Below are 69,483 nucleotides of genomic sequence, written 5' to 3'. Positions count from 1 at the left end.
TTTCTAGATTTGTCTGGCAGGGCAAGAAGCCTAGAATAAAATTTAAAATATTAACAGATGCAAAGGAAAGAGGTGGATTTGCCCTGCCAGACTTTAAACTTTACTATGAATCAGCAGCCTTTTGCTGGGTGAAAGAATGGCTGCTTCTTGAAAACACTGACATTTTGGATCTAGAAGGTTTTAACAATGTATTTGGATGGCATGCATATTTGTGGTATGACAAGGTCAAAGCGCATAAAGCATTTAAAAACCATATTGTCAGGAAAGCATTGTTTAATGTTTGGATAAGATACAACTGATGGGAGTTGTCAGAATCCGAGACCAGGGGGAAGAGTCGGTGGAAGAAGATTGGAAGAAATTTAAAGACTATTTACAGAAATATTGCAAAATTAATGAATGTTAGAATGATGTTGGAATGAAGCTAGGTGGTTTAAGCAGTAATGCTATAAAGGTGTATGTAAAAAAGGATTGATAACAGATGAAAATTTAAAGTTATAGTATATTAAGTTAAAGGATCATGAGAAAACAAAGAGGGAAAGAAATTGCTGACTTAACTAATTGAACTGGAATACAAAAAAGGGAGGTATGAGGAGGTCAGGGAAACAAGGATATGAATGTAAGTTATGGAAAAATTGATCCATTTTTCTTTTTTTCTTTTTAAGTGTCTTTTATTATTTTATTCTGTATTTTGTATTTTGTATTTTTCTTGTATTTTTACTTTTTGTTTTTGTGTAATTCTTTTTTTTTCTCTGAAATTTTAATAAATATCATTTAAAAAAAAAAGATACTAATGGATCAGGTGTGTCAGGTGAGGGGAGCAACTGAATGAAGGAGCATCAAATCAGCCACTACCCTAGAGGTGCAAGAACAACTGTTTCTGAAAACCTAGGATGATATATATATATATATATATATAAAATATCAGAAGGAAACCTCTTTCATCATGCACTCTGTTAAGGAAATGGTTTGAGGGCAACTCTGGGACCAGCTCCATTCAAAGTTGGGCCTCTACCACCAAAGTAGATTGCTTCCCACTAGCAAAGCTGCCAAGGAGATCTTAGCTGCGATTCCTGCATTGCAGGGGTTTGGTCTAGATGCCCCTTTATTTTATTTTATTTTAAATAATTTTTATTAAGGTTTTAAACAACAAAGAATGAGAAAAAAAACATACGTAATACATATAACAACAACACACACAAAAAACCAACACAAAATTCAACAATAAAAAAAACAAAAAACATAACAATTAAAAACAATATCTCTTTTCCATTTCCATTTTTAAGTTACTTATTTTCTGGACTTCCTCATACCTCCCTCTTTTGTATTCCAAACCAAATTGTTTGTCCAGCAGTTTCTTTTCCACTTTTTTAATCCCAATCTTTAGTTTGATAAAATATTAAAATATATACCTTCAACTTCTTTAAACCTAATCCTTGGTCTTAGTATAATATAACGTTAAAATTTTCCCTCTTAATATCAAATTTCCGTTTCTTTAAACATCTTTAATCTTAATCTTTAATCTTAGTTTATCATTAACTTTAACCTGTACAGCTGGAAACCACTTGTTTTCAGTCCAACATCACTCTAACATTCCTTAATTTTGCAGTGTTTCTGAAGATAGTCTTTGAATTTCTTCCAATCTTCCTCCATCGACTCTTCTCCCTGGTCACGGATTCTGACAACTCCCATCAGTTCCAGCCCCTTTAGGTCCCTTCCAGCTCTAGGATTCCGTGAGCCTTCCGTTTCTAGAATCCTCCCGCTATCAACGACACTGAACCCCAGCTATACCAGTCTGCCGCCCCTCAACACAGGCACATTCTTCCGCTATCTCTCCTGGTTCCCACTGCACCCTTTACAGCAGCTGCGTTAACAGCCAGGAATTCAACAGGTGCAGCTTTCCACAGCATTTAGGAGACGCGGAGAAGGATAAACTTTGCCTGCTGAGTTCCTGCCTCCTGTGCAGCCGCTAAAGGCACAGGTGCACTGTCAGAAAACTCAAGAAGCAAGAGACAGCTGGAAGACCAAGACTGCACCTGGCGGCATCCTTTGGCATCACCAGACGTAAGAGCCACCTGCCCTGGTTGTCCTGCACGGAGGCACAGCAAACAGCACCAGCAGAAGACACCGGGGGGGGGAGGGTCTCGTTCAAATAAGCACCTGCCCACTGAGCAATACTTCCTTGCAGCAGTGGCAGAACAAAGGTCAACTTCTGAGGCTGCAAAATGGGCCAATGGACCTTTCTGTCCAACCTACTAGGCTGCACAGCATGCTGAATTTTTAAACTTTCAAATTCCAAAAATGAGGGGCTCTGAAAAGTTTTAAGATGACTTGGGAATTCAAAAGGTGGTTTGGTTAAATTAACGTAATTGAGGTTTGCTTGGTGAGTAAAATGGGTGTGAAATTGCAAAGAAATCAGTAAAAATGATTGCCAAGTTCCTGTGGTTATGTTCTATATAAAAATTATTATTATTACTCATTATTAAGCATTACCTGGCTTTTTCAGAAAATTAAAATGCTTTGCTTTTCTGAAAGCATTTTGTGTGTTTCTTTATCATAGACTTATCAAGCTAAGTCTTGTCCGGTCGCAAAAATAACTGGAGATTTGAATTCCTCACACCCAAAAACATATTTTTAAGATTCCCCACCAGAAAAGAATTCCAATTCTTGCATTGCAAGATGAGCCCTTGAGGTCCCTCCCAGCTCTATATTTCTGAGCTGGAAGACTTGGAGAGAGCAAGAAGCTTCTTTCCAAGCAGCTACAACATCCCAGAGTCAAGGTCATTGAGTCCGACTCAGACCCCAGAGAGACCCGAACTCAACTCCCCATTGGGCTATGAAACTCAGTGGGTGACCTTGGAGGCCAGTGGCTGCCCCTCAGCCTAAGCTCCCTCACAGGACTGTTGTGAGGATAAATGGGGAGTGGGGAGAGGAAAGAGGCTGCCCACCTTGAGCTCCTGGGAGGAAAAGCGGGCTATAAATGCAAAGTGAATAAATGAGCTCAGAAGCCCATTATGGAGCAGGCAGATATTGCCTAAAGAGCCCAGACTTGGGGGTGGGAGTCAGGTGAAAAGAGACCAGCCATGAACAGATTACTGCAAGAAGTTCTGTAAGGAGGACTATTCAAAATATTGCAAGAAAGACTATGAAGAGAATTAGTTAAAGACAATTAAGAGTAATAGAGAAATTAAGAAATGCAGAATAAGTGATAAAGAACGGAAAATCATCAGAGGTTGTTGACGGATATTAATAAAAAATTGTATAAGATAAGATTGTTAAATGATTGTTGGAAATGATATGTTAAAAAACCAATAAAAATGTATTTAAAAAAGAAAGAAAAGAGACCAGCCAAGACTCCCTCCCTCCTTTGAAATCCTCTCCCCCAACTCTCTTTCTCATGTGCACAAAACAAACAAAGGCATCCTCAAGTCCAAAAATTTAAATGGATTTAGCCCTTGGGGGGAAAGTTGCACTAATAAAAGGGGGTAACAGTTATAATCACGGAGGGGTTCGCTTCCAATTTGCACCAGTGCAAATAGTAAACACAATGCTCATTGCAATTGTCTGCTAATTGGAGACAAACTAATTGGGGGAGGAAGAGGATCAGTCAAACCATCACCTGTTGCAAGCGTCAACCAAGCCCCCCCAATACCCAACGCCTCCTCCTCCCTAAGCCTCCCATAGCAGACAGCATATACCTTCCAGGCCCAGGTCCTTCCCCAGCTCTGCCCCCTGGTTTCCCCCTTGCAATGCCCCCACCCCTCCCAGAGGGAGCTTTAAACCCTGGCCACGCCCACCTGCAACCAGGGGAACTCCCCGAGCAGAGATTAACCCCACCTGGCACCCAGCTGAGTCATCCAAGCATATTCAATAAACACACAAGACGTAATCGGCTGTACGTTTGAAAAAAAATAATATATACTATTCATTGTATTGAATTGTAGATTTCAACAGAAGTAACTCAAAGTTCAATGAAAAAAGTAGAAGACCCAGTGGATCAGTTCATTCTCCAATCAGTTTATGCATAAGGTCCATATATGTGAAAGTGTCTGTTCCACCTGTCTGTTCCTAATCCACACGAAAGGTTGTTGCAGTTCCACAGAATCCTTTCACAGAGTCTAAAAGAAGGATTTCCGGAATATTAGCCTTGTTTCTCCATCTTGGGCTTCATCAGTAGTACAAACTCGTAAATGATATCACAGGACAGTGGATCATCCTTGTTTTAGACTCTGTGAAAGGATTCTGTGGAACTGATATTTTAAGGTTTTTTAAATGAATATTCTAAATTGTAAAACACAAAATCTAATAAAAAATTATATTAAAAGAGTTTGTGCAAGCTGAAGGTGGGGGTGGAGGAAAGGTCTTGTCCTCTGCCCCTGCCCCACGGTCCTTGTTAGACCTCCAATGTGAGCTGAGCATCTACTTACCTGCAGGAACAACCCCCACCTGGGCAGAAGAGGTGGAGGCCGGCTTGACTGGAGGCTCCCTGGGCTGAAACAGCTTAAAATATTCTCTTCCCAATTATGCTGTATTCAATTGTATCCTATAGACCTCCATTGATAATGTTTTATTTATGAAATCTTTAAGATAATATTTTAGTTTCCTGCTAGTTATGTTGCTTTGAATGTATATTTCATAGGTGACCTTCTGCTGCAATGTTTCGCTTTGGAATGTTTATTTGATGCAATTGTAAACCCCTTTGAGGGTAATATAAAGTGGGATAAAAATGAAAATAATAATAATAAATATTAAAAGGCCAAGGGGAGCAACAGAGTGTGCTGCCCCTGGAATGACTGCCAGCAGGTTGACAGCAAAGGGACATTAGCTTTTAGAGGGGGGTGATATGAGGATATTTTTTTAAAAAAAACAAAAACACCCAGCTTTTATGCCAATGATCATGGACAAACAGATCAGCTTCCAAAAGCAGCATTAGACATTTGGTTATCCTCACCATTTATTACGGACTCTGCAGATGCAATATCATCATTTTGATATGTCTCCCACCAGTTGCCAGATGGTGCTGTAAATGTACCGTAGGTTTTCCACATAATGCTGTTGTTGAAACTTCACATTTTTCTTCCTGTGGACACCTGACTGTGTGAAGAGATATTGTGTTGTTATCACTGTTTATTATTGCTCAAGTGTATTTTGTTGTAGTTTAGTCGTTTAGTCGTGTCCGACTCTTCGTGACCCCCTGGACCAGAGCACACCAGGCACTTCTGTCTTCCACTGCCTCCCGCAGTTTGGTCAAACTCATGCTGGTAACTTCGAGAACACAGTCCCACCATCTCGTCCTCTGTCATCCCCTTCTCCTTGCTCCCTCCATCTTCCCCAACATCAGGGTCTTTTCCAGGGAGTCTTCTCTTCTCATGAGGTGGCCAGCTTCAGGATCTGTCCTTCCAGTGAGCACTCAGGGCTGATTTCCATCAGAATGGAGAGGTTTGATCTTCTTGCAGTCCATGGGACTCTCCAGAGTCTCCTCCAGCACCAGAATTCAAAAGCATCCATTCTTTGGCGATCAGCCTTCTTTATGGTCCAGCTCTCACTTCCACACATCACTACTGGGAAAACCAGAGCTTGAACTATACGGACCTTTGTTGGCAAGGTGATGTCTCTGCTTTTTAAGATGCTGTCACTGCTTTTATACTTCCTCAATAAAATGGGGGTGGGGGGCCTGACTCTGTTCATTTTGCATGTGGGGTGCTCACGTCATTCCCCTCTGCAACCACCAGAGGGAGGGCTGCACCCAAAAGAAAGCAACTCTCCCTCCGCCACCCGCTCCCCCCAGAGCCCATCTGGGGCCTTTGCTGCAACCCAGAACTCAGGGGCAGAGAATCTGCATCAGTCACAGCCCTCAGGGGCAGAGACCCTCCATGGTATCTGAGGAAACATTGACAGCATCCTTCAGGTCTTCCCCATGCAGCACCCCCATTGAAGGAGCCCCCCCTCCAAGAAACCTCCACCCAGCTGGCCTTGCAAGGCCACTGCCCTGTGCCTCCACAGAGAATCACAGAATTGGAAGGCGCCTTCCCAAAACCGCCAGTCTGGACTTCTTTCATTCAACTATGGAACAAGTCCTCAAAGGCTGTTTGCAGGTGTCATAAGAATTCTAAGGTCTCAAATATATAAATTAAATGTTCATAAATGTACAAGGCAAACAATACATATGTACAGTGGACGCTCGGGTTGCGAACGTGATCCGTGTGGGATGCACGTTCGCAACCCGCAGCGTTCGCAACCCGCGTCTGCGCACACACGGGTTGCGATTCGGCACTTCTGCACATGCGCAAAGCACAATTTATTGCTTCTGCGCATGCACAACCGCAGAAACCCGGAAGTAACCTTTTCCAGTACTTCTGGGTTTTGGCGGTCCGCAACCTGAAGCGGCTGTAACCCGAGGTATGATTGTATATAAACCACGTGTCTGAACTAGTACAGGAGAGCAATCCTGAAGCCATTTTGACTCTCCCAAACCAGTTTGACTCTCCCAGTGACCTCAAATGTTTCTCTGCAAGGAGGGAGGAAATGGGAAAGCCTCTCCATTGTCTTTTGCTTACCTGTCTTAAGGGCGTATTTGTGTAGGAATAGGGCGAGCCTGTGACCTGGATTCAGGAATTAAAGTATTTACCATCACAAAAGGATGGCCAGGCTGCCCAGGTAATGCAACCAGCGACCATTATCAGGTATCCTGGCAGACAGGATTTCTCCTGGAGGCCGCCTCTTTCTGTGACATATGTATGATGTTTTGGGGGGTGGTCTTGGGCTACAGGGTGGGCAATTTCAAAAGTCTATATAAGGGCTTGCGTTTCATTGTTCTGGGTCCCTCCTCCCTCCGGTGTGTGGTGAGCGAGGACCCTGTTGCAACAGTTAATAAAGATCAGGCTTACTAGCCACTTTGCTTCTCAATATTCTCTGGTTGGCCTCTGTTGTTTTCTCCTTCTGACAGGATATTTAAGGACTCAATACAGGCTCTTAGATACCCCGTAAAGGAAAAGGAGCAGTGTTTTTCTTATAACACAGGTTTCCCAGAGAACAGGGTGCCTCCAGTAAGAACTGGATAGGCCTGTTATGGAAATTATGGGGGGGGGGCACATCTTTAAAGTTGTTAAATGTTACAAATATTATGCATAAAGGTATCCTTTCGACTTGACAGCTCAGGGAAGTTACCTAGCTTTAAAAATCATGTAAAATCAACTCCTTTGCCAGTTTCCTTCATTCCACCGCCAATTTGCTTCATTGGCCAAGGACTTGGAAACCACTTGGTCCCCGCCATAATCCCTCAAGCGGGAGGTCGTGTACTCACAGGAAGGTACTCATAGGTGTCAACCGCTGGGCAAAGGCACTCCTTCGGACTTGCCCAGGTGGCAAGACTATGCAAACCTAAGTTCTATTGTCCCTTTGTAGTAGGTGCTCAGAATGTACTTCCCACTACATATCCTGTCTCCGCCTGTTGCCCCAACACATTCCTCCTGTGTTTCTCATGTATAACCCTCCCCTTCTCTGATGTAGCAATGATGTAGTGATGATGCTTAATGAACTGTATGCTGGGGTAAGATAGAAACTTTAAAAAATCCTTGTCACCCCATCCTCGGGGTTCAAAATTCCTCTTTGAGCCTATTGCACAATAAACTTAGGTCTACAGCTATTTGCTCCGGTTGGTGGCTGGACTCCTTCCTTTATTCCGCAGGGACCCACGGGCTCAGCAGGATGAGATGGGCGACTGAGCAGCCTCACACCTAGATTTTTCCGTAACAGGCCACTTAGGTTCTTAGATTAAGCAAAGGTAAAAGGACCCCTGACCGTTAGGTCCAGTCGTGGCCGACTCTGGGGTTGCGGCGCTCATCTCGCTTTACTGGCCGAGGGAGCCAGCGTACAACTTCCGGGTCATGTGGCCAGCAGGACTAAGCCGCTTCTGGCGAACCAGAGCAGCGCACGGAAACACTGTTTACCTTGCCGCCAGAATGGTACCTATTTATCTACTTGCACTTTGATGTGCTTTTGAAATGCTAGGTTGGCAGGAGCTGGGACTGAGCAATGGGAGCTCACCCCGTCGTGGGGATTCGAACCACCAACCTTCTGATCAGCAAGCCCTAGGCTCTGTGGTTTAACCCACAGCTCCACCCACATCCCTCTTAGATTAAGTAAGCAGGGCTAATTGTGCACATGAGAGTGCAGGGTAGGGCTCTTCCAAGATGTGAACTCATCATCTGCACTTCTGATAAGTACATGCATTAAAAAAAACAAATCACTGCCAAGTTAACTGGTGTTACCTTTTTAGTAAGAAGGGAAATAATCAGGTTAGCTAATCCACAGAACAACAGCACTGTGGGTGTGTGGAGGGGAAGATTGTGGGTCCCTTTGGTGAGAGCAGCCCCAGAGGTGGGGAGATTAAATTGGAAAGCACACATTAAAGGCCTCTCAGCAGCCGTAGCAGAAGGCAAGAGACAGATCTATTCAAAAATACTTCAAAGGATGCAAAGGATCTGTGTGGAAAAGCCACCACGCGTAGCGTGATTTTGAACTCCAAATTACCATCCTTTAAAGCTTTGCATATATAGGTCACTGTAGTCTAGGCCACAAATCGTTCTTGGGTGGCAGAGGGACCTCAGAGGCAGAGTGAGCAAGGAAAGGCTTCAGTCGCTTTCTCCTTTGCAGAAATCCAAGACACAGAAAGGTCTCTCTCTCTCTCTCCAGGTTGTGACATGAAGTACACGAGTCTCGACGAAGGAATGTCTTGATTCCCAAACACAGATTGGGCACATTAAAACATTCTGGAGCTCTGAAAACCTTTTGGGCTGGGGGCAGTCTTCCTGGACTACAATCCCCATCATCTCTCTCTGGTCACCGTGGTCAGAGCTGATGGGAATTTTATAGCCCAACATCACCTGAAAGGTGACAAGAATGGCAACTTAAACTGACGGAATACGCACAGCTTGCAGATCTAACATAGAATAAGAGAACAAGAACATTTATTTAAAGAAGATTGGAAAATGTTTATTGAATATATGGGGGGAAATTGTGTACACTTGAAAACGTCGGCAGCATTAAGATAAATTCGAAAGTGTAAATAAGTTTCAATGGAAGTAATAATAGAATACTGAATGGTTTAGGTTCATGGGTAGGCAACCTAAGGCCCAGGGGCCGGATGCGGCCCAATCGCCTTCTCAATCCAGCCCGTGGACGGTCCAGGAATCAGCGTGTTTTTACATGAGTAGAATGTGTCCTCTTATTTAAAATGCATCTCTGGGTTATTTGTGGGGCTTAGGAATTTGTTCTTTTTTTTCCTTCCAAAATATAGTATGGCCCACCACATGGTCTGAGGGACAGAGGACCGGCCCCCTGCTGAAAAAGTTTGCTGACCCCTGGTTTAGTTTGTATAAAATATGCAGGGATTTATGTTATGCAAAACAACCCATGGAAAGAGAAGAAAGGAAGTCACTGATATTTTAAGGTTGTCTAAATGAATATTCTAAATTGTAAAACATAAAATCTAATAAAAATTGTGTGTGTGTGTGTGTGTGTGAGAGAGAGAGAGAGAGAGAGAGAGAGAGAGAGAGAAACAGGTTAGCTTCCCCTGCGCTCAATGGAAACAGCAAGCCTTTTTCAATCAAGTCTACTACTCTGGTCTCAGACAAGCTGTATGTAACTTCAACACTTGCTCTGTGACATGTTTGCAATTAATGCAGCAAAAAATACATTGCAACCTTCCCTCAACTTGCTGAAAAAGTCTGCAAATATTAATTGTTGGGTGTTAGCTCCATACCCGGCACATACATCTGGTTTTAAGGACCAGCCTGAAGAGCCCTGGACCTGTGTGACCCAGAAGACTGCGGACAGACTAGCCAGACCAACTCAGTGACTCTCCGGTTCTTTAAGGAGAAGTGCAGCCAGGCACAGAGAGGTCTCCCGGCGCAGAAACGCTGCGGGGACAAGGCAGTTTTCACCATCCCTCCGCGGCAGGCGCAGTAACGCAAAGGCACACAAAGAAGCTATTTTTAAAATACTTTATTTTCTTTAAATATTAATACGGGACATTACAAAAGAATAAAGAAATACAAAAAAACCGCTATAAAACCACTCGGGGTCTCCCTGAAACGGAGAAAAACCCCAGAGGCGCTCCTCCCAGCCCCGCTCTCACCTGCCAGCCCAGCCCACCTCCACCAGCAGCCTGAGTTTTTTTGTATTTGTTTTAAAAAACACACACACACGTCGGGGGGGGGGGGCAAAGAAAGGCATCGTCTTAACCATTCAAACTGGTTGGTAAGTTCAACACTGCGTTAACAGTTTTAATCTCCTGGGAGAGAAAAATTGCACATTAAAAGGACCCAAAGTGTGAGGTTCTGTACAGCTATACAGGAAGCAGCAGCAGCCGCTGCGCTGCGTCCAGACTCTCTGCCCGACCACAGGGCAAGTCGAGGGTCAGCTCAGGAAAAAAGCCAGGCTGAAGCAGGCGGTCACTCTGCTCGCCGCCACCCCTACCCCCCCCGGGGCACTGCTGTGGGCAGTCCAGGCAGGCGCCCCCGTTTCAAGTCAGAGAAAGCAGCTTCTGGACAGGCAAAATGGAAGTCAGGGATCCCAAGGTTTTGGCACCACATTTTGTCAGGGGGGGGGGGTTAACAGAGGGGGGCAGGAGAAAGGGTGCTTTTGCAAAACAGCGTCAAAACCCTTTGGAAGTCAAGCCCACTTCACTTCCCTGCGGGTGGAGCAAAGTCTCAGCTGGAGAGGATAAGAAACGCTTCTCTGAAAATGTCCCTCTGAAAAGTTTTTTAAAATGCAGCCTCTAAAATAAAGCACCACACAAGCAGGTCTCCCGGCGACTCTCCTCCTCTTCCCCACGCTGGCCTGGCCCTTCCAGATCTCCCTGAAAAATGGCACCCCCATACCCCTAGACACGCACACATACACCTCCCTTCGGACCTCTCCTCGGACCCTGGCTCTGAACCTTGAGGCCTACGTAGCTTGCGCCCTTCTCAGGCCGGCTCTTCCCATCCCCAGCCCCCGCAAAAAAAAAGGGAGCGCTCAGATGAACCACACCGGACAGTAGAAAGCAACCCTTGCAAAGTTTCTATTAAGCGTAAAAAAACCCAAAAAACCAGGAGCCGCCAAGCCAAGCAGGCCTCGAGCTCCATGGCAAATGCGGCAAGTTGGCACAGCGGCTGGAAGACCCACCCAGGCAGGTGAGGTTGGCTCCACAGAGCCCAGACGTCTCGTGGGCTCCAAAGCGAAGGTGGCGCGGGAGCAGAGGGCAAGAGCAGGCCTTCTCCGTTCCCCACGGAGGCACAAAGCGACGGAGGAATGGCACCGTGGGGGCCCAGTCCAGGTGCGGATGGGCCCTGCTTCTGCAAGGCAGGATCGGACGGCTCCTTGGCACGTTGCCCAGTGGCAGCCAGAGCACAGAGTCGCTTAGAGAAGTCCTCAGACCGTCCACAGGAAGCAGGAGAGAAGTCCGGGTCCTATTTACACCGGAGCAGGTTGGGGGTAGCCACGTCCCGGCTGCTTGTCAAACTGCCCAGTAGAAACCCTCCAGGAGCGGCGAGAGGGGTCTCGAGGCTTGTGCCAGGCTCAAGAGGGAGGGAGAGGGGGAGAGAGCGAGTGGGTGGGTGCCAGCCGGGCCGTGGGGCAAAAGAGGGAGTGCGCACACAAGCCAGGTCAGAGCGTCTCTTGGAAAAGGAGGACATGGGTGGGCAGCCAGGGGCGCTTCCCCCTCCCCGTGCATCGCGAAGGTCGAGTGGACCGCAGCACCCGTGCGTGAAGTATTGCTGCTCGGAAGGCAAGGTGGCCGGCCTGGCAGGGAGGCCGGGGGCCGTCCAGCCCGGAGGGGGGGCCCTAAGAGCAGGGGAGGTGCTGCTTGAGGATCTGCCGGGTCTGGGGGGCTATTCTGTCCGGGAAGCGGACTTTGAACTCTACGATCAAGTCCCCGCGCTGGGTGGGCACCTTGGGGAAGGGCAGCCCCTCGCCACGCAGTCTCTTCACGGTGCCCGGCTTGATGATGTCGTTGCAGGGCAGCGGGATGACGCGCCCGTCCACGGTGGGAATGTTGACGGTGCAGCCGCACAAGGCCTGCAAGAGAAGGAGGAGGAGGAGGCAGGGTTAGGCCGGGCGCAGGGCTTGCAACAAGGAGAAGCGCTGCTCATGCACAAGTCAAAGCAATACGGGTGACATGCAAACACCAAGAAACATAGAGAAGATTAAATGCTTAGAAAATTAAAACAATGCAAAATATATATCAAGACTCAGATAATAAAAGCGGCACAGCTTTATTTTAGGCAGGCTCAGGGAATAGCCACCAGGTGCACACAATACCTGCTTTTTTAAAAATGCACTTTCTTTCAGAACCTTTCTATTATGTCGCCCCTGAACCCCACCTCAAAGGATCAGAAAAGGAAACATCTTGGGGGGCAGAATTGTGCAATTCCAGCCTGCAACCTGCACTGAGCCCGAGCGAATGAGCCAGCACAGGCTAAATTTAGACAGGCTTTACGGCTTAATCCCCAGCAAGGGAACCAGAACTGGGGGGGGGGGGGGGGGCGGCCGTGGCTTCCAGCGCCTGCTCAGCTGTTGCACACACAGTGGCCTTTGCCCGGCTGGCAGCCAGCAGCCTCCAAAGCTCATGAAAGCAAGAGTCCGCGGGAGGGGGCGGCTTTGGCTTTCAGTCCTGGGGGGGGGAGCATGCTACTTCCAGGAAGTTAAAACTTTCGAGGATCCTCTTCTGCCAGCTTCAAGGATAATGGTCTGGAAGGGCGGAGGCAGCAGAGACCGTCCTCAGCCAGGGCTATTTTTACCTGCCAGCGCAGAAAGAGAGCGGCCAAAGGATCTGCCCTGACCCTGACCAGTGTGGGGAAAGAGGAAGGTGGCAGGGCGCTCCCTTCGGCACCCTCCTGTCTCTCCCTATCCCCCATACAGTATTTTTCGCTCCATAAGGCGCACCTGACCATAAGACGCACCTAGTTTTCAGAGGGGGAAAGCAAGAAAAAAATATTCTTTAAAGGGAGCGCTGAGCAGAGCCTGTCTGCATCCCAGGCTCTGTTCAGCGCTCCCTTTCACGAGCAGCACACACACTCCGTGTGGCTTTTTAAAGGGAGTGCGGCTCTTGGGGGCTTTTCCGGGAGGTGGGGAAAGGGACTGAGGGGCTAAGCCAGAAGATAAAACAGCAAGAGGGAGCACTGCGCAGCGATCCCTCTCGCTGTTCTGGCTTCTAGCTTAGCCGCGCAGCCTGCATTCACCTCATAAGACACACACACATTTCCCCTTACTTTTTAGGAGGAAAAAGGTACGTCTTATAGAGCGAAAAATACGGTAATTGCACAGCAGGGAACATAAAACTGGCTGAGTCTCTCCGCTTTGGAGCCAGCCTAGGCTGCCCTTTGCCTCTCTCCCAATGGGACCCTGAGGAGCAAGCCTTGAGGTTCCGGGCTGCTCTATCTCCCCAGAGACTCTGCTAGGCTTCCCCAGGTACATCAGAGGCAGCTCCTAACTAGGGACATGAAGTCGAGGCCTTAAGGCAGCCTTCAGAACATAACTGCCCCCTGTGGAAGTGAGTTCCAAAGTTTAACGACAAGCAATGTGCTTGCTTTTATGCTGCCTTCTTCCTGGGAGACAGATGTTGCGCTCAAAGGATGAAATAACGGCGAGATGTTGCATCAAGAAGGAGTCCCGTCCCACCTTCCGCCACGTTAGCCCAGCTGCTTCGACAAGAGACCAGGTCAGATTGCTCAAATCACCTGGTCCTGGTGGCACCTTGCAACTGGCTGGCAGTGCCCCAGGCTGCATATGCCAATGTTTAATAGGTTTTTTTATTTTAATATTCTGTTGGAAGCTGCCCAGGGTGGCTGGGGAAACCCAGCCAGATGGGCGGGGTATAAATAATAAATTTATTATTATTATTATTATTATTATTATTATTATTATTATTATTACGGGGAGAAAGAGATGCAGCTGCCTTACTTGTTTCCAGCCCCATTCTGTCCTGTTCAGACCCCTTTAAAGCTCTCCCTCAGGTCTGTGGGTCCAGAGAGACGTATCCCATGGCCCCACACACCAGCCCAGAATTATCAGTGTTTCGGCTTGGAAGCCGCTGTGTCTCCAGCTCCGCCCCCCCCCCTTCCCAAAGAGCCACCCGCAGACTTTTAGGAATGGATAAATTTGTTCCAGCCCACAGTATCTCCGGGAAAATCCACACGCCTTGGGGCTTCGCCCTCCAACGAGCACGAAGGAGAGAGATTTCACAGCAGATACCCAAATGGCCCTGACTGGCTCCCACCCAAGAGGAAAAGGTGGAGGAGGAAGGCCAGCTGAAGAACTAGGAATGGGAGATTGCAGGGGGAGAAGACCAGACAAGCTTGAAGCCCTCAGGCAAGCCAGTCCAGCTCTGCCGCTGAGCAAGAGGGGGGCCCCAGCTTCCTTGGAAAGCCCCTTTCATGCCGTAGCGAGGCTGAAGATCACTTGTCTCTTGACACCGTGCAGAGTGCTAGATGACTTCCAGGGAGATGCTGCAGGTGGAGCCAGAGGCTTTGCTATGCAGTTCAGCTCCCTCAGAGGCTTGGAGAAAGTCTTCCTTTTCTCTCCCAGCCTCTCCCAGCGATGCAAGCCAGGGCACTCGTCTTCCCAACAGCCCTGCAAGGCAGCTTAAGCCGGGAGGGAGGAGGGTGCCCAAGGCCACTCCATGAGCTTGGGGGCCAGGGATGCGGGTACAACGGCTGTGACCCAATCCCACCATCACAGCCTGATCCCTACGCCAGCTTCTTAAACGTATTTCCTATATGCTGCACAGGGTTTCCCAAACTGGGGTCTCCAGCTGTTGTGGGACTACAACTCCCATCATCCCTAGCTAGCAGGAGCAGTGGTCAGGGGTGATGGGAGTTGTAGTCCCACAACAGCTGGAGACCCCAGTTTGGGAAGCACTGACGCTGCATAAAAGGCAGGAGCTTGTGTGCCAGTGCAATTGCTTGGGAAAGGGTGAGAGCATAGAATAACTTGGTGTTGGTGGGAGAGAGGGGGGAAAGGTGAAGACTCAGGGGATCCATTGGGATCCTCTTGAGCCCCCTCCCCACCTTTCGAGCGCCAGAGGCATTCCGTCTCCCCCTAACTTGCCCTCCGTCTCTCTCCTTAAGAGGAGCACCCAACACGCGGCTCACATCTTCAGCCAGATTCAAAGGTTGTGCAAAGACTGAACTACACACAGGCTGAGGAATCGGGAGAGGAGGGTAGACTTGCAACAAAAGGCTTATTTTATTTGTTTCCTTCAGACAAAGGCCCGTTCTGTGGGGAGGCGGTAAACAAGTCAATCTTATCGCTTCCTTTAACGGCTGCGACCTTGCAGTATCTTTCAAACAAAGGGGAGAATCGAGGAACTTTCTACATATCTCGATTTCATTTCATCTCCTGATTTTGGAGGAAGCAGCATCTGGAAGGCTTGCCCTCGCTCTGCCTCTCTTTGCCCAGGCCTACTGGAGTCTGCCGGAATCATGGAATTGTAGAACTGCAGAGTTGGAAGAGACCCCCAAAGCTCATCTAGTCCAACCCTCAGCAATGCAGGGGTTCTTCAAACCCTTCTAGGGTAGGCTATCCTCTTTCTTTGGGAAGCTTCACAGATGCCAGGCTGCCTGCCTGCCTGTACACCTCAGGGCATGAAGCTTCCTCCCGAGAAGACATGTTGCTTCACCACATATCACAGAAGGGACCTCGAGGGTCATCCAGCCCAACCCCCAGCAATGTTGGAATCACAGCCGGCGAATCCCTGGCGGAAGGCCTTCCGCCCTCTGCATGAAAAGTGAAGGAAAGCCCACCACTTTCCCAGCTGCGCTGTCAAACAGCCCTTGCTGCCAGTGCACCCTTTATCCCAAAGGAATTGCACCCTCCAAAATCCTGGACAATGCAGGAAAGGGGCTCCCCCCACAAACGTCAGCCTTTGGCAGGACGGAGTGGGGCAGCAAACAGCAGCGTTGCCACCAGCCCCTGCCTTCCTGTGCCAACCTCTTGTCTGTGGCACCAGCAGCCCCACGGGGGACGCGCAGAGCCCCTACCCCGCCCTCCTCGGCCCAAGGACGCACCTCTTTCAGACTGATCATGGCCGTGTAGATGATGTTTGTCCCGTCCCTCCGGAAGAGCGAGTGCGGCTTGTCCTTCAGGATGAAGACGATGTCGGCGGGGATGTTGTCGGGAGTGGCGTCTCCTTCCTTGGGGAAGGTGATCTTGGTGCCCTCCTTCCAGCCGCGCTTGATGACGATGTTCAGGATCTTGTCCTCCGTCCGCATGGTCCGGCCGTCCGGGTTCAGCCGCCGGCGGGTGATCTTCATGCGCTTGGTGGCCCCGTGGTAGATCTCCTCCAGGGACACCTTCAGCTCGTGGACCACGGGAGGATCCTGCACCTTCCGGCGCATGTGGATGGGCTCCGGGTGGCGGCGGTGGACGCCGTTGAGCCCGTTGAAGCCAAACCGGCCAAAGGCACTGAAGGGGTCACCGCCATCATCGTCGTCGATGTCCATGTCGTCGTGGTCGAAGCCGTTGAAGACCCGGGAGCGGCCGCTGGTGAAGAAGATGTCGAAGGGGTTGGAGCCCCCAAAGAAGGAGGCGAAGGTGGCGTGAGGGTCTCCGTGGAAGGTGTAGTGGAAGGTGTTCCCAGAAGTGCCCGATGAGCCGCCACCAGTTTTGAGCCCTGAAAGAGATCACCAGAGAGAGAGCAGGGGACAGTCAGGCAGGTGCTCTGGAAAGGAGTGCTAAAAACAGACCAAATTCACTAAGAGAAGCAGGATTGGGCAGCCTGAATTGGCCGGCCAAGAACCTGGGAGCACATCTGATGGCCCCTAGCCAGGACGGCTCTGCTCTGCCTCCACAGCTCCTGAATACCAGGTGCTGGAAACCACAGGAGAGGAGAGTGGCTCTTATGCTCAGGTCCTGCTTGTGGGTTTCTCATCTGGGCATCTGGTTGGTCCCAGGAACAAGAGGAGGCTGGGCCTCATCCAGCAGGATCTTCACAGGTTCCCCAGCGACAGGGCCAGGAACCCAACAGTGCAGGACCCTGAAGCCGTGACCCCAGGGCGCTGGTCCTTTGCCTTTCAGCAGAGCGCTCAAGGGCCTTGAAGACACCCTCGTTCCCCATGGCCTGACCAGACCACACGTTTTGGAATGGTTTTGCACCACAAGGAGCCCGGGTGAGAATCAGGGAAACTGAGATTACAGCTGGCATAATTTGGTACTTCAGCACAAAGCCAGGTATAAGGAAGGAGATTCTGACTAAACATCTGGAGCAGCAACTGTCTGGCGGTAAGAGCTGTTGGACAGTGGGACAGACTCCTGTGGGAGGTGGTGAACTCTCCTTTGTCAGAGGTGTTTAAGCAGAGATTGGATGGCCACCTGTCGGGGATGCTTTAGTTGATATTCCTGAATAGCTTTTAAAGTTTAATAGATTATTGTATTTTAATATTCTGTTGGAAGCCGCCCAGAGTGGCTGGGGGAACCCTGCCAGATGGGCGGGGTGTAAATAAGTTGTTGTTGTTGTTGCAGGGGGTTGGGCTAGATGACCCTCAGGGTCCCTTCTAACTCTACAATTCCATGATTCGTAAAGTGTGCAGGCAGGGGGGCTTCCTCCCCTCTAAGCTACAAGATGAGCAAGGGTTATTGCAAGAGCAGAGACTGGAGGGAGGGGGGGAGGCTGGATGCTTCCAAGCCCAACAGGAGATCAGGCGGCAAGACGAAAGGCCCAGGGGAGAGAGACAGGGGTGCCAGGAGCCCAGAACTTGGGGAAAGAACAGGGAGCTTGAGAGGCTGCAAAGAGGAGCAGAGCCAGGCCAGCACTTTCTGGGTCCCCATTTAGCAGCCAGCCTGCAGCTGCAAAGCTTTTAATAGCAAGACATTCTAGCGCAGCATCCTGCACAGCTCTGGCCCCACCAGGGAAGAGGACGGTGCGTGGCCAAGAGAGCTCTCTGGCCTCCCAGAGGGCCTGCTCCCCCTCCCTCCTTAGCAGCCAGAGCTTTCAGTTTAATCCCATAACCACTGGATCCCAGAGAGAAAGCATCTAAATGGGGCCGGGTTCTTCTAAGGACTTCACTTATTCCCTCAGGAAAGAGAATGGCAGCTTTTAGCTGAAATTACAGCAATTTCACGTTGTCAATCACAACGGTGACCTCGAGAGACACACACCCAAGTCCCAGGAGGCGGCACAGAACACCTGCCAGATCCCAGCTTTTATTTCCAGACCAAAGCTGGAAGCCAGATGCTCCTTCTGGCATCTCAAAGCTTCCCCGGGAGAGCATCCCATCTTCCTCCGGCCCCTCGCCACACTTTGGTCACACGTTAAAAAAAGAAGACTAGCCCTTAAGTTGGCAGAGAAACTGCGGAACTGCAAGGAGGTGGAGGAGAGAGGGAAGGAGCCAGCAGAACGCCCCAAGAAGTCACGGCATCAGCTACTGGCCCACCCCCAGGAGCCCCCAAACCCGTTTCCGTGTCCCCTGTCAAACGTCCCCTGCTGCCCCTCCAAATTAGTTTGCAAACTATACTCCAGAAGCTAGATTCACATAGAGCAAATGCATACAATTTCACCCAATCCGTGTCACTTGTTCCGATCAAAGAACATGCATTTCCAGGCCAGAATTTGGATAAACTCTGCTGGAGGTTGTTTATCTGAGACCTTCTGCTCAGCAAGTCCTGGGCAGGACCGGCTGATTAACACGACTGCTATTCCCAGCAGTTCCCTTCCTCCTGCAGAACCTGACATGTTCCCTGCCAACAGCCTGGGTTTGCTTATGAAACAAGGAGCTATTACTAAAATTGGGAAAGGCTCTCTCTCTCTCTCTCTCTCTCTCTCACACACACTCACACACGGCAGCATGTACTGAAAAGGAAGCGGAGGAGAAGGAGAAGGCATGAGCCAAGCCTCAATTACGCCACAGGGAAGATGTTTGCACCCACAGATCACGGTGCCAGTGCATTTCCACACACTCCGGGTGGAACCAGGTCCTTGCAAGCAGCGCCATTAAAAGCGCCAGGTTCTCCAGGGAGCTGCCGCCAGCTTTTCCCACAGCCCAGGCCCACAAGGGGGCTTTCCTCCCCACTTAGCCGCCTGTGCCGCACAGGTGAGTGAGGTGCCTCCACAGGTGCCCTTCAAAGGTTATCACAGGGAAGCAGGCAAAGACACTCTCTCTGGCACATCAGGCCAGAGGCTGGATTTGGGCGTCTTGAGCCCTGCAAGCCTGCAGCTAGGCAGGGAGGGGCTGTGGCCAGAGGCAGGCTTAGACCCCCACCCAAATAAGCCGCAAGCTCCCTGGCCAGCCAAGAGACCCGGCCACCCGCTTACCTTCTTCCCCGTACTGGTCGTAGACGGCCCGCTTCTTGGGGTCGCTCAGCACATCGTAGGCCTCCGCAATCTCCTTGAACTTCTCCTCCGCGTTGGGGTCCTTGTTCTTGTCCGGGTGGTACTTCAAGGCCATCTTCCGATAGGCCTTCTTGATCTCGTCTTCATTGGCTCCGGACTGGATCCCCAGCGCTTTGTAGTAGTCCTTCCCCATGTTGGTGGTGGAGACGGTCCCGGCCGCCGCCGCAGACTCTTTATTCCTGGGGTGGGAGAGGAGAGAGGGGGAAAGGGGGCGTCAGAAAGGACTCCAGGCCGACCACTGAATGGCTCCTCCACACCCCCTCCAGCCCCAGTCAGTCCGTCCACACGGCTGCCCGCTAACTCAGCACCAACCTGCGCTACTGAGGGGGGGTGGGATTCGAGGTTCTAGCGCCCCAACGTCCAGGCCGGGTCCTGGGGGAGGCCTCTCAGAGCTCTGCCAGCCGCTGCCCCTCTGGATCTGTCAGCAGTTTGGGTTGGGGGAGGGATTTTTAAGGAGGTTGACTCACCCTCCTGCTGCACAATTCACAGGGGCAGAATGCAGAGCGAGCGAGAGAGAGGGGTGGTCACTGTTGTTATTTGGAGGCAGCACCACGTGACGCTGTAACTGGAGAGGGTGGCCGGTTTTGCCAGGCCACAAATAGGTGTGCAGGGAAGGAGCCTTGGGAAGGACAGAACTGGCGGCCCTTGGACCGGACAGCGGAAAAGCAGCTGCCATGCGTATGTCGAGGGCAGCGTGCGGCCAGGGAGGCGGCAGGCGGCCCTTCCTAGCGCCTGGCCGGTCTCAGCGTTTCCAAAAAGGGGAGGAAGAAGGCAGGGGCAGCGGAATGTATTCAAAGCAGGCTTCATAACGAAGCAGAACGAGAGGTTAATTAGCCAAGGAAGGATTCCTTCCCCCAGCTTTTCTCTCTCCCTTCTGCGCTTTTGCAGATTGCCTTAAAAGAACTTTTTAGAACAATACAGCACTGGGAGTTCACGCGGGGACATGTTCCCACCATGTACCAGCAGAAAGACGGCAGAGGATGAAGCTGTTAGACAGAGACATCTTGCAATGGGGGGCGGGGGGGGAGTTATTTTTAAAAGTAAGCGCCAGCCCAGCTGAAGCGAGAGGAGAGCCTGCGATTTGCAGAGGGAAGCCAGAGGAAGTGACCAGGAACCCAGAGAGGACACACCCAGGCAAGCAAGGGGGCATGTCAGATCTAAGGGACGGTGGTCTTGCTTTGCCAGAGCTGGTCAGCTTCTCACTGTCCACCCCACGCAAAGGTCTCAGACCCACGTCCAGACAGGTCCTCTTGGTTTTCAGGCGCTAGAGCAGACAAAATCCTTCACAAAAGGGAGTCCAAGACTCCAAATTCCTTCCTTTGCAGAACTTCAGAATTCAGGCAGGGATCCAACTTCCTGTTGCTACTTCCCCTCTCTTTCCGCTGTTTGCAAAACTCTGATGAACTTCAAGGGCTCTCTCACCAACATGCACACAACACCCTCCCTGCCTGTCCCTCTCATCCCAGCGTCTGAAACGGCCACATCACACCCTGACCTCCGAATAAGATGCCAGGTCAGCGACTGCCCATCTTGGGCCAAACCAGAACCATCTCCGGGGCCCCCCACCCAAAGATGCAAAAGTCTCCGGCAGGTGCAGGAGGAGCTGCTTCAGCCACTGCCCCACCTGCAAATTTCCTAGTCAGAACTGGTTCCCAACGACCTTCGCATAAGCAGGGGGGAATTCAGGGGGAATTTTGTCAGGAAATGCTAAAGCACCCATTCCCACTCAACTGCTAGACTGATGAAGTTCACAGTCTTCCCTATATTACATTTTTATATATATAGATTGCACACACACACAAAAACACAAAAGCAGGAGTCTTTTCACAGAGACTGCACCCGTTCCAGCCCTAGCAACCATCGACTGGATGTCTGCCAAGAGATTCACACACACAGCACGGAAACAACCTCCTCCAAAAAACTGAACAGCTCTGTGAAAGTCAAACGTGAGGCCGTAGCAGGAAAAAAACTCTCCCATTCGGCCCCCGCCTCCCTGTTACCTGCTCAGCTCATGGCCCCCCACCCCGCCAGGTTCCTCGGGGCTTCTTGGGGGAGTCCCTCACCCCAGCCTCCCACACACCAGTAGTGCCCTCCTTCCTCTCTCCCCAAAAATGTTCCTCTGACAAAGCAACCAAGCGCTCCCCTGTCCCAAGTTCCTCCAAGAGGCTCCAGCGGCACCTGGGGTCACAGGATGAAACACCTGCAGCCACTTTTAATTTGAAACAGGTCAGGTCTCTTGCCTGTGAAGCAAGTCACTGCTATGCCCAATTCACAGATAGGGAACTGAGGCTGATGGAGTGATTGCGGCCAGAAAAGACAAAGACTTGGGTCTCTGAAGCCCAGGGTCTCTCCCTGCCATAAGCACCTGAGAAGAGCATCTACTGGATCCGGCCAAGGGCCCACCCAGTCCAACATCCTGGTCTCACAGTGACCAATGGGGTGCCCATTATGGGAATGAGCAAGTTGGCCCAAGCACAAGGGTCGCTCTCTCCCCTCCTGGGGTTTTCAGCAACTGGGGTTCGGAAGGCCAGGAGCCCTCGATAGCCCCCTCCTCCATGAAGCTGCCCAGTTATCTTTTTAAGTCCTCTAGGTGGCTTGCCACCGCTGCCTCCTGGGGCAGGGAGTTCCATAGGAGATGATAGGACAAGCACAGGGCAGAGTGGGGCAGTTTGGGATAAGCTGCAAGGAAATCTTGAAGCTGCTCTGGGATACAGAAGGACAGGGTCACAGTGCCTCCATCAGCCAGCATACTTCTGCCAGGCCCCAAAGTTCCCCGTATATTTATCTCCCTTTCCTCGTTTAATCCCCACCACAGCCCTGCAAGGTGGGCCAGGCCGAGAGGTAGCGACCAGCCCAGTGAGCTTCGGCCCCCAAGGTCTTGACTCCATCAAGGTCACCCCGTGAGCTTCATAGCAGAGTGGGGATTCGACCCCTGGTCTCTCCTGGGCCCTGGTCCCACACTCCAACCACGACACCAACGCTGACTCTGACGTCACAGTTGCAGACCCCTCTGGCCAGGCAAAGCCCCCAAGACGCCCCCTTCTGCGTCCGCACGGCTGAGCCCCTCCTTCTCTGCCGGGCAGAAGGTTAAGGGACCACTGTGGGTGCCCCCTTCACCGCCAGCCCCACAGCTGCTGACACATGGCGCCCAGAGCACCCCCCCCCCCACATCACACTCAGCCCTTTCCCGGAGAAGCATCTTCTGAAGGGTAAGCCAGGAGACAGAAAGAGAGTTGCTGACACAGAATCAGCCAATTCCCTCTGTTAATTAGTGAGATCACTAGCTGGAAATAAGGCTCCAGCAGGTGGGGGCAGCGCTGACGGGGCTCCTCAGCCCCACTCATCATGGTGGGAGTTTCTATTGTTAGACACGCGGGGACCACGGAGGGAGGGGGCAGGCGCACAAGGCGGCCCACGGGAGGTGGGCTTGAAATGCCAGGCTGCATCGGGAGGAAGGGCATTCCCAGGCCAAGCGGCTCACCTGGCGGCAGGTAGCAGCTCTGGAACACACTGGCAGCAAGGAATGTGGAATCCGCGGCGGCGACAGTTACAAGCTGCTGCTGGAGCAGACGTTTCCCTGCCCAAGTCTCGGGGGCTTGGCATGGCAGCTCGACAGGGACTTCACCCACAGGAATGAGGCTCTGGCGCACCACCAGGGGCCAGGAACAAAGGCATAGACTTAGGCTCTAAGGGGAGAGCATCTCCTTGCTCCCAGCCTGTCTGGGGTGGTGTCACCTTGCAGAATTAAATTTGGCCCAACCTTTCTTGGCCAGGATTCCTGACCACCGCTGGGGATCGCCAGTCAAGCAGGGGTTGGACTGGATGACCCTTGGGGTCCCTTCCAGCTCTACACTTGTACGTCTTCTCTGGAGAGGGAGCCTCCAAGAGCTCAGCTCCACTTTGGACCACAGGGGCCTGTGGCTCACTAAGCAGCCATGCACAGGTTGCCTCTGAGCGGCCCACCTGTATAAGCAACCCCTGGGTGTTAGGCTAAAGGGCAGCGGGCGAGATCCAGGAGTTGCACCCAACACCCCCTGCGGTGCTGCAGGAGAGCCGGGGCAAAGCCCCCTTGGGCAAACCTGGATGGGGCAGGGGACAAGTACAGGGGCAGGAGGGCCGGGAAGATAGAGTCCCCTTCCTCTTTCTCATCTGAACTACAAACCACCTGGGCTTCCACTGGTGGAAAGGGGGGGCTGGAGGAGGAACCGCAGACTCAGACGGGACCCTTAAGGGGTATGTAGCCCAGCCCCTGCAATGCAGGAAGGAGGGGTGGAAGGGAAGCGAGGAGAGACTCCCCCCAGCCTCAGCAGTGACCCAGCAGGGCCGATCCTGCCCGCAGCTCCCCCAGCTCGGAAGGGCATGTGGAAGGGCCCCCCTCCGACAGGCACCACAAGAGCGGAGAGAGCTTCTCTGCGTGGGGGCTGCCTGACGTCAAGCTGCAGGGAAGACTGCCAAGCCTCATAGGTCACCGTGCGGCTCCACCATCCTCTCGGAGCAGCACCCCACACAGATTTTGGTAAAACACGACTCGGTCCCTGGATAACCCCCTCCCTCCCACCTGGAGGCAGATGCACAGTTTCAGCAGTGCACGCCTGAGTGTGCTTCTCAGAAATCCCTGGGCAGCACAGCCCTACTCGAGCGGAAGGGGGGCAGGAGCCCATCCCCCCCCCCAAGACGCACACAAAATCACACACACCAGCCACAGATAAATCCACACACAAAAGCAAAAGGCTGACTGGAGTCAGTCTCTGCTGGAAGCCAAAGGGGAAATGCAAGGCGACCCCAGCCCAGCCCCTTTGCAAAGGGATCCGGACCCCCAAGACCACCCACTAAGCAGCCGGTCCCTCTGAAGCACAATCACTATGCATCTCCAGCCCCTCATCCTGCCCCCACCCTGGGCAATGCCAGAGCTGGGTCAGGCGGCCAGGGAGACCCTCTGATCCTCCGGCAAAGGGAGCGATGGGGGGCAGAAGAGCGGCACAGGCTGTCCTCCTCAAGCTCCCCATCCATCGCTCTCCACAGCAGATGCCAGACGCCGCACACGAGACAAAGATGGATGCCAGCAGACAGACCACCACCCAAGCATGGCAAATGCAAGCAGGCAAGGCAGGGCGGCCAGCCACTTACCGAAACTTCACAAACACATTCATAGCCCAGGCGCTCATTTTTAAAGGCTCCAGCTTGATCCGGAACATGGCTTGCGGGGCCTGGAGCTCCAAGATGCAGTCGCCGCTAAAAGAGTTGCCCAGGAATGGAGGCAGCGGCACCTTCACCACACCAGCCAGGCTCCAAAAGCAGCCCCCTCCCCAGAGCCAGGAGGAAGAGCCGGCCAAGCCGGACAGGGCACCTGGATGCACACCTGGACTCCAAGCCAGCTGTTCAGGAAGAGGGCGAAAGACTCCCCCCGACAGAGGGAATTTGGGGAGCAGCGGCAGTTCACAAGGCAGCAGCCTCCCAGAAGCTTCCCTTCCTGCGCTTTCCCGCAGCCCCCTCCCTCACCGCTTGCCACAGAAAATGCTCAATGAAATCACTCGACAGTCAGGATTCCTCCTCTAATTGGTTTCTCCGACTGAAAAGCAGACCTTACCAGCCTTCCTGCCCAGCTGGGGGGGGGGGGTCCTCTCGCCCTTCTGCTCATCCTCGGAGGCTGAGCAGCAGGTGCACAGCCCCACACCGGGCAGCCTGTTGGCGATCTTCCCCCCTGAAGGACAGAACGGGGCAGGGAATGGGTGGCCAACTCAGCCCCCAGAGTCATCAGGAGTCGGCTTGGCATCTTCAATGAACCGGCGTTTGAGAAGTTTGAGAAGAAGGTGCCCAGTTCTTAAGCCTAAGTGGGGAGACAGTCCACCTCTCAAAAACCCTCTCCTCACCCCAGAATGCATACTTCAATCAAGGCTTCCACACAAGAGACAACCAGCTCAAAGCTAACGCCGTCCCTGCGAGGTCCACCAGTGTCAGAGAATGCCCAGAAAAGTGACTCTTGCTTGGCGCTGGGTGAAGTTCAGCATCCGCAGCCCTACAGCATCCATCCCTGAAACACATGTCAAAAGCACCAGCCCCACGCTGACTCCCGAGTCTAACTAGCACCTGTGCATGCAGTCACTCCACTTCCTGAAACTCTGGCGCCCAAGTGAGCGCAAGTAAGCAGGAAACCTCACCGCTGAGGAAAGAGGCAGCTCCGGACGACCCGGGAGCCGCTCTGCTCCAAAAGCCACTCTCGGCTGCCGCTGGATGCCCATCCGAAGTCCCGGCAGCAGCAGCAGCAGCCACAAGGAAGAGCCCGAGATATCCCCGTCCAGGGATCCCTCCCGGTCACACTGCCCGATCACCTGGTCCGCTTCAGAGTCCCCAACACCCAGCGGCCACCCCAGGCAGACAAAAAAAAGCAAACAACAGCCACACAATGGTCCTTCTCAAACAATCCACAGCCGTCCCCTGAGATTCCAGAGAAGCCCAGACTGGACCAGAGGACCAGATGTCCCCAGAGCTGACAGCGGCTCCTCTGCCCCCTAAACAAAGGGGCATTTCACCCACCACCGAACCAGAGGCAGGCACAGCCGCCTGGCCCCGACCCCAAAGGGATGCAGCTGGCGCCGGACCCCCGGGGAGGAGGGTGTTCTTCCACATCCCCTGCCTGAGGACGGGCAGGGAGAGCGGAGTCCCGATCCGGAGAAGAGAAAGCGGGTACCTCTCCACGCGGCTCCAGAAGAGCAGAATTGCTGGCATATCAGCGGAGGGAGTCACTCGTGGTGGTGGTGGCAGCAGCAGCAGCAGCAGCGCTCAAAGCCCAAGTTTGGTCAAGGCGCGCAGAGTGTGCGGGAGCGAGCGAGCGAGCAAGGGCTGGAGCGCGCACAGGCACCCGCAGGCAGGCAGGCAGGCAAGGCAGGAATGCCGTGCGCTCGCTCAGGCGGGCAGAGGGACCCTTCCAGCGCCGCCAGCGACGACGACAAAGACGGCAGGGAGTCAGCGTGCAGAAATGTCATGATTACACTCCGGGTGAATCATTGCCAGCCATGCCCACCCGGTGCCCACACAGGCAGCAGCGCCAGGGGAGAGAGAGGGAGCCGGCAGCAGCGGCCGCCCCCAGACCCCTCCCCACTCCTCCGCCCCCTGACACCCTCCCCCCACAGCAGGAAAGTCAACTCTCGCCCCTCCTGGCAGCTGGCAAAGGCCCTCCAGACGCCCCAGGCTCTGCCCCACTTCGCAGCTGGGACTGGGGGGCGGGGGAGGCGTCCAGAGGCATCATGTCAGGACAGACAGGGTGGAAGAGGAGGAGGGGGGAGTTTGGCTGGGCTGGGGGGACGACATCCCCAGGGCCCCCCCCAGGAGACCCCCCCCAATTGCCCTGCTCCAGAAAGGGGAGGGTCGTCCTCTCCTCCCCACTCCCCTCCCCCGCAGCAGGGAAGTCAACTCTCGCCCCTCCGGGCAGCGGGCAAAGGCCCTCCAGACGCCCCTGGCGAGGGGGTGCTCTGCCCCACTTCGCAGCCGGGACTTGGGGGGGAAGCGCCCCGAGTGGGAAGCGGAGGAGACGTCCATGGGCATCATGTCAGTTTAGCTGGGCTGGGGGGAGCGACATCCCCAGCCCCCCCCAGGAGACCCCCCCAACCAGCAAGGGGAGCCCGGCCTGGGCGAAGTGGGTAGGGGGGGGGGAATTCCCTGGGGGGCTTGATCCGTCCTCCCCCCCCCCCGGCCCAAGGAAGGGGGTCGAGTTCCAGCCCCCCCCCATATCTCCCCACGGGGGCGTCGAGGGGCGGGGCCAGAGCCAGAGCCCCGCCCCTGCTTCTCGCCCCTCGCCCCGGGGGCCGCCGCCTCCCCCTCCGAGCCAGACTCACCTCCGTCCCGTCCCGTCCCGTCCCGCCCGCCTCCCTCCCTCGGCCGGGCCCTCTGGCGCGCGGGGGCCGGGCGCCCGCCCCTGCCTAGCAACGGCCCGCTCCGGCGCCGCCCTCGCGCGCCTATTGGCCCCGCCCGCTGCCCATCTCGACGAGACGCCGCTCCCTTTGGAGAACGAGGGGGAGAGGCTCCGCCCCCTCCGCTCCGCCCCGCCCCCGCTCCCTCCCTCAGGCTCGCTCTCTCTCTCTCTCTCCCGCTTCCTCGATTGGCCTCGCTGCCAGCCAGTCACGCCCATTCTCGGCTGTCATTGGTCTCTAGGAGACCGGGGCGCGGCCCCTCCGCGTGCGCCCTCGCCATTGGCCGGAGCTGCCTCGCGTGCCGGTTTCCGACCCGCCCACCCGGCCGCGGGAGGCTTCTGGAAGCCCCGTGACGTCACAATGGGGCGCGCTCCAACCAGGGAGCCTCCGGCGGGAGGCCACGCCCACCGGGCGGGCGGGGCGCCACGTGGGGCGCCGCTGCGCGCGAGTAAAAGCTGCCCGGCCAGGCGGTCTCCTCGCCCGACTGGGGCTCCGCGCGAGCCTGGCCTCCGGGCGAGCTGGCGCAGGATCGTGGCCTCGCAGGCCGCTTACTCGCGAGGAAGCCGCCCTGGCCCCGGCGGCCCTTGCAGGGTGCATTCGTGAAGTTTGCGCCTGCAAAGGCTTCGTCCTCTCCATCCCGTGCGAGTCCCGGAACTCCTGCTGCTGAAAGTGGATCTCTGTAGGGCGTGAAGGAAATGAGCAGCTATCTTATCTTTAAAAGACATCTGAAGGCAGCCCTGTTTAGGGAAGTGTTTAATATTTAATGCTGTACTGTTTTTAACATTTGATTACGAGCCGCCCAGAGTGGCTGGGGAAACTCAGCCAGATGGGCGGGGTATAAATAATAAATTATTATTATTATTATTATTAAGCAGGTTTTTTTGCTCCAAGTAGTTCCAGGCGGTACACGTTTCCCCACCACCACCCTCATTTAATCCCCACAACAACCCTGCGAGGTAGTGGTGGTCGTTGCTGTTCAGTCGCGTCCGCCTCTTCGTGACCCCCTGGACCAGAGCACGCCAGGCACTCCTGTCTTCCGCTGCCTCCCGCAGTTTGGTCAAACCCATGCTGGTAGCTTCGAGAACACTGTCCCACCATCTCGTCCTCTGTCGTCCCCTTCTCCTTGTGCCCTCCATCTTTCCCAACATCAGGGTCTTTTCCAGGGAGTCTTCTCTTCTCACAAGGTGGCCAAAGCATTGGAGCCTCAGCTTCAGGATCTGTCCTTCCAGTGAGCACTCAGGGCTGATTTCCTTCAGAATGGAGAGGTTTGATCTTCTTGCAGTCCATGGGACTCTCAAGAGTCTCCTCCAGCACCAGAATTCAAAAGCATCCATTCTTCAGCGATCAGCCTTCTTGATGGTCCAGCTCTCACTTCCATACATCACTACTGGGAAAACCAGAGCTTTACCTATATGGACCTTTGTTGGCAAGGTGATGTCTCTGCTTTTTAAGATGCTGTCTAGGTTTTGTCATTGCTTTTCTCCCAAGAAGCAGGCGTCTTTTAATTTCGTGGCTGTTGTCACCATCTTCAGTGATCATGGAGCGCAAGAAGGTAAAATCTCTCACCGCCTCCATTTCTTCCCCTTCTATCTGCCAGGAGGTGATGGGACCAGTGGCCATGATCTTCGTTTTTTTGACGTTGAGCTTCAGACCATATTTTGCGCTCTCCTCTTTCACCCTCATTAAAAGGTTCTTTAATTCCTCCTCACTTTCTACCATCAAGGTTGTGTCATCTGCATATCTGAGGTTGTTGATATTTCTTCCGGCAGTCTTAATTCCGGTTTGGGATTCATCCAGCCCAGCCTTTCACATGATGAATTCTGCATATAAGTTTAATAATCAGGGAGGCAATATACAGCCTTGTCGTACTCTTTTCCCAATTTTGAACCAATCAGTTGTTCCATATCCAGCTCATGTCCTTAGCTGCATTTATATAGCAGTTTTTTTTGCTCCAAGGAGTTCCAGGCGGCGTACACGTTTCCGCACCACCCCCCTCATTTAATCCTCACAACAGCCCTGCGAGGTAGTGGTACACACACACAAAGGCACCCCAGTGCATTTTATGGGCAAGTGTGTGGATTTGAACCCTGGTCTCTCTCAGGACCTTTTCTGGCACTCTAACCACTATGCCACACTGGCTCTCCACTGTGACAGCGAAGCAACAGCTAAACAGAAGGATGTTCGGATGGGCCAGTGTAAAAGCCCCCCCTAAGCTGCTCCTCTGGCTTCAATGACCTGTGGCTGAATGTAGGGGAAGGAGGCACCCCAGAGAGGCCCCAGGGTTGCAGCCAAGCCATTGTGGCCGATGCCCTGCGCTGCGTCCTGATCTTGGTGCCAGCTTTGACCCTGGCAGCAGCCGCCTGTGGCACTCTTTGCCTCTTGCTCTCCCTTCCATGTAATCCAAAAGAGCTGTGCCTCTTTGAACGGGTGAGTTTAGGAGAGCCAAGGCAGCCTGCACCACCTGCCTCTTGGGTCAGAGGAACGCCAGGATGGACCAGAAGTCATCCCTTTGTTTTTAACAATTGCACAGAATCCCACAAGCAGCATTTGAGCGCAAGAGCAGCCCTCTCCACTCCTGCAGTTCCTAGTATTCGGAAGACGCATCACTGCCTCTGACTGTGGATGCAGTGCATAGCCATTGTGGCAAGGAGCCCCCGATAGCCCCCTGATCCTCCATGAATTTGTCTCGTCTTCTTTTAAAGCTGCCTAGGCTGGTGACCAGGGACGCGGGTGGCGCTGTGGTCTAAACCACAGAGCCTAGGACTTGCCGATCAGAAGGTTGGCGGTTTGAATCCCCACGACGGGGTGAGCTCCCGTTGCTCGGTCCCTGCTCCTGCCAACCTAGCAGTTCGAAAGCACCTCAAAGTGCAAGTAGATAAATAGGTACCACTCCGGCGGGAAGGTAAACGGTGTTTCTGTGCGCTGCTCTGGTTCGCCAGAAGCGGCTTAGTCATGCTGGCCACATGACCCGGAAGCTGTATGCCGGCTCCCTTGGCCAATAAAGTGAGATGAGTGCCGCAACCCCAGAGTCGGTCACGACTGGACCTAATGGTCAGGGGTCCCTTTACCTTTACCTTAGGCTGGTGACCACTCCTGCTTCCTGCCTTTCTGCATTCTACATAGGACAAAGAAGCAACAGACACAAATCCAGAATGTTTCTGTCTCCCTGGACATCCTGCTGCCGCCTGGAAAGTTGCCTTCATGCAGCAGAGCGACTTGGAGCAAATTGGAGCTGAATTGGAGCAAATAACCAAGTGGGATTCTGTTCATTGGGGACTGAAGGAAAATAATGGCTTCCTGTCCCCCTTTAGGTGTTAATTTGCTTAGCAGCAAATACAGTTGTTCTGCCACCAATTACTGCAGGTCACTGCTTAATTTGCATAGGTCTAGCCTGTAATTGAAGGGTCACAGGCTGTACTTATTTGCTATTATGTCCCATTGTTTACCATTCTCTCACCTTCCAACTCAGAATGAGACCAACGCTCCACGCATCTGGTGATGTGGACTCTAGTCATAGTAGTCTATTGTGCGGTAATAAATCTCTTCCCCTTTATTGCTACATAAACATTCAATGGAAGACGGTGCATTATTCTGCCAGGGATGAATGAAAAATGGCCCCTTTTGAAAGTCTGCCTTGACGTCGTTCCTTTCAAATCCTTATATAACAGTACAGCATAAGGACATAAAGAGGAGTGGGAAGGATTGGGCCAAATGTCCATCAACACCTGTATCCTGTTCTCACAGGGGCCAACTGATGCCTCAATGGGGAACCGACAAGTGGAAACTGGGTGCAACAGTACCCTCCTGACCTGTGGTCCCGAGCAATGCCATTCAGAGCCTGCATACTGCCTCTGACAGTGAAGCACAGCCATCCTGGCTAGCAGCTGTCAATCACCCTCCCCTCCTCCATGAATTTGTCTAATCCTCTTTTAAGGCCATCCTGGTTGGTGGCCGGCCATCCCTGCCTCTTGTGGCCACGAACTGTCTGCTGTGTTATGAAGGACCGACTTTTGTCTATCCTGAAAGTTAAGGATGCAGAGGCCGTTCAGCTCCTGGCACAAATAGGATTCAGTCCAGTTCTGCCAGAATCCACAGGAATCTGGCTTTCCTGCAGGAAGTAGCGAGCGAGTGCCTGGATCTTACCCTGGCATTTTGGCAGAGGGCAGGATGAGGCTAGCAGAACAACAGACGGGATGCCCAGCAGTCCCAAGTTTTTACACTGGGCAACAGGAATAGACCTGGCAGAGCCCGTCAGACCTGTGCAGCCAGGCAGAAAGAGAGTTGAAACAGAAGGGATTGCGTCATGCAGGATGCTCTGCCCATCCCAGAATATGCTCAGACATGGGCTTCTGGCGGCCTCAAGGGGAAGCAGGGCCATCCCAGGGGAGCAGCTGCTCCAGAGAGCACCTCATCTCTCTGAGGACGCCTCCTGCCTTAGAGAGAAATCCACACGATTTCTGGATCCCATTGATGGTCATGGAGCTACTTGGAATTTGCTCATGGTTCTGCCAGCAACTCCACGACAAGGCTGGGAAAGGGTGGTGCTTGCATGTTGTGTACACATAGATGCCTGCCGTTCCGGATATGTTTTCCTTGCCCCGTCTATGTGGTGATGAGGGTGACCATGACACAGATCATTCCCAAGTGATAAGTATTGCCTCCGCTCTGTAAACAGAGTTTTAAGAGACTGGCTCACAGCGCTTGCAGAATGACAGAATGCCTCTTCCGAGGCAACCCTTTTCCTCAGGCACTTTCATGCTATTTCAGAGCAGGCACAAACATTGCTGACATGTGACAGAAAGCAGAAATGAAGCGTGTTTTTCTTTTTAAAAAATTGAATGTACATGCTAGCCTGTATTAATGCTATGTTTATACTGCAGACACCTACAAAAATCACCTCCGTTGACAAGTGTGAAAGTGGTCTAAGCATTAGATCACCACAGCTACACTCCAGTTCCTAGTCCAGGTTCTACCCTAATTCCAACCTAAGACTGGACGGCACCCAGAACCAATAAATTCACCATTCTGAAATTTTGCTCCAGCATTCTGTGTCCAAGAGTACCCAGCCAGACACCATGAAATGTGAAAGCACAACTCGCTCTCTGCTGCTTTTTATCCCTAGCAGAGCCTGACTGTCCCATCTACTATTCAATGCACACAGGCAGGGGCTGTTACTTGGAAGGAAGACAGAGAAATTTGTTCAGGCAGGGAATGGTACGGGCTCAGCAGCAGACACAGGGCTGGCTCTTGTCAGCAATTCTGCTGCAGCATTCTGCACCAGCTGCAGCCTTCAGCCCAAGCAGGAGGGAAGCCCCACGCAGAATGCATTGCAGTAATCCAGTCTCTCATTTTGAAGAGGATCTTGTTCTGAAGTGTGGGTGCCACCACACTAAAAGCTGTGTGAGACATCCACAAGAAGAGCCTCAGTCAATCCCTTCAGTGTCCAAGCTAATAATAATAATAATAATAATAATAAATTTTATTTATATCCCGCCCTCCCCAGCCGAAGCCGGGCTCAGGGCGGCTAACAACAATAAAATAGTACAACATTCTAAAATCATTTCATTATAAAATTAATTCAAATCAAATTGATGACAACCATTAGGCTAAAGTTCTGTGAAGATTGCCAAAGGAGGGAGTCAGGCTGCGCCCTGACCAAAGGCCTGGTGGAACAGCTCTGTCTTGCATGCCCTGCGGAAAGATGTCAAGTCCCGCAGGGCCCTGGTCTCTTGGGACAGAGCGTTCCACCAGATCGGAGCCACAGCTGAAAAAGCCCTGGCTCTAGTTGAGGCCAGCCTAACTTCTCTGTGGCCTGGGACCTTCAAGATGTTTTTATTTGAAGACCGTAAGTTTCTCTGTGGGGCATACCAGGAGAGGCGGTCCCGTAGGGACGAGGGTCCTAGGCCATATAGGGCTTTAAAGGTTAAAACCAGCACCTTAAACCTGATCCTGTACCCCACCAGGAGCCAGTGCAGCTGGTATAGTACCGGATGAATGTGATCTCGCAGCGAGGACCCCTAAAGGAGCCTCGCCGCGGCATTCTGCACCCGCTGGAGTTTCTGGGTCAGTCTCAAGGGCAGCCCCACGTAGAGCGAGTTACAATAATCCAGTCTGGAGGTGACCGTCGCGTGGATCACAGTGGCTAGGTCAGGGCGAGAGAGGTAAGGAGCCAACTGCTTAGCTTGGAGATGAAAAAATGCCGCCTTTGTTATAGCTGCAATCTGCGCCTCCATGGAAAGGGAGGTGTCGAAGATTACACCCAAACTCTTAACGGACGGTGCTGGCACTAATTGCGCCCCCGCAAGAGATGGGAGTTGCCCCCCCCCAATCCCATATCGTCCCGACCCAGCCGAAGGACCTCTGTCTTCGAAGGATTTAACTTCAACCGGCTCCCACGTAGCCATCCAGCCACAGCTTCCAAACATCTGATCAGTGTGTCTGGGGCCGAGTCAGGATGGCCGTCCATCAACAGATAGAGTTGGGTGTCATCAGCATACTGATCAGCTAGACAGACACCCTCTTTATAATAAATGAAACTGCAAGCTCTTTGGGGCAGGGACCTGTCTTGTTTCCCCACATTGTAATGAGAGCCAGTGTGGTGTAGTGACTAGAATGAAAGACTAGGACCCAGGAAACCAGGGTTCAAATTCCCGCTGGGCCATGAAGCTCGCTGGGTGATTTGGGGCCAGTCGCTGCCTCTCAGCCTAACCTACCTCACAGGGATGTTGTGTGGATTAAATGAGGAGGGGACCAATCATGTAAGTCACCTTGCGCTCCATGGAGGGAAAAGGTGGGATATATACACATTGAATAAATAAAGTGTCATATAAGCTTAACAACAAGAACAATGCAAGCACATTAACTGGCAGAATCTTCAAATTCACTTGGGCAACCAGGGCAACGTTCCCAGAGGCTTAACCCATTAGGACCCAACTGCAGGATCCTTCACAGACACAAGGGATGCAGTCTGTGGCAGGATCCCTCGGAAGAGACGCACCAGTGGCCAAACACCGCAACCCTTCCACACACAGATGGACACCCTCTGCAACAACTGCAGCCTTGCACTTGAAAATCTCCCCAAATCCCCACTGGCAAACTTTAGCTGCTTAAAAACCCCTCCAAACTCACAAGTAAGTCCTCTTCCTGCTTCTCCTTTTGTGGTGGGTCTGGCAATTCCTTGCACACTCAATTTAGTGCAGTCAGGGGGGTCCCCGTCCTCTTTTTTCAGGGGGGGTTTCGGCTGCCCCAGATCTTTCCTGGATGTGGCTCTCGCCTCCCGGTGCCCTTCTGCCACCTTCTGTGCCCAGGTACATAATCACCGCCTCTCCTCCTGCCCTGGCCCTCCCCTGTCACATGGACTCTGGGCTCCACTTCCCAGCTGCTCTGTGGGGCCTCCCCATTGTCCAAAGGGGTGGCCCCAAGTCTCTCATTGTCACCAGGCAGGCAGGCACCCTGGAGAGGATGACACCCCTCCTTCAGGGTGACGTCGGGGAAAAGAGGCTGGCTATTTGCCACCTACAGGATGTGAGCAAGTGCCATCAAGGAATCCTCTCATCTTGCTGACATGGAGTGTTTACGGGATGGGCTCCTCTTGGAGCCGGCAAGGTAAATATTTTCCCTGGATTATCAGCTGGGATCCTTGAGTCATCTCGGTTGGAACCCGTCACTGGGTCCGCCCAAGTCTCCAAAAAGGCTGCTGCACCCAGAGAAGGGGTGGCCGCATCCGGTCTCCATGGCAACCGCTTGAAGGATGCTTTGGTCCATGGTGACATGCAGTTCTGGGCTGCTCAGCCCCCTCACCCTGGACTGAAATCCATTGAGGAAGTCAATAAGGGGGGCGGCAGGTTTGAGGCCTAAATGTTCTCAATAAGGAGCAGCCCAGCAGGAGGCTCAGAGCCTTTCAAGCAAGGCTGGCTGGCTGGATTTCCATTCAGAAAGAAGGCTGGGAGTTCAGGCTGAAAGCAGGCGGTTCCAAGAGCCTTCCCTGAGGAGAGGAGAAGACAGGGGAGACTTCCAGGGGCCAGACACAGAGGGCCACATTTAGACCCTGAGCCAGAGCTTCCCCACTTCTGCTCAGGCATTTGAGTCTTCTACTCTGCAAGCAAGTCCTGCTCTCACCTTCACAGATTGCCAGTGGCACAATTTTTCTGACACTGGCGAGAATCCTTGTTCTCTGGCTGAGGTTTCAGGTCAAGAGAAGCCTGTCTTTCTGGCTGGAGCTCTCCAGGCACACCAATGGCACAACCACAGAGTGGTTTCCAACTCTCCACCAGCCCTTCCGCCTGCAACCACACAAAGCACCCCTTCCAAAAGTGGGGGGGAGACTTCCCAGCTGCAAACGTAAAGCCTGGTTCATGGAACCAATGTTTATCCCAAAAAAAAAATACACTCCTGCACAAGAACATAAATATAGCTTGCTGGATCAGGCCATTGGCCCATCTAGTCCAGCACCCTAATCTCACAGTGGCCACCCTCTTTTAAAGCCATCCAAGGAGGCAGCCACCGTCACCACCTTTTGTTAAATCGTGGAACTCCCCACCACTGGAGGCAGCCATGGCCACCAACTTTGATGGCTTTAAAAGAGGATTGGGCAAATCCATAGAGAAGGAGAGAGCTAGCAATGGCTACTAGCAACAATGGCTTTGCTTCCACGGTCAGAGGCAGTGGTGCTTCTGAATCCCAGTCTCTGGAAACCACAGAAAGGGAGATGAATCTTGAGCTCGAATCCTGCTTGCTGCTTTCCCTTGGGGGCATCTGGTTGTCTGCTATGACAACAGCAGACCCTCCAAGGGTCCCTATTTCCCAGGGGCAGTCCCGGATTTACAGAAGCCGCCCCGGTTTCTGATTTGACCCTGGAATGTCTCGATTTTCCTTAGGGGCTACCTTGGAAGGTGATCCGGAAACTGCAACTAATCCAGAATGCGGCAACTAGACTGGTGACTGGGAACAGCCACCGAGACCACATAACACCGGTCCTGAGAGATCTGCATTGGCTCCCAGTATGTTTCCGAGCACAATTCAAAGTGTTGGTGCTGACCTTGAAAGCCCTAAATGGCCTCGGCTCAATATACCTGAAGGAGCATCTCCACCCCCATCGTTCAGCCCGGACACTGAGGTCCAGCACCGAGGGCCTTCTGGCAGTTCCCTCCCTGTGAGAAGTTACAGGGAACCAGGCAGAGGGCCTTCTCGGTGGTGGCACCCGCCCTGTGGAACGCCCTCCCACCAGATGTCAAGGAAATAAACAACTCCAGTGGTACCTTGGGTTACATACGCTTCAGGTTACATACGCTTCAGGTTACAGACTCCGCTAACCCAGAAATAGTAGCTCGGGTTAAGAACTTTGCTTAAGGATGAGAACAAAAATCGTGCTCCAGCGGCGCAGCAGCAGCAGGAGGCCCCATTAGCTAAAGTGATGCTTCAGGTTAAGAACAGTTTCAGGTTAAGAATGGACCTCCGGAACAAATTAAGTACCTAACCCGAGGTACAACTGTATAAAGGGACTCCCAGGGGTCTTACAGTTCTGTGATGGCCTGGGACTGGGGCTCGGACTCGGAACCAGAGGAGTCTCTTCCCGGAGGAAAGGACTATCAATTTGCGGCACGAGCCACAACGGCTATGCTTTGCCCTAATGGTCAGAGGCAGCCCTGCTTCTGAATCCCAGTCGCTGGAAACCGCAGGAAGGGAGATGAATCTTGCGCTCGAATTCTGCCTGCGGCCTTCCAGTCTGGGCACCTGTTGGGCCACTGGGAGAACAGGATGCTGCCCCACGTAGCCACTGAACCGGCTCCTCTGGTGTTCCTCCGCTCAGCTACGGATTCCTTCGTCCCTCACCTCCGGTTGCTTCGCAGAATCCCCCTCCCTTTTTTTGTTTTTAGTTTCCAGGCTGCTTCTACTCTTGCCAAGCGGAGGCGGCGTTAATGAACGCTATCCCCATCTCAACCTGAGCCGATTCTCCGCCTGGCGCGCCGCGGCTGCCAGCTGGGTGGTTTCTCGCCCCCCCCCCCCCCCGCTTGTGTTATGCAAAAGTCATTCACCGCCTTGCCAGCCAGGCAAGTTTCCCCGGGAAGCAGCACAGCCCATTCCTTCCTCTCCCGTTGACCCCTCCAGCTTGCTCTCAATGTGCCAGCCACACCTCTCTCCTGGCGCACGGTCGCTAACTGAAAGGGCTAACGGGCACCCGGAAAGCGCCCACCAGAGGCTCCATCTCGCGCTTGCAAATGTTGCCCACGTTCCCTTGAAACGCTTCCCCCTTTCTTCCCTCCCTGGGGGGCTCCCGTTTCCTTCCATCCCGGCGAAAAACAGGATGCCGCCGCCAGAGGCGTAACGTGCGCGCCCTGACCCGACCAGCTGCTTCTGCGCTGAGTAATGCCTGAGCAGGGCTGCTTTCCCCAGGCTGCGTGAGGCCTGCTAGTTAATGAGAGCAATTGGAGGTAATTGGGCTGGAAGAGCCTCCAAATGGGGCAGGGCAGCCGCAGACACGTGTCGTTTTGAGGAGGAGCGGGGAACGTGAGCCTGGGAAAAGTCATAGGAAAAGTCGCGTTCAGAAGGACTTTCTGGGGAACAAACGACCTCGGAAGATGGTGGACTCTCCTTCTTCGGAGGTTTTCAAACACAGGTTGGATAGCCACTGTCATGGATGCTTTAGCTGAGATTCCTGCATTGCAGGGGGTTAGGCTGGATGGCCTTTGGTGGTCCCTTCCAATTCTACAGTTCTGTGGCCTCAGAGGGTGCTAGCCTCTCCTTCAATGGAGGTTTTAAAGTAGAGGTTGGGTGCCCATCCATCAGGGATTCTTAAGCTGCAGTTCTTACATTGCAGGGCGTTGGACTCGATAACCCATTGGTGTCTCTTCCAACTTTTATTATTGTAAGTTGCGGGATGAGAACTGCGACTTAGGACTAGGTGCATTTGAAGCTGTGGCTTACATTGCACACACTCTCAGCTGTAGATTCAGGTAGGTAGCCGTGTTGGTCTGACGCAGTCAAAATAAATTAAAAAATTGTTCAGTAGCACCTTAGAGACCAAGTAAGTTTGTTCTAGGTATAAGCTTTCGTGGTATGTGAAGAAGTGTGCATGCACACGAAAGCTTAGACCCAGAACAAACTTAGTTGGACTCTAAGGTGCTACTGGACAATTTTATATATATATTGACGACTGTTAATGACTGCAATTAGTCCTACAGGAAAAAGCAAGGGATAGAATGCAGATGGTTAGCATATGTAATGAGATATCTTATTACATATTTCATACATTATTTCCTTGACATCTGAAGGGAGGGCGTTCCACAGGGAGGGTGCCACTACCGAAAAGGCCCTCTGCCACTAGAGTCTCATTGGCATTTTGTAATATCTGCATTCATTCACAAATACGGAGGCTTCAGGGGAGGAAGCTTAAGGGGAAGGAACCCGGAGACCCTCCAAAAGTTCTCAGACTCTCAGCAGCTGGCATGGCCAATGGTCAGGAATGGTGGTGGTCCAAGAGCCCCCCCCCTTCTTTCCTGCCTGTCTCTCCTTCACACAGAGACAGTGAGATGATAGCATCCTAAACCTGAACCTTCTCTGATTACTTTCTCTTGTTCAGAACATTCTGGGAAATTTCCCCTATCAAGAAGCAATTGTCTGACCATTTACAGTAGTTCCCATGGCAACACATCACCCATAGTTTGCTTAAGAAAAAACGGTGTGCCTGGTCAACAGGCTGCTTGACCAGCCTGAAGGAGTCCTTGTGGCCATGAATTCTCCTCTTCTGCAACTCCTGATCTTAAAAGAAAGCCTTTCTTCACACAGCAGGGAGTTAAACTATGGAACTCATTCCTGCAGGGAGCAGTTATGGCCACCAGCTTGGATCTCTTTAAAGAACAATTGGAACAGTCTCCCTGGAAGCCTGTGGACTCCCCCTTCTTGGAGGTTTTTAAGGAGAGGATGCCTGACCATCTGTCATGGATGCAATAGCTGAAACCCCTGCCTTGCAGGGGTTAGGCTAGATGACCCCCCGGGGTCCCTTCCAACTCTAAGATTTGGTGATTCCAATTAGACAAATTAATGGAGGAGAGTGTTATTGATGGCTACTAGGCACAGTAGCTATGCTCTGCTTCTGCAGTTGGAGGCATCAATGCTTTTGAATATCAGCTGCCAGAAACCACAGGAGGGGAGATTGGTCTTGAGTTCGAATCCTGTTTGCTGGTTTCCCACAGGCAGCTGTTCAGCCACTGTGAGAATACAATGCTGGACTAGATAGGACATTGGTCTGATCCTTTTTTATATATTTACATTTTTATTGGGTTTTTTTACATATCATTTCCAACAATCATTTAACATAACTTCTTATCTTATACAATATTTTGGACTTCCATCAACCACCTCTGATGATTTTCCATTCTTTATCACTTATTCTGCATTTCGTAATTTCTCTATTACTCTTAATTATCATTGACTAATAATTCTCTTCATAGTCCTTCTTGTAATATTTCAAATAGTCCTCCTTACAGAACTTCTTGTAGTCCTACTAGCATAATCTGTTCATTACAATTGCTTTTCAAATAGTTCATATATTTACTCCAGTCTTCTAAGAATCTCTGGTCCCGCAGGTTTCAAATCCTTCCTGTTAATTTATCTAATTCTGCATAGTCCATTAATTTCATCCGCCATTCTTCTTTTGTCGGTAATTCTTCTTGCTTCCATTTTTGTGCCAAGGGACATTGGTCTGATCCAGCACAGGCTCTTCTTATGTTCTTATATACAGTGGTACCTCGGGTTACAGACGCTTCAGGTTACAGACTCCACTAACCCAGAAATAGTACCTCAGGTTAAGAACTTCGCTTCAGGATGAGAACAGAAATCGCGTGGCGGCAGCAGGAGCCCCCATTAGCTAAAGTGGTGCTTCAGGTTAAGAACAGTTTCAGGTTAAGAACGGACCTCCAGAATGAATTAAGTTCTGAACCCGAGGTACCACTGTACAGCAATCCTGTTAAGGCCTCTGACCTCCCCTTCCTTTGTTAGGCAGATGGCTGGCAACCAGGCCAGGCTGGTGGCAAATGTTTAATCTGTGGCCTCAAAAGGGTGATGGGAGGGCACCCAGTTGGGGAAGGCTTGGCTGGAGAAAACAGAGGAAGCAAGCGTGAGGGTTTCTGTCTGCTGCCTTCAAGTTCCCTTGCTGGGTCTCCTAGAGATGTCTGCCTTGCTCTCTGGGGATTGGCTGCCTATTTTTAGGACTATCTCTTCTATAACCTATTTGCTTCCAGCAGGCTGCACTTGCCTGTTTGTAAATAAAGCAAATATTGCAAAGACACTCCTCTCTCATCCCAAGGAAACAGGCTGCATGCATTTGACCGACATACGAAATGCAGCAGAGTCCTTCTCTTTCTCAGTCTCTATCGAAGCTGGTTTGGGGAAACCCCATTCAAAATGCAATGCTTTTTTTGTAAGAAACAAGAGGATGGATACAGGATAGGTTTTGTTTAATCCTCTTTTCAAGCAGAGTAAACCAAAGTGTGTGCACAGCCTTATTTGACTTGGAAAGGCATAAGAAACAAGCCCGGAGAAGCAGGCTCAAAAACTTTGGTAGAAAAGGAGAGTTTGCTTCTCCAGAGATCTGTCCAGGGCTGGAGAATCAAGGGGAAAAGTTCATTCCAGATTTCTTGGTTGAGGTTATTGCAGGCCAGAAACACAGCAGAGCCATTCTTCTGGGAATTGGGCAATTGACCTGAAATGACCCTGCAAGGTTACTAAGAACAGAAACTGGTTTCCGGGAAGAAGGAGCGAGCCAAGTCAGGGACACAGCAAGTGGAGCAGCCCTTTCTTTGTGGCTTGAGAAGTGACAGGCCAATTGCAGGTTTGGCTGCTGCTGGGAGGAGAAGGCAGCGCAGAGTCTTGCAGGTGCTGGCCTGCCTCTTGAGCAGCTGGAAAAGCTAATCACCATCATCAGAACCTGCTCCTGTCGAGCCCTGACCCTGATCTGGGAGGGCAACGCTCACTGGGGTGGGTGGGACTGCAAAGGGAGCTCTTGTGGGCTTCTCTCCGGCGATTCCCAGAATTAAAAACAACAGAGTGAAACTTGGAACTCTTCCCAAGGCCCTGAATTGCTTGCACAAAGATTAGATTGTATCTCTTCTTTATTGAGCTTCATCCTGATTTGCCTGCGGCAGGGAGAGAGGTGCTCAGTAATGAGGGTTCGTCCTGCATTCACACTGAATTGCTTGCAAGCTGTTCATTCGTTTCCCCCAATGATCACTCCTTCATCCCACCTTTTTCAATGCACATCCTCATCACTTTCCAAACTGCAAACAGTCTGATTATATTATCAAGCCTGGAGGCGGCGGAACTTTTAACTCCACATTTAATTCCACAAACCTGTATTTCCCTGGGTGTGCTTGAATTCCCTCACACAAAACACTCACGGTCCAGATGTGCCCTTAGTTATCTCCTAAGGAATAAATTCTCCTAAGGAACTGTGGAGCAATGGATGGATTCTGCTCCTGCGAGATGCCTCTCAGGGCCCCTTCCAGCTCCTCAGTTCTACAGTAGCCAACCAGGCACCTCTGGGAATGCCACAGGCAGGACACAAGCCCAACAGCACACAACAGTATTCAAGGAGGCAAGAGTCTGCCTCTGAGCCCAGACGGGACAGGCAGTTTTCTGCAGAACTCTAGAAATGCTGATTGCTTCTCCCAGTCCTGGGGTGTCTTCTGCACCTCAGGAAAACAAATGCATGCCAGATACCTCACAAGATTGCAAAAGGACCAAGTTTCCCCTACTCCTTACAGCCTTAGGGCTCAGCTATGCCATCGCAGTGATTGATTTCATTTATTCAACATGAAGCAAGGTAAAGGTAAAGGGACCCCTGACCATTTAGGTCCAGTCTGACTCTGGGGTTGCAGCGCTCATCTTGCTTTAATGGCCGAGGGAGTCAGCGTACAGCTTCCGGGTCATGTGGCCAGCATGACTAAGCCGCTTCTAGTGAACCAGAGCAGCGCACGGAAACGCCCTTTACCTTCCCGCCGGAGCAGTACCTATTCATCTACTTGCACTTTGACGTGCTTTCGAACTGCTAGGTTGGCAGGAGCAGGGACCGAGCAACGGGAGCTCATCCCGTCACGGGGATTCAAACCGCCAACCTTCTGATCGGCAAGTCCTAGGCTCTGTGGTTTAGACCACAGCGCCACCTGCGTCCCTCTCAACATGAAGTACTTGCCTCCAATCAGCAGGGTGGAAACCTGGGCTCGCAAAGTTACCCAGGAGAAAGCAGGCATAGATAGTCATGCTACGTAGACCAAGGATGGGGACCCTGGCACACTCCTGAGATGATTGCAATCCCAGCTCTCTCCAGCCAACATGTCTAGTGGTCAGCAGGAAGGTGGGATTGAAGTCCCCCCCCCCACATCTGGAGGGCCGCAGGTTCCCCCTCCGTGATGCGCCCAGAAGTTGGTGGTATCTGTTTCGTACCGGGGCAGGTGAGGTAAACATACATTTCTGTTTAGGGGAAACACGTGTGACTCATGGCGAGAAGGAGAGAGATCTCGGTGGTGAATCACATCGGAAAAGGGCAGGAATATCCTCAGGTAACGGATGCGAGGAAGCAATGGGTTATCCTTAAAGGACCGCGCCAGAGACAGTCAAGAGGCCTCCCAAAGAGATGCAGAGGGATGTGTCTCTCTGGGAAAGCCTCCCCCAAACTGCCCCCCCCCCCAGATATAGCCAAACTACAGATCCCAGCACCAGCACCCCTGGCCAGAGGCCATCCTGGCTGCTGGTCTTGGTGGGTCGGCGTCTCCACTGGGTCAGCTTCTCCGGGGTCACAGAGGGTCTGGGCACCCACCTGCTTTGGGGCTATGTGGAGGCCTCTGGCTAGCCAGCGCTGGCACTGGGAGAAAGATGCTGAGCTGGAAAGATGCACCCCGGTCTGAGCAAGCAGCGTACATCTTCTGTCCTGCTAGGCCAGTCCCTTTGCCAATCTGGTGCCCTCCATATGTTTTGGTCTATAGTTCCCACAGGCTCCAGCCAGCACAGGAAAGGGTGGGCAGGTAGATTAGGGAACACCTCTCTAAAATGGGCAAGGAGGGTCTTGGGGGCTTTTCAGCTTAGAGAAAAAGTGAGGCCACAGGAAGGACATTTGCAACATCATCATGGCATTGAGGAAGCAGATAGAGAAAAGCTTCCCTCCCTCTCTCCTGAAGCTCGAACTTGGGAACATCCACCAGCTGAGTGGATTCAGGACAGATAAAAGAACATGCTTTTTCACGCAGTGTAAACTATGGAACTCACTGCCACTGGAAGCAGTGATGGCCAAAGACCTGGATGGCTTTAAAAGAGGATCAGACAAATTCATGGAGGAGGAGGAGAGGGCTATGGGTTGCTCCTAACCACAGTGGCTAAGCCCTGCTCTCCACAGCTGCAGCCAGTTTGCAAATACCAGTTGCGGGAGGGGAGAGGCCTCTGGTGCTCAAATCCTGCTTGTGGGTAGACCACTGTGAGAACAGGATGCTGGACCAGCTCTCCTTATGTGCAAGGGATGCACAAGTGTGCACAAAGCCCAGGTTCCCGCAGGCCCGAGCGGTGGCTGTCATATGCCCGTGCATGGTGCGCTGACGTCTGCAGGGTCTCCAGAGCGACTGCATGAATGAGGCCATTCACTCCCGTCAGCTGTGTGACATCGAGTGGATCCCTCTCTCTCACAGGGAAAGGTGTGCCAGTGGGTGGGCGGGCGCGTCAGCGAGGGGGCGTGTGGCAGCGCATGGCTGCGAGTGGGGAGAAGCCGTTTGCCACGTCACGGGATTCACTCGCAGGGTCTCTCGCCCCCACACTGCTGGCTGCGTCGGCTGGTGGGAGCATCTTGCAGCATTGTATAACTTCCGACGCCCCCGGCGCATCGCCTAAAGTGGGCAGAGCGGGAAGCAAGATTTGGGGCAGGGGGAGGAGAGAGAGAGAGGCAGCAGTGGGGGGGGGGCAACTCCTGCCCATTCAGGAGCACTTGGTACTCCCCAGCCTTGGAAGGCAGAAAGGCAGCCACTCCCGGCTGCTGGTTGCCAAGCACCAGCAAATCTGGTTGCCAAGGGTACGGTAGCCATGGCAACGCAGCCCTGCCACAAGCGATGCACACTCGGAACGTGCCTGTGGCTGTTCACACACAACCTCCTTTTTAGGTGTGTGTGAAATACGCCCCCCCCCCCCATGCAGAAACTGGGAGTTGGTCATGGTGATGCTGGCCCACCCACCACAAAGAAAGGGGGAAGGGGTCACCTGAAGATCATGTAGCTCAGCCTGCTTCTGAGCCCACACATTTTGTTAAGGAAATTGAGATAAGAAAACAGGCTCCCCCAACCTGGCGCCCTCCAGAAGACTTGGACTGCAACTCCCGTGAGCCGCAGAATCATGGGCTGTGCTGGCCGTGGGTAAGGGCAGTGGCAGTCCACACACATCTGGAGGGTCCAGGGCCGGGTTTAGGTTTGATGAGGCCCTCAGCTCCTGAAGGTGATGGGGCCCTTTCTATGTCCAGCTGTCCTTTGTCAACAACAAATTGTCTCTGTTTTTTGTGTTGAATATATGCTATACAGTAATTGATCTATGGTAAGGCATCTAAAGCCATTTGCACATAACAAAATATGTATTTTATTAAATGTACATCCAGGCTTTTTTTTCCCCTTTAAATTTTTTGGGGGCCCCCTAGAGAGTGGGGCCCTAAGCTATAGCTTGTTTAGCTTATACGTAACTCCGGCACTGAGGGTCCCAGGCTGGCGCAGAGGACGCTCTTGCAGGGCGGAAGAACACTTGAGTGCCTTTGAAAGAGACGATGGTTCCATCAGAGGAGTTAAGAGGCTGGTAGGGAAGTGGAAGGTTTTCATCTGGGACCACATTTCCCTGAGTGACCTTGGGGCTGGGGCTGGGCCGACCCTGCTGTTCCCTGGCTGTTGCTGGGGCAACAGGAGCCCTTGGGAGATACAGTTCCGTGGTCCTGGGGTTCTGTGAATAGATTGGTCCCTGCTGGCCTGATCCAGCTGCCTCTTTGTACGTTCTCACATCCCCACACCCTGGGAGCATGAGATGGTCCAGAATCCCTGGGGGGGGGTCCAACTCCCCCCTCCACACACCTCATGCCCTCCAACATTTCTCTGATGAAAATAGGGACGTCCTACTCAGTGATGATGATGGTGATTTTATTATTATTTATACCTCACCCACCTGACTGGGTTGCCCCAGCCACTCTGGGTGACTTCCAACAGATACAAAAACATAATAAAACACTACGCATTTAAAGGTCTGTATAGTTCAAGCTCTGGTTTTCCCAGTAGTGATGTATGGAAGTGAGAGCTGGACCATAAAGAAGGCTGATTGCTGAAGAATTGATGCTTTTGAATTATGGTGCTGGAGGAGACTCTGGAGAGTCCCACGGACTGCAAGAAGATCAAAACTCTCCATTCTGAAGGAAATCAGCCCTGAGTGCTCACTGGAAGGACAGATCCTGAAGCTGAGGCTCCAAGACTTTGGCCACCTCATGAGAAGAGAAGACTCCCTGGAAAAGACCCTGATGTTGGGAAGGATTGAGGGCACAAGGAGAAGGGGACGACAGAGGATGAGATGGTGGGACAGTGTTCTCGAAGCGACCAGCATGAGTTTGACCAAACTGCGGGAGGCAGTGGAAGACAGGAGTGCCTGGCATACTCTGGTCCATGGGGTCACGAAGAGTTGGACACGACTAAACGACTAAACAACAACAACAACAACACATTTAAAAACTTCCCTCTACAGGGCTGCCTACAGATGTCTTCTAAAGGCTTGGGGGTCGCATAACCTTCCAACATTTCTCCATGAAAATAGGGACGTCCTAAGGAAAAGCAGGACATTCCAGGGTCAGATCAGAAACCAGGACGGCTGGGAAATAGGGACACACTTGGAGGGTCTGCCATCTTCTACAGGCAGAGTGAGGCCTCCGGCTCCCTTGGGAAGATGACATCACATCCTTCCTGCCACCAAGAGGGTTTCCAGCCCAGCTCCTGGCAAGTTTCCCACCTTTACAGCGACAACAGCGACTGTTGAGTGGGAGGACACACATTGCCTTTCGTGGCGATGGCGGGGAGGGGGGGAGGCGCATCTCACTTTTCACCTAGAACAATTCCCACGCTTGCCTGGATGCTTATTTACAGCCTGCCAGCCCCCACACCACCCCCAGACACCGCTGAGCTCCCAGCCAGCAGACCTGATCCACAGGTGTCCCCTCCTCTTCCATCAACACAGACGCTTTGCAGCTGCCCGTCTCCAAAGGAGGCTCCCCAAGCAGAAATTCTCCCCCCTGGGGCACCAATGCCACCTGCGCCCCCTCCACCCAGCACCCCTTCCCAAGATGCACTGGGAACTAAAGGACATGGGCTGTTCCCTGTCAAGGGCTCTGCCCGCACTGGGCAGTGATCCATTCTACCACTGAGCAGTGAGCAGCCATGTGGGGGGGGGTGGAGGAAAGCCCCCCCACAATCAGGCTGGAGGGGCTCATCCCATGGTTGTAGCTCCTGCAATGGGGCTCATTCTTCTGTGATGCTGATGGAGACATCCCGGTGGCCAGCTGAGGTCAGGAGCGCCATCTGGGTTGGGCTGGGGGCCAAGGCCCCCCCCCCCAATTTTCAAGAACAGGGCCAGGGCACCTCCATATTCTTCCGCGATGTGTGCACGCCGTGTGCGTACTCCATGCGATGTGCTCACGTCACTCACGCCTCATGCCACGCTCAGGTCACATGCCCAGGCATGCGTGTGACACACCAGCACATTGCGCAACAGGCACAAATGATGCCAGCATGTCGGGTGGCACACACAAATGACATCAGCGTGTTGCGCAGCGAGCACGCATGACGTGAGCACATTGCACGGTGTGTGCGCATGGTGTGGGCATGCGCTTGGCTGAGGTCCTGGTCTTACAAAGGAGCTCATCTGCCCCTTCCGCATGCTCCTCACCCTCCCTGAGTACAGGACCCCAAGAATTGGAGGCGACTCAGCTCATTTCCCCCAATTAACCCCCCACAACTCATAACACTCTGTGGGTTTCCGTGTGTTGGTGAACTAGATGGAGCGATAGTTTGGCTCACCATAAACAGAGCTTGGCCGGCCATCTGCCATGCCTTCAGTGTAATTCCTGCATTGCAGAGGGTCAGACTAGATGACCCTAGGTTGTCCCTTCCGATTCTACTATTCGGTGATTCCATAAGGTTGTTTTCTGGGGCCACTGGGCCCCTGCGATTTGCAGGCCAAAAGCAACAGGCGTGATCAGTGCCATCGCCTGGGCCAGTTACACACACACTCCTTGATTGCCCACCGATTTTTGCCCGCTGAACCATGCCAGCCAAACTGGGGAGAGGCCTGCTTGTGAGCCAGGTGATCACCCGCTCTCTTTGCTCAGGGCGAGGCCAAGGCCAGGGTCCCTCCCACCAACTCCCACCCTGAGCCAGGCCTGTTTTCTCCCAGGCCTCCTTCCACAAAGGACAAGTCACCGTCCAAGCGGCTCATGTCCCTCACTGCCCCCTTCCACCACCTGGGGGGCTAGAAAGCTGCTGCACCCCCTCCAGTTCCTGAGCAAGGCATGCGGCTTGGCAGCCTCAGCTGCAGTCAGGCGGGGGATTGTGTATTGGTGTGCTTGCACAAAGCAGGTGGGGGTGTCTGGCAGCGCGCGGCTCCCCGTCGTCGGCAGGGGCTGGCAGCAAGTGGGTGGCGGAAGCTGGTGGCACAGACATCACAGATGAAGGGTGCCAAGGCCCCAGGGACGCAGCGCCATCACCGTCTGGGTCTCTGATGCTGCCAGCAAGGCTGCGTGGCGTCCCTGGAAGACCTTTCCCTTTCGAACCCATCTCCTGTCTACCAGGATACCTCTGCCCTTAACCTAAAGGACCCCTGACCGTTAGGTCCAGTCGTGACCGACTCTGGAGTTGCGGCGCTCATCTTGTTTTATTGGCTGAGGGAGCCGGCGTACAGCTTCCGGATCATGTGGCCAGCAGGACTAAGCCGCTTCTGGCGAACTAGAGCAGCGCACGGAAACGCCGTTTACCTTCCCGCCGGAGTGGTACCTATTTATCTACTTGCACTTTGATGTGCTTTCGAACTGCTAGGTTGGCAGGAGCAGGGACCGAGCAACGGGAGCTCACCCTGTAATGGGGATTCGAACCGCCGACCGTCTGATCGGCAAGTCTAGGCTCAGTGGTTTAACCCACAGCGCCACCCGCGTCCCTGCCCTTAACCTAGATATGACCAAAAAGAAAGGCACTCTGTGCATGCCCAGAGGTCTTGATCACTTGTTCCAAGGCTTAGCTTTGGCACCGAGAACACCCTGAGGAGCGTTCCCTTTTGCTGTCCTGCAGAGAAAATGGGGAGTCTCGAATGACGGACAGGCATCACCAGTGCCGCCCCCCTTCCTGGAAGAAGTTCTAGGGTTGTGGGGAAGTGGTGAGGTGGGCATCTTTTGCCCTCCCCTGCCTCCCACAACACAGGAACTGGGTTCAGAGGATGAGGAGGCCTCCTCTTTCCTCCTGACCCCAAGGCGGTTTGGGGAGGGGCAGGGAGAGGAGAAGGAGCCCCTTCACATTCAGTTGGGGCTCAGAGGGGGCAGAAGCAGGTTTGGGAAAGGAGCCCTGCCCCCTGCTTTGCCCATGGCAAGGCCACCGTGAGGGTGCGGAGCAGGAATGGCGCTTCCACGAGACAGAGGGAGGCCGCTACCTTGGGAGGCAGAAATTGCCTAGGAATGTCGGCCACGGGGTCTGCTAGCCTAGATTCAGCTCCCAGTCCTGTCAGATTTTGTGCACAGAAGTGGGGGGGGGGGCACCATCTTGTCCTTTGGCTCGGGCTGCTCCAGGGACAGAGGAGAAGGACTCAAGGTGCCCCATGCCTCAAGCGCCCCACTTGTGGGATGCTCTCCCCAGGGAGGCTCAACTGCCGCCTGCCTTATACACCTTTAGGCACCAGGTGAAACACGTTCCTCTTCATTCAGGGCTTAGGCTGATTCACATCAGATGCTCTTTACAATGTGTTCTTGGAGGGGCAGGGGCGTAGCCCCGTCGCTCGGTCCCTGCTCCTGCCAACCTAGCAGTTCAAAAGCACGTCATGTGCAAGTAGATAAATAGGTACCGCTCCGGCAGGAAGGTAAACGGCGTTTCCGTGCACTGCTCTGGTTCGCCAGAAGCGGCTCAGTCATGCTGGCCACATGACCCGGAAGCTATACGCCGGCTCCCTCAGCCAATAAAGCGAGATGAGCGCCGCAACCCCAGAGTCAGCCACGACTGGACCTAACGGTCAGGGGTCCCTTTACCCTTTACCTTACTCTGGGCACACCGGCTAAAGATTCTAGAAAAGGCCTCTCCTCCCTGCCCAATCCTGTTTTAAAGCCATCTAGATTGTTGGCCATTCTCTCCTCCTGCAGGAGAGTTCCATAGTTTAACCATGTGTTACATGCAGAAGAACTGGTGGCCATTCACTTCCACGGCTCCTAGGCCCACTGCTCAATGGTGCTTAGGAAGCGAGGGCTGCCAGTGACTCCCCAGTGTTTTGGTCCCCCTGAGAGAAGCCAGACTCCTTGTCCCTCGCTGAGTTCTGGCAGTTCTGCCACTTCCTGCTGCCTGCCCAGGCTGTTCTGGGAACATGGAAACTGCGTCAGCTGACTCCTGGCGGCACAGCCAGTCTCTGCGCCGAAACAGCAGACGGTGCTTCTGCCACCCTGCCGGCGTCTTTGCCGACGTCCCAGATGGCACCGCTCTGGGGGCCGATCAGGGCCACGTGCCCATTAGGGAGAGGGTGCCAAGCAAACCAAAGGCCCAGCCAGGCCACAAACGGCTGGAGAAAGAGAGAGACACTCCTCAAGGAAAGGAGAGCGCTAGCCATGGATGGGATGAGCCATAGGGAGGGCACACACTCTTCATAGGACCATAGAATTGTAGGAAGGGGCCTCAGGGGTCATCTAGCCCAACCTGCTGCAATGCAGGAAGCGCAGCCAAAGAAAGGAAACTCAGGTCTTTCAGCCTATACATCGCAAGCTCGCACCCTTTTGGTCTGGATGAATCCATCGGCGGCAGCAGGCACCACCCCTGGCCACGGGCTTACAGTCCCAAGCACAATCCAATGAGAGGCAGCGTGGTGCAGGGGTTAGAGTGCCTGACTCGGACCTGAACGACCAGGGTTCAGATCGTCACTTAGCCACAGGGTAGCCTTGGTGGCTGGTCCCTGCCTCTCAGCCTAACCTTCCTCACAGGGTTGTGAGGATTGAACGAGGAGGGGGAGAACGATTTGGGCCACCTTGAGCTCCTCGCAGGAAAGGTGGGAATGAAATGCAATAAATAAACAAATCTGAGACCCCAACAGAAGTCTGGATCAGGACTCAGGGGAAAGGGGGAGGGAAAGAACACCGCCCCGCCCCAAAGGACAGCTCAGCCGCGCATTGGGCTTAGGAGCAAGTTCTGGCACGAGCATCCTTAACGGGAGAGGGATGTGGTGTTGGAAAAGGAAATGGGTCGGGCTGGGGTCAAAGATGGGACGGGTGTTAATAAGAGGGTATTCCAAGCACAGGGTTTGGAGAGCACATGCCAGTCAGGTCAGGGAAGCAGAGACCCCCATAGAGGAAAGTGCACGTGTCCCATCGGGACCATCTGGGAGCCCTGCCAGCCTCTGAGCGATGGGAGAGCGCCCCCTGCCGCGTGGCTGGAGAATCGCTGCCCAGGAACGCGGCCCCTTTGCGCACCGGGGAGTGGGGAGGGGGAGGCCTTGGGGACCCTCCCTAGCCTTCACTCTTAAAGATGCATGGACCCTGGCCTCTTCTGCCCCACACAACCATTGCGCACAGCGGTAGCAAGGAGAAGCAGCCATCTGGCCCCTGGACTGGACTCTTGAACCTTGTGAACTTGGGCGGAACTTGCTTCCAAGTGAGCGTGCATAGAGTCTCACGCTGTTAGGAAAGTTTGCAGCAGTGTAGATTCACACACCCAGCGTGTTTAGTGACCAACTGACCAGAGAAAAACCCTGTGCTTTCAGCAGCAGCTTCATCCCCAGCAATCAACAGATGAAGATTTTAGCTTAGAGAAAAAGCGAGGAAGCGGCGGCATGACAGAAGCCTTCAGGATTAGGCGTTGCATGGAGAAAGCAGGCGCAGAAAAGTTCCCATAGCACTAGAAGTTCGTGGACATCCAGGCAAGCCGATTGCTGGAAGATTCAGGACGGAGAAAAGAAAGTCCTTCACGCAGTGCAGAGTTAAACTGCGGAACTCCCTCCCACAAGACTCGGCTGACTTTAAAAGAGGACTAGATGAATTTATGGAAGAGGATAAGGCTTCCGGTGGCCGCCAGCCAGGATGGCTATTTACCCCTCCACTGTCAGAGGCAGTTATGTCTCTGAAGGTCAGTCATTTTGCTGGAAGCCACCCAGCCAGATGGCGGGGTATAAATTATAAATTTATCATTATCATTGGGGATCTCAGGCCAGGCTCTTCGGTTCCCCCAGGCCAGTGCGGATAGGATGAAGCGCCAAAGTACGCAACTTGGGTGAGGGTCGCAGGCTGCAGCCGTGCGCCAAGTTCCTTTGGAATGTGGCCAATTGAATTCAACGGGCTTTTTACCTTTGAGTAAACATGCACAGGATCGGGCCCACAATAGGTTACCAAAGGGCCCAACTTTTTTTGCGGTTTCCCTTCCGGGCGTCCTCAGCTGCAACCCACAAGGCAGCTGAGATCCCTTTTGCAGAAGCGGCGCGTCCCTTTCCCAGCCTCCCTCAGCACCTGAATCCCATTCTGGTTGTGAGCCGGAGCAGGCTCGGCGGCCCAGCTGCGCGCGCTTAAGCCCCATCCTCAGCCTCTCCCTCCCTCGCGCAGCCAGAAACCCCTGCCCACATTTAACGGGCCAGAATGGATCCCCCGGCGGGTGTGGAGGAGCAGGCGCGCGCCTTGCAGCCCACCCTCCGCCTGCTGGTGGGCTTGCTCATCCCCTGCCTTCTTCTCCTCTTCCTCCTGAACCTCCTGCTCTTGCTGGGCTGGAGACCCACCTGCCGAAGGGTGGGGAGGCGGGAGCTCGGCCAGGCCCCCCCGGCTTCCCCCCGGCTCTTCCAGGTGGTCTCGGGCAGCGCTGTGCTGAGGCAGGATGGCAACGGCAGGGTCGTCCTGCAGCAGCTCCTGCAGCCAGCCGAGGGTCCCGGGGCCCCCCGTGCCTTCCCGCTCCCCTTGTCCGGCAGCAGGGGGGCGGCTGCATCCTCGGGGTCTCGGTCTAGGGGGGCGCCCAGGCCCCATCGCAGCAGCCAAGCTCCGCTGAGGGGCCACCCGGGGAATGGGGCGTCCCGGGGAACCGTTTCCTCCTCCAGTGACCAGGACAAGCATCCCATCTTGGTGCCCCCCAACACGCCCGAGAGTGGCTCAGGGACTGGGGTAAGTAAGCGGTTGAGATAATGGGGGGGGGGGGGGGCGAGTGGCAAACATTGCTTGGGGGCTGCTGCTCTTCCTCTCTCCCCGAGGAAGGTGTTTTATGCTGAGTCTTGACCATTTTATCTTTTGTAAACTGCTTGGAGAGTTTTTTCTTTTTTTAATTAAGTTTTACAAGTATTGTTTTACAAGTATTTTTGGACGCGCATGGCGCTGTGGGTTAAACCACAGAGCCTAGGACTTGCCGATCAGAAGTTTGGTGGTTTGAATCCCTGCCATGGGGTGAGCTCCCGTGGCTCGGTCCCTGCTCCTGCCAACCTAGCAGTTCGAAAGCACGTCAAAGTGCAAGTAGATAAACAGGTACCGCTCCGGCAGGAAGGTAAACGGCGTTTCCGTGCGCTGCTCTGGTTCGCCAGAAGCAGCTCAGTCCTGCTGGCCACATGACCTGGAAGCTGTACGCCGGTTCCCTCGGCCAATAAAGCACGATGAGCACCACAACCCCAGAGTCGGCCACGACTAGACCTAATGGTCAGGGGTTCCTTTACCTTTACCTTTTACAAGTATTATTTACATTCAAATACAATCAATTTTTATGCATACATAGGATCCACTGAATCCTTGGACTTCCTCCACCCCTCTGGGGGTTCCATTGTAAATCTTTATCTGCTGTATCTTATAATGTTACCCAAATTTTCTTCAAATTTCCAGTTTTAACCATAGAATTGTTACAAGTTTTATGACAATCCTGCTAACGTTTTTAAATATTTACAGTGTTCTTGAAGATAACCTATAATTTCCCCCCATTCTTTGTTAAATTTCTTATCTTCTTGGTTTCTGATCCTCCCGGTCAATTTTGCCATTTTGATTATCCATTCTTCTCTGGTTAGGAGTTTATCTTCCTTCCATCTCTGGGCAAAAAGCATCATCACAGCTGTCGTGGCATCCATGAATAGTCTTTTCTGCTCCTTTGGTATCTCTTCACCTATAATTCCTAATAAAAAAGCTTCTGGGTTTTTCACAAAAGTTACCTTAAACATTTTTTTCAACTCATTTTATATCATTTCCCAGAATTCTCTTGTTATCTTGCACATCCACCACATATGGTAGAAAGTGCCTTCTTTCTCTTTGCATTTCCAACATGTATTTGTAGCAGTTCTATACATTTTTGCTAACCTAGTAGGGGTTAAATACCGTGAAGAGTTTATTTCTTTTACAATTGAGGGCTGTGTAGATTTTAGGAAATGAATATAAACTGGGTCCATCTACAGCATTATTCCAGCAGCGCTCTCTCTCTCTCTCTCTCTCTCTCTCTCTCTCTCTCTCTCTCTCTCTTTTCCCTGCCTGGACATGCTGTTGAGATGCCCTGCATGAGAACTGTATGCTCTTCCAGGGAGCGATGCTCTTTCCCTTTAAAACAAAGCAAGATTCTAGCCGGGCAGCAGGGCTTTGCATCAGCACCTCCTTTCAGCAGAAGCTGGGGCAAAGCTCCACCAACCACATTGCCAGGAATGGGAGGAGATCTCCCCATCAGCCTAGCTTTTGGCAGAACGCCACCCCTCTCACCAACTTGGCAGGAGGTGGGGCATTCTGCAGAACTTTGCCACCAGTCCCTATCTGCCCCTAGAAGTTGGAGAGACCAGTGGTGGAGCTGAGTGGCAGAACAGGTGGACTGCTGCTTGAGGAGAGCCGTCTGAGGAGGCTGCCTCACCCAACATGTGAGTTGCCCCACGCTCAGACCACATGGCTCTCACCAGCCTCTCTTGAGTTCCTTTACCAATAATTTAGGACTTTCAACTCTGTAACGAAACCAAGTTTTACTGCCTGGAAACCCCCAACCCCCCTCCCCATGGAATGCTACATGGAAAAGCACATGAATCTGAGAGTTTGTAAGTAAACCATTTTTTAACTTCTCAAATGTGTAGTCTTTTTCTACGCTAGAGGAAGAGGGGAACTTTGGAAGGAACTTAGGGAATATTTCAAAGGTCTACTATAGGCTATTTCCATGCTTTTCTTTGCTGCATAATTTGTGGTTTTAAATCTCTGTTGGGGGTTCTCCCACCACAGAGTACTTGCCCCAAACCTGGATCTTGGCATCCAGTAATTCTCCTCTTATACCTGTTTTTCCCCCCTTGCCACTAACAGTTTCCCATTTCTAGAAGCTCATAGAGCTCTCCTCCAGCACTGGACTTGCCCTCTTGGAGTCTAGTGGCCTTGGTTGTGTAGGCTTTATGGCATAATGGTAACCATAGGGCAAGGCACAAAATGGACCCTCTGTCTTCTCCAGAGAAGATGGAGTCAGGCCTGGGTTTATCTAGCACAGTACTGTCTACACGGATGGCAGCTGCTCTCCAGGGTTTCAGACGAGGGTCTTTCTGCATGCAAGGCAGATTCCCTATCACTGAGCTGAACTCTTCATTTGGAATCACTCTGTTTGGTTTTCAGGGTATCCCAGATAGCACATTCAGCCGCTGCCACACCAGCACCCAGAACAAGGTTTGCCGCAGTAGCAGGTCAGCGTCTGCCACCCACCCACAAGCGGTGCCTTTTGAGCACGGCAGCAGCATCCGATGTGAGGACCAGAGGGCGCAGCTCAACTCTGCAAACTTCACAGCCTCTCAAGGACCAGGCCTGGACTCGGACTTTGGTGCCAGTGCTGGTGAGTGAGTGCCAACACCTCAGGCCTGGGAGTGGGGGCTGCTTTTTACAGACTGCCCAGTGGGGGTTAGATTCTGTTGTGTTCAGCCCTGGGCACCTTGGGTGAAAGAAGGTGGCTGGTGGTGAGCAGGAAAGGAATTTGAGGGGAGGATAAAACTCTCGTCCCAGGAGAGCCAGCTGCAGGAAATAGGGTGAATATTGCCCAGGGAAGGGCAAAGTTGTTCCCCCTCCAACAAAGACAGGGCAAGAAATAAGTACATAAGATGAGTTGCTGGATCAGGCCAGAGAAACCCCATGAGCTGAACCCAAACACAAGAGCCCTCTCCTCTCCTGTGGTCCCAGCAGCTGATATTCAGAGGCATCCTCTAGTCTGAGTTCAATGGACTGAGCTTGGGGTGACCCTGCTGCCGTGGGAATGTTGTGGATAGTAGGAGAGGATATACTGATTAAATATTATCCTTCCTCATTCATGCTAGTGAGCTAGTAGCAGAGCACATTCCCTTGTACATAGCAGGAAGCTAGCTGGTAGATTCGTTTGAATCGCTTGAGTTAAGCAATTCAGTCTGACTTGTCCAGATTGGATTGTTCCTGGTAAATTCCCCTTTATTCCCTCTTAAAACAACGACTCCTTGAAAAGCAATGATAAGAAGTTTACTTACATTCAGTTCACAGTATGATCCTGAAGGCAGGCTTTAGCTTTTAGCTGCACAAGAGAGTGTGAGTTTATCCCATATGGGGATTGAGCCCATGTGCTGCTGGCTGAGAGCCAGCAGACAGCAAAAGAACATCAAGAGAACAGTATCAAGAGAAGAAATGGCATCAAGAGCAACAAGAGAAAGATGGCTGCGTGCCTGGCCCTTTTATGGGGTCTCCCAGGGTCACGCTCATCTAACTGGTCACACGCAGAGGGAGGATGCGCCAGACAGGTGTGACAGGAAGTCCTCCTGGCTGGAGTAACATCCCCATGTGTCCACTCTGGGCAAACAGGAAATGCTGTACTTGACTGCTACAGTGGTATTACAGGTGCTGGGCAGGATGTTAAGCCTTGCAGCGCTGGTGCCATCACTTCCTTGAGCAGCTGACTGATGCCCAGTTTCCAATAGCTTCTTTTCCAGCTTTGGCGTTCCCAGTTGATTCAGCTCCCACGTCCCTCCCTCCCATGTCCTGTTCAATCCTCTTATTCTTCCTGGTCATCTTCCTCCCAGGCACCATTTTTTATTTCGAGATCAGTAGGCACAAACGGTCCTTGCCGGTGTGTAATGGCAGGATAAAATGCTTCAAGCCAGGCCCGTGGCCCTCTGCTGGGGCTGCCTTCCAGCATATTGGAAGACTTGGTTCCTGTCGAATAATGTTGGGCTCATGAAGCACACAGATCATCTCTTGCTGCTCTCCTTTCCATCAAGTGGATGCATACTGGGCATTTTTAGAAAACTTGCCCTGCTGCTCTTAAAGGAGAATTGGGGCTAGGTACCAGCACTCAACCCATTAAATATTTCTGGGTGGGGAGAGAGTTCAGGATAGGGAGATAGGGGCCCCCACCCCCTCCATTGTTTCCACCTCCAACATTCAATGGCTCAAAAGCACTCAACCATAACATGGAATGATTCACGGAATATGGCCAGCTTCCAGTTCCTGGAGTGTCTAAGTTTAGGCCCCTTTTCTTCCTCTCCCAGAATCAAAGCGAGAATTGCCCACATAAAGCAATTGGAAAATCCAGGAATTTGAGCAAAGCTGTGATTTGGCAGCATGATGTCATTTTCTCTCTTCAGAATTCTCCCCCCTCCCAAGCAGCAAAGACAGGCACTCGTCTCTTTGGCATTCAGTGTGAAACTGGAAGCGGGATCTGTTAGGTTCTTTTAGAGGACAATCCATCCCAGGCGACATTGTCCCCCCTCATTGCTAAGTCCTCATTGGCATGGCGGGGGGGGAGCACCCTGAAAGTTTTTCTGTTTTTTTTGTCCTGCAAACCTTGGGAGTCCCCCCCCCCCCCCAAAAGCCTGCGGATGCTTTTCTCCTGTGTAGGAATTGGCCTGTTTTGGCTACATAAGGACCCACGACAATTGGGGAACAAAGCAGCCATAATGGTAGCTAAATTAGCAGGGCTGCTGGCATGTTTGGCTAGTATTTGAGTGGCTTCTTCTCCCCTCCCACCTGTCTTTTGCAGGTGTCTCTGTGAGGATCTTGTCAGATTGCGAAGCAAGTCCAGGAACACCCCTGTTGGGTCGGCTGTTTGAGTGGGACTATTATGACCCCACCTACAAGAGAGAAGACCAGCTCAGTCGGCAGCTGCCTCCCATTCACAGCAAGCAATACTGGCTCTAGCCCAGGGCAGTGGCAGCGGGTGGGTTGTGGGCCAGTGGCTCTCATACACACACCCAGCCCTTTCCACAGAAATGCCTGCCCAAGTTTTTAACTTAATTTATTTTGTGTGTTTGTTTATTTATTTATTTATTTATTTATTGTGTATTTTATCTGTTAAGCACTGGCTGCTAAAAGAAAATTCTTGTCTTAATGTCAAATTCAGAATGAGATTTGCACATCTCCTTGATGCACACTTGATTTGCACTCTCCCTCAAAGCCCTGCATTTCTTTGCACAAACGCAGCCACAAATGCATGGCTGCCCACCCCATCAATTGCTAATCCCTTCACACAATCGGTTTAAGCAAAGGGACACTTGCGCTAGCATGGAAACAAAAAGGATTTAAGGGGAATTGGGGCACATTTTACAGGGAGGGTCCATCTGAGCAGGTCTTGGATGGCAGGAACTCTCAACAGGAATTGGTGGCAGGGACTTGCATTAAAGAGAACACAGATACTCCTGGCACTATTTTTTGCACAGGCCTGTCTTGTGGGTGGGAGGGAGAAAGGAAGCCCTCTGGGGAATCTGCCTCCCTCGCTGTATCATGTAGTACCAGACTTGTGTTCTATCAACTTGTGTTTTATTAAAGAAGATGCTGGAGCTTTTATTCTCTGCTCAGCTGCTTTTTGAAGAATCAAGGAATTGTAGAGTTGGAAGGGACCCCAAAGGGGCATCTAGTCCAATCCCCTGCAATGCGTGTAGGCAGGAGCGCCCCAGCATGTTACTCATTTTACCCAAAGGCTCTTGGTCTTACCTGGAAAGAGAGTGTTGAATGGGCCCCCCAGAGAAAGCACATTAATTCATCCATTAGAAAATCCTCAGTTAGCTTTTCTCTCCTGCCCCTGCCCACTTTTCGTTCACACACTAAGCTTTTGTAGCCTGGAAAAGAGCTTGAAAGTATCTGATGGAGTCTCTCAAGCAGGGGTGAGAAGCAAGACTTTGGGCAAGACTTTTGGAAAGCAGAGGGCTGTTCCTCCAGGCTGAGCAGCAGAAACTGGGATGCAGGTTAAGAGGAAAAACCGAAGCGTGCATCCTTATACATTAAGGGGGCAGTCCTTGACATTTCCTGCTGATTTCTAAGTGCTGAGGTTACAGAACAACCAAGTTGCCGTGGTCTAGAGAAGATCTGAAGTACGCCCCTCTCTTGCTGAAATGTGGTAGCTTCATTTAAGAACACCCTTGAGGCAGGTTCTGAGTAAATTTTATTAACATTATTTCTCTGTGCTTGAAATTTTGTTTTTGCTTGTTTTGGAACCATTGAGAATTGAGTTAGGTCAGCACAAATGAGGTAAAACAGGTGCTTGCTTGAGCCCTAATCCTACTCACAATAGATAAGATGTTCTAGCAGCCAGGTTTCCTGTGTAATTCCAGAAAACAAATGGCTCTTTCCTTTTGCTCTTGGGGAGAGCTTCCATGCAAACCACTAGCCCACAAGGCTAAAGATCTCCAACTTCAGTTTCCCTTTGAATAGCTCCTCGGTTCCATGGAGTGAAAAGGGGTGGAAGCGCAGGACAAAAATAGCATTGGCTGAGCCAATTAAGGGAGTGTTAACGGAAGATTCCCATATTCCTATAGCAACCAAAGTCCGGAAAAAAGATTGCTTATTTTCAAGAGTAAAAACCAGAGAAGGTGGCTTTTGAACCTGAACACTCTGAATGCAAAACTGGTAACTGGGTTGTTGAGAAAAACAAATAGATAATACTATTCTTTATCAAAGCTGGAAAAGAGGGGTCCCAAGAGCAGCAGTTCTTTTTCTGCCTTTAATTTGACTCTCAAATACAACCAGCTTCTCTCACAGCAGCTCAAAGTAAGTCATAGTGAGGTGTTACTTGGAATTGCTAAGGATTTCTATCCTGCTGATTTGATAAGCAACACAGCCAGTTCTCTACTCAGAAATGTCTGGCTTGATCACAGAAGCAAGACGTCTTTTGCCCAAGGTTCCAAATTGCAATTGTGCCCAATATCACAAAGAGGACACAGAGGTGAGAGCCACAAAACATGTCACAAGTCATCCTGAAGGAGAGGTTTATCAAATAGGTTAGTTTAGCTCTTTCATGTGATGTCCTGTAGTGCCCATCTGTAGGAACACTCATGGATGAGCCTCTATAAAAAAGCACACCCAAACACGTAAGTTATATATATATTTAAACTAAAGAGTGGCCTTGGTAGATCAGGCTTCAAGGGGTTCCCTCTAGCCTAGCATCCTGTTCTCACAGCAGCCAAGCAAATGTCCTAACTGGCATCTCACAAGTAGGAGACGAAGGCAACAACAGCTGTGCAAACGGCATTCAGAAGCATTTTGGTTCTGATATTGCAATTGTGTTTTGTTGCAAGTGGCAGAAAATTTCATTAACTCTGCCCTGTGTTAAAAAAGAGCAAATCTTTCAGTTTAACTGGATGCTCTCAGGTATTATATGAGGCTCCTCCTCACCCTAATCCCATTCCCCTATGACAGGCACATCCAACTCCCAAGAGACTGATTTATTCCCAGTACGTATAAAAAAAACTGGCAGTGATCTACACGTTGTCTTTGGAGGGAGGAGGAGCATGCATGGGGTGGGTAGATTGCCCAGAGTTCTTGAGCTTTTTTGTGGAGGATTGCCCAGAGTTCTTGAGCCCAGAGTTCTTCAGCTTTTAACTTTCGGTAAACTTTATTTAATCCCACGATCGATAAGGGTCCTGCAATCTACCAGGATCAGCCGGAGATCTACCAGTACATCGCGACCTACTGGTTGGACATGCCTGCCCTGAGATACACCTCCATCCTGTTGTTCCCAGCTTACTTTTCTTCTCAACTGAAAAGTCACAATAGTTGTAAGCTTTCCTGAGGGAGTTTCTTCTGCCTCTCGATCATTTTGGTCACCCTTTTATGCACATTTCCCAGATTTACAGTAACTTTTCTGAGATGTGGCAACCAGTACTGTGAACAGTGCATTCAAACCATGGATTTGTGTAGAGGAACTGATGCAAGTTTTAGTGTCACACCTTTTAGTCAGTAAGCCTGAGGGCAGGGACTCTTGTATTGGTAAACAAGTTTGGGAACCTCTTTTCAGCTGAAGAACAGGGTAAATAAATATATGCATTAACTGTATTAGCTCCCACGGTAACATTCAATGTACACACAGCTGTGTCCTGTCAGATGTGGATTTGGGAATGAAAAAGTCTATGTGCAAAGGTGTATCTAATCACTTTGAGAGGTAGCCTTACGCGAGTGCCATTTACAGCAGAAGTGGTTGGGAAAGGGGCAAAACAGGTACTTTTCATTCTATCTGCACAAGGTTACGTGGATCTGTATGCAATGTAATCTGCTCTGGTTCAAAATAACCAGCCCCCAAACCACCTCTAAAGTTAGCATGTGAACCAGAATCGAAAACTTCAGCTTTAAATGCTGATGAACTAGCCTAGAACTGCATCTAGCAGTTGCAGTGTTTCTGAGCACCGTGATGAGAGAGCGCTGGCATTTGGTGAAGAAAGAGAAATCCCTTCCATCCAGCCCAGGTCCCCACCAGATGCTAGCTCTTGGTGCAGACTTTTGACCAACTCTTCTTCCTACCCACAAGGCATGCTGATGCCTACTTCTGATGAGGCATCGTTAAGTTGAAGGGGGTGTCTCTAACATAATTCTAGCTTGTGGTGCCAACACAGAAGGATAAGTAAAAAGGGAAAGAACCTCTACTTCAACCCTTGGATTTCTTCAGAGAAAGAACCATTGTAAACACAAACAAAAAACAGAGCCATATTCCAAGAAGGACACAAGCAAACAGAGTTCCTGAAATTGTAATAATTGGTCTGGGGGTGGAATTCAGCCACCAAATGACAAAAACGGTGAACATGAAGATAATAAGAGGGCAGGCCCAACAGCTTATTAATTGCCAGCTGTTCCTGCTCCGAAATTGTGTTCTATGAAAGTGAGGCCCTTTTCTCAGTATTCCAACATTGAAAGGTTGTTTATGTGCAGATTGTTAGGATCATTTCATCACCAACTTTTGTTTTGTGGTTCTATGCCTTGTAGGGTACAATCCACTGGAAGCTTCTCCTATTCAAGCTCTCCCAGAACACGTTTAAGTTCTACACAGGTGGTCCTACTGATTCATGCCTCAAAAGTCAGCCACAGGGCCAGTATTATGGAAGTTAAGTGAAGTATGTTGGGTAAATGTGTTTTATTGTCTTTGTTCCCACAGAACTGAAGGAACGCCCTGCACTGATTATGCCCCAACAATTCAGCCCCTTCAAAAGCAAAGTTTCAAACCTCTTAAGAGTTAGTGCACCCGTTAAAGAGCTGTGAGCCAACAAGCCCCTGGTTCTCCCTCCATTCTCCCATCTATCCCATTTGCCGCTGAAGAGGTACCCACAACTCCAGCCCACCAAATCCCCACCACACACAACGAGGACAGGTATTGCATCTTTTACATCTGGCAAGTCCATCAGCTGGCAAAATCCTCGCTATCCCCCATCCTGGTACAACTGCTGTTTTAACCCAAACAGGTCCCTTTCTTAATCTGTCTCATCTGCCTTCCTTTGGTTTTACCCAAGAACTTTACCAAAGCCCTATAATATCTCTACCCATCCTCCCCGGACAACTTCCCCATCTCTTTCTAACAAGCAAGTAACACCACCACCAAGACCCCCTTGTCCCTTTATCGGACCACACCCACATTTTCCCCCTATGGCATGCTTGTAAGAACAACTGTTGGATTCATTTTAAACTGAGCCTGTTTGTGTGTCGTCTACAAAGTCCCTTTTTTGATCCAGTACCTTTATTTTTGCTTTATCTTTCTTTGTCAACTGTTGGGGTGCAAAATTCCAGGATGCACCCCGGTCTTAATGTCAAAAGATCCTTAGAACTGTCAGATTCCATGTGAAAACTGTAGGCTTGTGTGCAAACCACAGCGTTTGTAACACTACTAAGTCCTAATGGAGACCATAAACCCTGCAACCAAGAAGATGACACAAGCTGCAGAGATGAAGTTCATGGAGCAAATCCCGGTTGGGGCACAGAAAACCCTGACCTTCAGGGTGGCACTAACACCTCCCTCCCACACGTGAGCAAAGCCTTCAAGCACATCCCCTTCCTCTTGTGACCCTAAAGTACCACCTCTGCTTACAGAAACACTATTATCAGGCATGAGCTTCCACTCCTGGCAAACTTTAAATATTTTCTACTGAAAGAATCCCTGGAAGTCCTGTACAAACTGACTGTTAAAAGCACTAGGAGTCCTGCTGTCCTAAAACTGCACAGGCAGCCCGGATGGCCAAAGCAGCAGAAAAACGACCAACAGGAAGGAAGGAAGGAAGGAAGGAAGACCAATGCCAACTTGAACTTATGGGATTTTTTTTAATTTATTTTTGTGGGTTTTAAACTTTCAAACTTTTTGTTTTTACAGGCTATTGTACCCGTTGCTAAAGCTGCTGATTCTGCCATAAAACTAGAACAGAAATTTCCCAGAAGTGTAGTCAGTTCCTCAACTGCCCGCCCACCTGCCTCCCAACCAACATTGCATTTGCAGCAGCAGCAACAGACTCCTGCTGACAGAGTCTGGCACGCAGCTAAACGGGTCTGACCAAGGAATGAAGAAGCCAGGAGTCCACTGACCATTGGAATCGCCCTGTACAACACGGCCTGCTCTGCAGTTTGGTCCGCTCTGGCAGCACTTTAACCATAGAGGTCGTCATCGTTGTCTTCACTGTATACGTTCCCACCACCGGTGCCTCCGGTGCCCTGGCTGGGTCCAGCACCACCCTGGTTACCTGATGGGAATCTGCAAAGAACAGCCAGAGAAGAGCAGCTGTTGAATACCTTCCACGGAGCAGGAGGCCATCAAGGCTGCTTGGGGTAAGCCACAGCCACCTTCTTCCCCATGACCAGTTCTCCCTTCGCAGCTGTGGCTCGAAAGTCTCAAATTACCTGACCTGTCAAAGTGGCCCTCAACAGCTGGCCACTTCTGGGTCTGGCCCTCTGGCCAGATCCAGTTCCCCACCTTTGCTGTGACACAGAAATGCATGGCAGACGCCCTACCTCAAAGTGCCATCTCAGAGCCCTCTGGGTTTCTGGCTCTCTGGCCAAGCGTCAAGACATCACATGTCCTGTATGCTTCATCCCATTTTACACCTTGCTGTGGAAGGAGGAGCCACACAAATGGGTTCCCCCTCTGCTCAGTTCCATGCAGGCCCTTCACTCTGTCGTGAAGGCACAGAGCTACAAGGGACACCTCAGGATGACAGAGATCCTGGGTAGTAACAGGGAGGGGAGGGGATACGGCAGCAGTGCTGGGCTACAGAGGGAAGAGATCTACAAACAGATCCAGTCCCCTCTCACTAAACTCTAAGTACCAAGCAGCTTAAACCTGCACAACAGTCATGCCATTTTGGTAAAAAAATTAATAAAAATTAATTCACGGATTCACATAAACATACTCTTCCAAAAGCTGCAAATACCATCTTGATAAAGGGGGAGGGGGACCCAACACCTCGTACTGGGGAAACACAAGTAGCGATGGCAATCACTGCGTTCCTCGTCCCGTCTACTGGGAGCTGTAAGCTCTCATGGCAAGATAGGTTTTGGAATGTGGACAGCACTTTTCTGACAGAAGGTACTGTGCAAAGGCCCAGTAGGAAAAGCAGCTCTGTACACCACAGAACCACAAGTTGCACATTTTTGACACCAGCTGTGGTGGACCTCTTTTGGACCTCTCCAAAAACCCAGGGTCATAAATGAAGTCCCATGTAATATGAAGAGCTACTAAGAGGGAGGACACAAAGTCTATGCCAAGATGCTCTGCTCACCTGAAGCTACCAAAGCCGCGGCTCTGCTGAAGGGTCTGTGCAAACATCTCATATTTGCGGATATCGTTGTCGCTGACTGAGCGGCGGGCGAAGCGCATGGCCTCCTCAAAGTGATCACGCCGGATCTCAGGGACTGGGTCATCCTCCTCCACTTCCTAAACCGGCAAAGTCACAGTTAGGAGCACAAGGTGCCACCAACAGCCACAGTCAACCCCCCCTTCCCACCCCAAGAGTTAATATCCACCACAAGTCCAAAGACACTCACCATGGCAGAAGGGTTGGTCTGCCTCTCCCTCTCCCGCCTGATCTCGTTCTCAATCGACTCCCGGATGGCCAGCTTACAGGCCCGCTGGCAAATTTCAGTTAAATCGGCTCCTGAAAAGCCATTGGTCATCTTAGCCAGAAAATCCAGGTCCACGTCCTGAGGAAACACGGGAGGTCCCACATTAATTTATAAAGCCAACTTATCCCCTGCCCTTCCAATGCATTTCCATCATGCAGGGCAGTGCACCGCATAAAAAGAAATAAAACTGCGCAACAAAAAACAGGCGCAGCAGATAAAAACAAACATTTTAAAATGAGGTTTACTACATAAAACACAAATCAATTGCCAAGTAAGACAAATGTTTGTCAGAACAAAGTAACTTTAATCAGTTGTCAGGAAGGGTTGGACTAGATGACCCTTGGGTACCTCCCAACTCTTAAGATTCTATGAACTATGAGAAGGTGAATTTTTTAAAAAATGATATCCCACCCTTCACTCTAATGCAAATACTTTTTCTTTTCCCACCATGAAGAATTGGCAAGCAAATATTTCAATGCATCTTGATTAAAAACTGGAGGGGCGTCAGAAGGCTAAATAAAGTTGCGTCATGGTCCAAGTCATGACCTCTGATCTCTGCAGGACTCCTAAGTTCTCTGCAGACACAAAAAGTGACATTTATCTGTACCCCACCCCCCACAGCATTCCTGTCAGCCCAAAACCTGCCTTGGCAACAGGCGATTTCCTCAGGTTGGCCTTGAGAATGGCCACACGAGACTTCTCATCAGGCAGTGGGATGTAGATCAGCTGGTCCAGGCGCCCAGGGCGCAGGATGGCGGGATCAATGATGTCCGGCCGGTTAGTGGCGCCAATGATGAAAACGTTCTTTTTGGTTGACATGCCGTCCATTTCTGTTAGGATCTGGTTGATGACTCTGTCTGCGGCGCCGCCACCATCCCCTATGTTTCCACCACGGGCCTTTGCAATGGAGTCCAGCTCATCAAAGAACAGCACACAGGGAGCAGCTTGGCGGGCCTGCGTGGAGGAAGGATGCTCGGTCAGACCTCAAAACATGCAAGCGCTAGGAAACCAATTCACCAGACCTGGCATGGAAATGCCAGTGGGAAAATCCAGCAGGGAGAGCTGTACCTTGTCAAAGATCTCCCGCACGTTGGCCTCGGACTCTCCAAACCACATGGTGAGCAGTTCTGGACCCTTGATAGAGATGAAGTTGGCCTGGCATTCGTTGGCAATGGCTTTGGCCAGCAGGGTCTTTCCACAGCCAGGAGGCCCATAAAACAACACCCCTTTGGAGGGGGTCATGCCAAACTTAAGGAATTTGTCAGGATGCTCTACTGGATACTGTGGAAGGAAGAAGATCAGTATCAGCCCCACAAGGTTAAAGGGAAGGGAGGAGAGAACATCCTGAGCTCAGGGCCTCGCCACACTGTGTTGTTTGTGGCCGTGGAGCACTTGGAAAGGGCTCTGTAGTAGCAAGCAATGCTTCACTGAGCCACAGAGAGGCAGAGGTGCAACATCCGCTCAGAGTTGGACGTCTGTTCTTTCCTCGCACATGCTGCTGCTGCTACTTCTTATAGAATAGCCCGGGAGTATAAGCCGGCATCCCCTCACCTACTGGATGAGCACAAGCTGGTGACCCTGGTAAAGGCCTGGGGGTCGGCAGATTGAGGATTTTATGGCGTCATGGTCGTTAATCTCACCACAAACGCACAACCCAAAATTATATAACTGATGCTTACACTGGAGCAGCCATATGGTGCCAAACATAAATGACACACAAGTAATGCTGTGACTGAAAACAATCCAGCTTAAAAGCTCAGAGAAAGTGAGATCTTCTGTTCTGAAGTCAGCCACGAGAGCGCTACCCCCAGGATCCTAAAGGAACATCGCCAGCTGCGTTTATAAATGCAGAGAAAGTACATAAGCCACGTTCCTTGGCAAGTATGTGGCCCTAAACCTGCAGGTCTCATTACAGGGCTCTGAGTTTTGTAAAAAGACTTGGCAGGCATTAGAAACAGAACCATTCAAGCAAGATACACTTAAACAGCCAAGAGAACAGAGAAGGCTTATGTGACAGTGGGGCCTCCCTGTTCAGTAACTGGAAGGGTGTGCAAGAGCTATGTGCAGCCCTTAGTCAGGACTACCTCCTACACTTTTAACCGAGAAACAGTAGAAGTTCAAAGAACATCTGGTTATCCGGCTCTCCCCCCCCCATATCCCGCCAATGTAGCATCCATTTATATTTAAAGAACAATTTATATTTTCCTGTGCAAAAGAGTGACTGATAACCAATGCTGCTGCCCATGACTAGGCCCTCAGCTTGGTCTAAGGATGGTAACTGGGAGTCTGACATCAACAGCCTCACCTGTACAAGCTCCTGCAGTTCTCGCTTGACGTCTTCCAAGCCTCCAATGTCTTGCCAAGTAACTTGTGGCACTTCTACCACTGTCTCGCGCAGGGCTGAGGGGTTGCTCTGGCTCAGGGCCCACTGCAAGGAGAGGTGGAAAGAGGTGGTTCATTGACACATGCACAATTTGCCGGCATGATCCCCCACACCCACAGAGAGAAGACATGGACACATCCCCCTTACCCTGAAGTCATCCATGGTCACAGCCAACGAGTTCATCACTTCAGCATCAATGGTCTCATCCTCAAGGTCGATGAGATCCATCTTCTTCCGGATGGCCTGAAGAGCTGCCTCGGAGCACAAAGCAGCCAAGTCTGCACCCACATGGCCGTGGGTCTCATTAGCCACCTGAAGCAGGAGAAGAAGAAGCAGGAGTAAGCAGGTGCTCCAAGCGGCAGTTCCTTGAGGAAAAGGAACCCAGCTGCTCCAACCACTCAAGAAGACCCCAAAAATCGGTCCCTCAAAATGCTCTGAACCGCGGACTTCCTGTTTCCGGCGGTGGAAAATGGCTGATCCCACACAATCGGACTTCAGCCGTTCCGATAATTCAGGGCTGATATGGGGTTTGCAAAAAGATGTTTTTTTGATTACGAGCGAGAGAGAGGGCTAAATGGATGTCTGGCAGCCCCCCTCTAGGGCCCGGAGGGAGGACTGGGAAGATTCCAAAGGCCAATTGCTAACTGTCTGATATATGGCTGCATTGCAAACAGTCTGTTTAAGATAAATCAACAAGGAGGGTACAGAAGGAAATTTCTCTCTGTTTCTTTGATAACACCTGGACGGGAAAGATTAACGATCTGGGAGCTGCCAAAATAACAACTCTCAAAGAGCTGGACAGAACTTTGAAATTGGATGCAATTAAATGAAGCGGTGCGATGAAAAAACAGCTGAAGGAGTACAATATACGGACAAATCTGCACTCCATAGAAAAAAAAAGTATCGGTTTTCTGACATGAATGAGGATCGTAGAACCAGAGTCAAAATGTGGAAGGGAAAAATCGGATATGGAATTATGAATAACATTGAGGATGATGAGAGGCAGGACTATGATGTTGAATGCACTTCGAAATTCAGACCATGGGAAGTCAAAACAAAATTATTACAATTTGGAAGACAATTGGACCTTTTTTATTTTAGTTTTTTATTTTTATTGGATCTGATTTGATATGTTAATTGGATGTTTTTATTGGAAAATTAATAAACGCTTTAAAAAAAAAGAAAGAAAGAAGAAGACCCCAAAAATCATGACGCTTGTGAGCCTTATCACATAGGGGCAAGAAAAGAAACCAACGAACCTGTTCCAGATCAACATCATCAGCCAGCTTCATGTTCTTGGTGTGAATCTGCAAGATCTCCAGGCGGCCAGTAGCATCAGGAATGCCAATGTCCACCTCCCTATCAAAGCGACCTGCGGGGCACCAAAATCAACACTGACATTTGCTTCTGTACTTACGTCACTCCCCCATGCACAAAGGCCACCAAGGCCAAGCCCACATGCCGCAGAACAGCAAAATGGGAGCACTGGGTGTTAAAAAGACCTCAGGGAAACACAACAGTTAATGGACATTCCCCACAAGGTAACAAGATGATGTTTAACAAGTGAAGAAGCTTTATCTCAGCAGTGTGCTTTCAGGCTGTGTTTGTACGATTATTGACTTGAAAAGAAACTCTATTCAATTTCAGAGAATATGTGTTTTAAGACCAAGGTAAGAAAAGAGGTCTCTTTCAGTAAAAAAGAAAGAAAAAGGAAGTTATTTGATCCAACTTGTTAAATTAGCTGCCATTAACACAGACACCCTTTCCCAAACATAATTATATACATTTTAAAGAGAAGGTTAATGGGGTCAGTGTTACTTATCCTGCCTTCCACATTCTCTCATATTTATCAGAGGAAGGGTGGTTTTGTTTTTGTTTTTTAAAGAGTCAAGTTTAGCCTTCCTTAATATGCTGTTTTTCTACATAGCAGCATTCACACATGAAAATCTCCAGGTGCAGCTGGAAGTGGTACAATCCAGGAAATGGTTTTTTAAATTCATTTCTGCTGCATATACGAACTAGGCAATCAGCTCTCTGCTATCAAGCAATGTCTGTTTGAAAGGTGCCCACCAAGAAGCGTGCACTCTCTCTCTGTTGGTTAGAGCATGGTACTGATAACACCAAGGTTGCAGGTTCAATCCCATACGGGACAGCTGCATATTCCTGCATTGCAGGGGGTTGGACTAGATAACCCTCAGGGTCCCTTCCAACTTGACAATGCTACACTGCTACGACTCCTCTCCTGCCACCACGTCTGTACCCTCACTATCATGTGAAAGTCTAAGCAAAGGTGCACTGTGATTTGTACATATACAGTACACAGCTTTCTGTT

At 51.5% G+C, this 69,483-nt stretch overlaps 4 protein-coding genes across 11 annotated transcripts in view; 1 reads left to right on the top strand and 3 right to left on the bottom strand.

Moving 5' to 3' along the window:
• LOC308457900 (uncharacterized protein) overlaps positions 1 to 3,908 on the bottom strand; it is an 18,426-nt gene extending 14,518 nt beyond the window's left edge. Inside the window, exon 1 of the mRNA XM_080972121.1 lies at positions 3,835 to 3,908. The gene's annotated coding sequence lies outside the window, so the exon portion shown is untranslated. The remainder of the gene's footprint in view (positions 1 to 3,834) is intronic.
• A 6,079-nt stretch (positions 3,909 to 9,987) lies between these two features.
• On the bottom strand, positions 9,988 to 34,472 carry DNAJB5 (DnaJ heat shock protein family (Hsp40) member B5). Of its 8 annotated transcripts, none has more exons than XM_080973574.1 (4): positions 34,402 to 34,472; positions 19,289 to 19,545; positions 16,047 to 16,651; positions 9,988 to 12,057 (listed from the first exon to the last, which is right to left on the bottom strand). In XM_080973574.1, the coding sequence occupies exons 2-4, from the start codon at positions 19,497 to 19,499 to the stop codon at positions 11,824 to 11,826; spliced, it is 1,050 nt and encodes a 349-aa protein (XP_080829700.1). In that variant the 5' UTR covers positions 19,500 to 19,545; positions 34,402 to 34,472; the 3' UTR covers positions 9,988 to 11,823. The 8 variants fall into 8 exon arrangements, with proteins under 8 accessions (XP_080829700.1, XP_080829699.1, XP_080829697.1 ...); XM_080973573.1 differs by lacking the exon at positions 34,402 to 34,472 and adding an exon at positions 27,199 to 27,291; XM_080973571.1 differs by lacking the exon at positions 34,402 to 34,472 and adding an exon at positions 26,055 to 26,423.
• Positions 34,473 to 52,120: 17,648 nt separating this feature from the next.
• Positions 52,121 to 57,700, top strand: LOC308457899 (protein huluwa-like; the record flags this gene model as incomplete). The annotated part of the gene is made up of 3 exons (XM_080972120.1): positions 52,121 to 52,633; positions 55,070 to 55,283; positions 57,447 to 57,700. The coding sequence occupies 3 exons, from the start codon at positions 52,121 to 52,123 to the stop codon at positions 57,602 to 57,604; spliced, it is 885 nt and encodes a 294-aa protein (XP_080828246.1). The 3' UTR covers positions 57,605 to 57,700.
• A 5,257-nt stretch (positions 57,701 to 62,957) lies between these two features.
• VCP (valosin containing protein) overlaps positions 62,958 to 69,483 on the bottom strand; it is a 28,216-nt gene continuing 21,690 nt past the window's right edge. Inside the window, exons 10-17 of the mRNA XM_080973758.1 lie at positions 68,411 to 68,523; positions 67,299 to 67,463; positions 67,074 to 67,196; positions 65,837 to 66,049; positions 65,414 to 65,722; positions 64,691 to 64,846; positions 64,426 to 64,580; positions 62,958 to 63,401 (exon numbers count right to left, since the gene is read on the bottom strand). Coding sequence (XP_080829884.1) covers positions 63,296 to 63,401; positions 64,426 to 64,580; positions 64,691 to 64,846; positions 65,414 to 65,722; positions 65,837 to 66,049; positions 67,074 to 67,196; positions 67,299 to 67,463; positions 68,411 to 68,523 — 1,340 coding nt within the window. The 3' untranslated portion in view covers positions 62,958 to 63,295. The remainder of the gene's footprint in view (positions 63,402 to 64,425; positions 64,581 to 64,690; positions 64,847 to 65,413; positions 65,723 to 65,836; positions 66,050 to 67,073; positions 67,197 to 67,298; positions 67,464 to 68,410; positions 68,524 to 69,483) is intronic.

This window comes from Podarcis pityusensis (genome assembly GCF_964106645.2).
Source record: "Podarcis pityusensis genome assembly, chromosome: 11".
NCBI classification, from domain to species: domain Eukaryota; kingdom Metazoa; phylum Chordata; class Lepidosauria; order Squamata; family Lacertidae; genus Podarcis; species Podarcis pityusensis.
The sequence above is the reverse complement of the archived record's forward strand: the minus strand, read 5'-3'. Positions and strand labels throughout refer to the sequence as shown.

Bases quoted from the DNA above. Each gene is read 5' to 3' on its own strand.
- DNAJB5 (XM_080973568.1), bottom strand. From the start codon at position 20,042: ATGGCAGCTGCTTTTCCGCTGTCCGGTCCAAGGGCCGCCAGTTCTGTC. The intron at 19,546-19,833 runs GTGAGTCAACCT...CTCCCACCCCAG, and splicing joins GTGAATTGTGCAGCAGGAGG to GAATAAAGAGTCTGCGGCGG. The intron at 12,058-16,046 runs GTGCGTCCTTGG...CTTCTCTTGCAG, and splicing joins CCATGATCAGTCTGAAAGAG to GCCTTGTGCGGCTGCACCGT.